The sequence below is a fragment of the Pleurodeles waltl genome, chromosome 8, assembly GCF_031143425.1.
Source record: "Pleurodeles waltl isolate 20211129_DDA chromosome 8, aPleWal1.hap1.20221129, whole genome shotgun sequence".
Taxonomy (NCBI): Eukaryota; Metazoa; Chordata; class Amphibia; order Caudata; family Salamandridae; genus Pleurodeles; species Pleurodeles waltl.
Window position 1 is genome coordinate 494,041,226 of NC_090447.1, and position 72,089 is coordinate 494,113,314.

Genomic DNA, 72,089 nt, shown 5'->3' on the forward strand with positions numbered 1-72,089 from the left:
CATAGTGTACATAGTTCTTGGCATAACACAACACCTAAGTCATATCCATGGTACCCATGACAAAAGACAAAAGTCTGGAAGTTCCACAGAGGGGGTGATTAGTAACAAATGGGCAATAAACATTTTAATAAAATTGGGGTGAATTTGTGTTAGAAAGGTGAATTGTGGGTTTCATTGACACTTCATGAAAGTACTAACATGTTTCATAAGTGTCCCTTGGCATTTTTAGAAAGTTTATGTGAAGATTTGGGTTTAAAATGCCCATTTGATCCCATTTGCTTCAAAATGTTGTCACAAGGCTCCCCAGCACGTCCTCCTAAAATAAGTGAGGCTCACTTTGCTGGCTCACTGGCATTCAGGGCAAGTATTACGTCCCATCACGTTAAGGATCACCAGCTATCTGAAGGTGTTAGTCAGGGGTGTAGCAACCAACGCAGCAGGGGAAGGAGCACCATAATCCAGTCCTGGAAAGAGCACAATGCACTCAAAAATAGGTCTATTTTACTGAGCAATCAAGAGTTTAGGGAGCTGCTTACCTTGATTGTATCAAGAGTAGCTCTTAACTCAACTGCTTTTATCAGTTGACATCTTTTCTTCATGGTGTTACATTGGCTCAACCCGCAGCCAGCCTTCTTCACCCGACTTGCTGATTCGTGCTTTAGATTCGAGGCTCGAGTTCTGAACATCAGCGTTTTATCCGGTATCCATAGTGCCTCCTGGCAGTTTCACAGCTAGCAATGAGAATGCAGCCTGATTTAGTCCTGGAATGGAACAATGTACTTTTTTTTTTATAACATGACATACCACAGGAATCAATCTTGAGTGTATCACGCAAAAGTCTACAAAGGTGATTAACTCATGATGTACACCCAAGAAATATTTTTTTAAACAAAAACTACCGCACAAAGTGTTCAAATATGATTACATTTCCCTGCTGTTGATAGCTACCTTTGCATTAAGTTTGTGAGCGTACGGGGTTTTTGATTTGTGTTTGTGATGAAAAAAAGTTTGTTTAGGAAATGTAATTTTCCCAATAATGTGCAATGCCATGGAGGCAATTGTATATGATAAAGAGATAATATGTGATTTTGGGTGGAAAAATAGTGAGTCTCCAGGTAAACCTGGGAGTAACAGGCATCCAGTAAACACCACAACATTTTACACGTCATGCTCTGGCAAAAGGCTGGGAAGCAGTGCTTAATATGTGCTTGTTGTTTCCACTGCGGAGCACCAGCATTTATTTTTCAGGACCAGCACTTATTTTTCTGCTTCAAGCAATTACTGCGAGCAAAAGACACATATAGGAAAGACGGAGGAAGAGAAAAACGAAAAAGGCGTCTCAATGGGAGAAAGCAGAAAGCTGCAGGAGTGAGCTGAAGTGGCAGGGAGCGGTTTTAAATGGATTGAAGAGGCCCGAGATGGCTTCAGGATTACGCTGCCTCTGTATTCTGTGTTCGCACATTTAATTGCAGCAGCCACATGTTTAGGAGGAGGGCTGTGGGCACCGGCACATTTTTATTTACAAATTAAGCACTGCTGAGAAGTATGCCTAAGGCCCATGGCACCTTTGCTATGCACTAGCTGCACTGATTTTACTGGGGATAATTAGTACAGTGAACACTACAAACCGAGCTGTCTCTCCTCATTAGTAAGAGGCGATATCATTGCCCAGCTGAATAGACTCACTTGATTTACATGAAATTAGACGTCTCATCATGATGCTTATAAATGATCTTCAACTACTTTCTTAGATTATGTTTGAGCTTAGGTATGCTATTGAAGGGTGAAACAAGATTTGAGATCTTTGTATCCACTGTAATATTTATCTAGCAGTTTGTCAAAGATTAGCCAGATTACATGACATCGTCTAATAGCATTCTCAACTCGCAGACTGAAATGAAGGTTATATGACAAGATTAGGTCTTTCATAACTACTTCGTACTATATCTGCATTACAGTAATCCATTGGAAACTGTGAATCCTCAATGTTGCAATTCATTAGTGACAGCCCCAGGTGGAAAGGGCTATGAACGGTAAGCATTGTTGAGGAATGCAATAGCCGTAATTCCATTATCAGTCAAAATACCATATTTCTAGACGAATGTTTGAGAACAAAACCCTCAGATACATTTTTTGAACAATACATGAACATTTAGTAAACATAAAAAGGTAGTGTAGTTGGTGAGCCCAGTGTTCGTGATAGAGAATCATGCTTTGGAAATGGCTTTAGGGACCATATGTCACCAATGGACCACAAATATGTAGAGAACTATGAAACATTTGAGAGTCATAAAACCAATAGAATTTCCCATCTGTTACATTGATACTGTTACCTAATTTAGGGTTTCCTTTAGAACCACTATAGAAGTCCATTTGTCAGATTTAGAGTATGGCTGGTTGAAGGATGAAGTCTGTCAACTGTCCGTGGTCTCTGCCGCATTTTCTTTCTTCCTCTGAGTTGTACCCTAAACATGATGGGCGGAGAAATGAAAAACCACTACTCTGTCACCCGTATAATTTCTGTTGATGGAAACATGGCTCTATCGGCATGTCCTTGCTACTCCAAGGCCTAGGGCTCTATATGTCAGTGCTGGAAGAGGCAGCTTTGAATCTGTTGATCATGACACCCTTATTCAAAGACTCCATGAAGCCGGCATAAAAGGGACTGCTCTCGACTGGATTACATCCTATCTATTCTCCCCCCTTCCTGTCCAAACTCTACCTCACTAAAGGAGGGGTCCCCCAGGGATCAATTACCTCACCCATGCTTTTCAATATCTACATGATGTCATTATTAGAATTGATCAATGATTTTGAATGCACATGCTACAACCATGCAGATTCCACACAAAGACTACTTAAATTGGAATTCCCCAAAGACATTGAAAACCCACAAACCTGCAGTTGCCTCAGAGTCATTGATCAGCAGATGACTTGGAGCCATCTCAAACTGAATGCTTCCAAAACAGAAATACTCACATTCGGCGACTTGAAAAATTATGGCCCACTGTGTTCCTGGCCTGATGATCTGGAACCACCTCCTCAAGAATCCAAGGAAGTTAAAAACCCTGGAATTACCATGGACTCCACGTTAACAATGAATGCCCAAGTGGACAAATTAGCACAATCAAGCTTCATCACCTTGAAGACTCTGTGATGCATCTTCACCCACCTCTGATCTCCACACAAGGTGCAGGCTACTATCTCTCTTGTACTATCTAAACTGGTGTTAGAAATGGGGTCTTTGGTTGACAGTCAGGTTACCCCCTGTTCAAGCAAGGACCCTCACTCTAGTTAGGATAAAAGAGAATCACCCTCAGCTAACCCCTGCTTACCCCCTTGGTAGCTTGGCAGAGCAGTAGGCTTAACCTCAGAGTGCTGGGCGTAAAGTATTTGTACCAACACACACAGTAACTTAATGAAAACACTACAAAATGACACAACACCAGTTTAGAAAAATAGGAAATATTTATCTAGACAAAACAAGACCAAAACGACAAAAATCCAACATACACAAGTCAAGTTATGATTTTTTTAAAGGTTTAAAATAAAAAGAGTCTTTAGGTAGTTGTAACACCACACTAGCGCTGCTAGCGTGAAAATGTACCTGGTTTGCGGCAAAAATAACCCCGCACGGGCGGTGTGCGTCGAAAATAACCCTGCACGGGTATAGGCGTCGGAAACAGCTCGGCACGGCGAGGCGCGTCGAAAAAGCCAGCCACGCGACGGTCCGAAAGTCCCGCGGCGCTGGTTGCGATCTCTCAGCCTTCGTCAGCGATGCTGCGCGTCGTTTCTCCTGCTCCGGGCGTCGATTCTCCGGTCGCGTTTCCTGCGGCGTCGTCTCTCAGCTGCGGAGCCGGCGTCGCGTCGTTTTCTCAGCCGCGATCGGATTCGCGTCGATCTTTTCTCCGCACGGTGCTCGGTGCGTGTATTTTTGTCCTTAGGCTGCCAGCCTCTCCTTTCAGGGTCCCAGGAACTGGAAGGGCACCACAGAGCAGAGTAGGGGTCTCTCCAGAGACTCCAGGTGCTGGCAGGAAGAAGTCTTTGCTATCCCTGAGACTTCAATAACAGGAGGCAAGCTCTACATCAAGCCCTTGGAGATTTCTTCTTCAAGATGGAAGGCACACAAAGTCCAGTCTTTGCCCTCTTACTCTGGCAGAAGCAGCACTGCAGGAAAGCTCCACAAAGCACAGTCACAGGCAGGGCAGCACTTGTTCCTCAGCGATCAGCTCTTCTCCAGGCAGAGGTTCCCCTTGATTCCAGAAGTGTTTCTAAAGTTTGTAAGTTTGGGTGCCCTTCTTATACCCATTTTAGTCTTTGAAGTCACCTTCCTTCAAAGGGGACTCACACCTTCTTGTGAAATCCTGCCTTGCCCAGGCAAGGCCTCAGACACACACCAGGGGGCTGGAGACAGCATTGTCAGAGGCAGGCACAGTCCTTTCAGATGAGAGTGACCACTCCACCCCTCCCTCCTAGCAGAGATGGCTAATCAGGAAATGCAGATCACACCCCAGCTCCCTTTGTGTCACTGTCTGGTGTGAGGTGAAAAACAACCCAACTGTCAAACTGACCCAGACAGGGAATCCACAAACAAGGCAGAGTCACAGAATGGTTTAAGCAAGAAAATGCTCACTTTCTAAAAGTGGCATTTTCAAACGCACAATCTCAAAATCAACTTTACTAAAAGATGTATTTTTACATTGTGAGTTCAGGGATCCCAAACTCCACCTGTCCATCTACTCTCTAGGGGAATCTACACTTTAATCATATTTAAAGGTAGCCCCCATATTATCCTATGAGAGAGAGACAGACCTTGCAACAGTGAAAACGAAATTGGCAGTATTTCACTGTCAGGACATATAAACCACATTACTATATGTCCTACCTTATCCATACACTGCACCCTGCCCTTGGGGCTACCTAGGGCCTACCTTAGGGGTGCCTTACATGTAAGGAAAGGGAAGGTTTAGGCCTGGCAAGTGGGTACACTTGCCAAGTCGAATTTACAGTGTAAAAATACACATACAGACACTGCAGTGGCAGGTCTGAGACATGATTACAGAGCTACTTATGTGGGTGGCACAACCAGTGCTGCAGGCCCACTAGTAGCATTTGATTTACAGGCCCTGGCACCTCTAGTGCACCTTACTAGGGACTTACTAGTAAATCAAATATGCCAATCATGGATAAACCACTTACATACAATTTAAACAGGAGAGCATATGCACTTTAGCACTGGTTAGCAGTGGTAAAGTGCTCAGAGTTGAAAAGCCAACAGCAACATGTCAGAAAAATATAGGAGGCAGGAGGCAAAAAAGTCTGGGGATGACCCTGCAAAAGCAAAAGTCCAACACGACCCCCTACCAGCCTAAAGCCAGGGGAGAACAATCAATACCTTGATGTACTTCCCTGATTGGGGCGATAGAACAAGGACCCAGGCCCACAACAGCAGGGGCATGTTCCAGTTCTACGCCTTCCTGACTCCAGTTGGATCCCTCTGTCCATACTCTCAGGGCCCACTAAGCTAACCCATGGGGAACCCTTCTCCACATCTACAGACACCATCTGTGCAACACCTAACTTTACTTTGCTCACAGATGTATTGCAATGGGCAGATAGTACCACCAGGGCCAACACAGTGGTGTTGCCCACTCCACCCCCGGGGTGTGACTCTCGTCCTCCCCCCCCCAGGGGCAACTCTGTCCACCAGGACAGCAAGCCACAGTGGCCCCAGACAACTGTCAGGGATGAGAGCCCGACCTCAGGCCTCTCTAACCACTGTGACTGTGGAGAGTGGGGGGTGGTAGCCCCAGGTGCCTGGCACCCTTTGACCACTCTCTCTTCCACCAGGTCAGGGATGACAACCTGACCCTGGTCCTCCCCTCTGGGGCTCTGTACCCTCCCTGCAGAAGCGGCACCCCCAGAGTCCAAAACTGTCAGGGTGCTTGTAGAAGCAGTCCTGCACAATTCTTCCATCAGTGCAGGGATGTTAACCTGCATCTGATCCTCCAACCTGGGGTCTGTACCTTCAGGTTGGACCAGGGCCAGGGGTGAGGCTTCCCTCCCCCTGCCCTCTCTTCTGGGGTCCTGAACCACCCAACTAGGAGCGGCCCCCCCAGAAGACAACATGGTAGGGGCACTGTTAGCAGTAGCCCCTTCCTCCAGGTCAGGGGGGACACCCTTAACCTGGCCTCCCAATCCAGGGCCTGTACCCACAGACTGGATCACTGTCTGGCAAACCAGGACTTCTTGGGGGGCATACCTACCCCCTACCAGGTCAGAGTTTACCCTCTGAACCTGGTCATCCAACCCAGGGTCACCACCCTGCGGTTGAACCACTGCCTGGCACACCAGGACTTCCTTGGGAGCACACCTACCCCCTATCAGGTCAGAGTTTACCCCCTGAACCTGATCATTCAACCCAGAGTCACCACCCTGCGGTTGAACCATTGCCTGGCACACCAGGACTTCCAGGGGGGCACACTTACCCCCCTCAAGGGACACACTGTCCCGAAGGGCCACACAAGAGTCTGGCTGGCGCAGGTCTCCTGACCTCTGCCCATCTGACAGAGTCTGGATTCCCCCCAACCCAGAAATGGTCTCACCAAGGTCATTCATGGGGGGCTCTGCTCTCAGAGCTGACCCCTGACCCTCCAGGTTCTCCACTGGGGTCCGCAACCCCCTCTCAACCCTCTGTCTGGACTTCTGCACCCCCTCACTAGGAGTGGTACTGCCAGACACCAGAACTGGTGGGACGCTGGCTACAGCGGCCCCCCCAAGTTCTCCTGACACTGTGGGGTCTCCCTCAACAGATGGCCCTATGGTACAGGCTAGGCTCCCCTCCTGGTGTTCCCGCAGGGAACCCTCCAGGACCTGGGACCGGATCTCGGGCACCTTGGGCCTCAACCCATCCCCATTCCCTCTCCTCTGAGACTGGACATGGGGTCCCTCACCCATCCCACTACACTGGGACCTACCTGGGACACTACAATCCTTCCCTACCTCACCTGGTTGGGAACTACCTAGACCACTCCTCTCAGGAGCACCCCCAAATGCCTCTTCAGACTCTCTGGTACTCACCCAGACGTCTGCCTCCATTGTAAGCTCCCTGGGGTCAGAGAACTCACACTCCACCTGGTGTTGGCATAGCTCTGGAAAATAAGGACTAGACATATGCTCTCCAGCAATTACATCACTCAGCCCCTCACATGAATTAACCAAAGTACCCTTCACCCAACCATCCAGTGACTCTGCTTTGAAAAAGCACCCCACATCACCCTCCTGAGACTGGTGAGACAGTACCTGACTGTCCCTGACACTCAACCCACACTCTTCTGGGATGTTTTCACACTCCATAACCAGGACTTCTACCTGGGGGGAACCCCTCTCCCTGTCACTCTCAACTAGAGTCAGTAGAGTGTCCCTCCCACCAGTAGGAATATGACTCCCCATGCCAGTTCCCCAATCCACCTCAGGGACCCTGTGCATCACTGGAGCTACCTCATACCCCTGAACCTCCTGGCGTGTGTTAACTCCCTCCTTCAAGTAGGGCACCACCTCTCTGGGCATGTGCACTTCTGCAGCATCACTGGATACAAGATTTTTGCTGCCACCATCTGAACTGGATTCAGCCCTCATGGCCTCCAGCTTCAGCTCTTCACAGCTCAGCTCTTGAGCTGCAATCCTTTCTTTTTCCAGGACTAAGGCTCTCTGCTCCTCAGCCCTCTCAAGCTCTGCATCTAGCTCTTCCAGACTCCGGATTCGAGCTAGGAGCCAATCATCTCTTTCTGTTCCCTCCTCAGGGCCACTGCCCTCCTCCTCGGAGTAGTCCTCCTCCTCAGAGTCATTTGGTGGTGTTGCCTGACAACGTTTCAATTCATACTGAAACAGGGCTGACTCAAGATCCTCCCTTCTGGATTTCTTGTTCACAGCCAGTCCCCTTTCCATGCAGAATGCTTTAAGCTGCCACTTTTTATACATAAATAGGTGCCAGAAATTGACTTCCATTCTGCAAAGGCTTCACAACCAAAAAACAAAGTCCAAAAATATTAGCAATACTTCCAGGAGGACATCAGAGAACAAAAAGCAGAATCACAAGACAAGTAGTATGTGGTCACGTAGTGGTCTGAACTCAAAACAGTAGTGTACACTTAATTACTGTATGTCAAGTACAAATACAAGTCCAATCCCGACCGCTGGTCACCAATGTTAGAAATGGGGTCTTTGGTTGACAGTCAGGTTACCCCCTGTTCAAGCAAGGACCCTCACTCTAGTTAGGATAAAAGAGAATCACCCTCAGCTAACCCCTGCTTACCCCCTTGGTAGCTTGGCAGAGCAGTAGGCTTAACCTCAGAGTGCTGGGCGTAAAGTATTTGTACCAACACACACAGTAACTTAATGAAAACACTACAAAATGACACAACACCAGTTTAGAAAAATAGGAAATATTTATCTAGACAAAACAAGACCAAAACGACAAAAATCCAACATACACAAGTCAAGTTATGATTTTTTTAAAGGTTTAAAATAAAAAGAGTCTTTAGGTAGTTGTAACACCACACTAGCGCTGCTAGCGTGAAAATGTACCTGGTTTGCGGCAAAAATAACCCCGCACGGGCGGTGTGCGTCGAAAATAACCCTGCACGGGTATAGGCGTCGAAAACAGCTCGGCACGGCGAGGCGCGTCGAAAAAGCCAGCCACGCGACGGTCCGAAAGTCCCGCGGCGCTGGTTGCGATCTCTCAGCCTTCGTCAGCGATGCTGCGCGTCGTTTCTCCTGCTCCGGGCGTCGATTCTCCGGTCGCGTTTCCTGCGGCGTCGTCTCTCAGCTGCGGAGCCGGCGTCGCGTCGTTTTCTCAGCCGCGATCGGATTCGCGTCGATCTTTTCTCCGCACGGTGCTCGGTGCGTGTATTTTTGTCCTTAGGCTGCCAGCCTCTCCTTTCAGGGTCCCAGGAACTGGAAGGGCACCACAGAGCAGAGTAGGGGTCTCTCCAGAGACTCCAGGTGCTGGCAGGAAGAAGTCTTTGCTATCCCTGAGACTTCAATAACAGGAGGCAAGCTCTACATCAAGCCCTTGGAGATTTCTTCTTCAAGATGGAAGGCACACAAAGTCCAGTCTTTGCCCTCTTACTCTGGCAGAAGCAGCACTGCAGGAAAGCTCCACAAAGCACAGTCACAGGCAGGGCAGCACTTGTTCCTCAGCGATCAGCTCTTCTCCAGGCAGAGGTTCCCCTTGATTCCAGAAGTGTTTCTAAAGTTTGTAAGTTTGGGTGCCCTTCTTATACCCATTTTAGTCTTTGAAGTCACCTTCCTTCAAAGGGGACTCACACCTTCTTGTGAAATCCTGCCTTGCCCAGGCAAGGCCTCAGACACACACCAGGGGGCTGGAGACAGCATTGTCAGAGGCAGGCACAGTCCTTTCAGATGAGAGTGACCACTCCACCCCTCCCTCCTAGCAGAGATGGCTAATCAGGAAATGCAGATCACACCCCAGCTCCCTTTGTGTCACTGTCTGGTGTGAGGTGAAAAACAACCCAACTGTCAAACTGACCCAGACAGGGAATCCACAAACAAGGCAGAGTCACAGAATGGTTTAAGCAAGAAAATGCTCACTTTCTAAAAGTGGCATTTTCAAACGCACAATCTCAAAATCAACTTTACTAAAAGATGTATTTTTAAATTGTGAGTTCAGGGATCCCAAACTCCACCTGTCCATCTACTCTCTAGGGGAATCTACACTTTAATCATATTTAAAGGTAGCCCCCATATTATCCTATGAGAGAGAGACAGACCTTGCAACAGTGAAAACGAAATTGGCAGTATTTCACTGTCAGGACATATAAACCACATTACTATATGTCCTACCTTATCCATACACTGCACCCTGCCCTTGGGGCTACCTAGGGCCTACCTTAGGGGTGCCTTACATGTAAGGAAAGGGAAGGTTTAGGCCTGGCAAGTGGGTACACTTGCCAAGTCGAATTTACAGTGTAAAAATACACATACAGACACTGCAGTGGCAGGTCTGAGACATGATTACAGAGCTACTTATGTGGGTGGCACAACCAGTGCTGCAGGCCCACTAGTAGCATTTGATTTACAGGCCCTGGCACCTCTAGTGCACCTTACTAGGGACTTACTAGTAAATCAAATATGCCAATCATGGATAAACCACTTACATACAATTTAAACAGGAGAGCATATGCACTTTAGCACTGGTTAGCAGTGGTAAAGTGCTCAGAGTTGAAAAGCCAACAGCAACATGTCAGAAAAATATAGGAGGCAGGAGGCAAAAAAGTCTGGGGATGACCCTGCAAAAGCAAAAGTCCAACAACTGGATTATGCCAATGGCCTCTACCATGGATCATCTCGATTGTGAAAAAACTACAACGTATTCAGAACTCAGCTGCCAGCCTACTATTACATGTAAAACTTTAAGCTCACATCTCCCCTGCCTTGAAAGCATTACACTGGTTGCCAGAAGATCCACCTTCAAGCTACTTTGTATCACCCACAAAGCTATACATGGAACAGGACCGCTTTTCATCAGAAACAAAAAAAATAACCAAAAACATTCAACAAAGAAACCTCTGCTCAAGATTGTCAACCCACCTTAAAACACCACTATACAAGAAAAATACAATAGGTGGTACATCCTTCTCTGTTCAAACAGCCAAACTAAGTAATTCATCACCCCTAAATATAAGATCCACAGATAACTATCTTGCCTTCAGAAGACTACTCAAGAGTTGGCTTTTTCCTTCATAACCACCATATTAAAATAGCAATGCACTGCACATGCCTGTGTAGATAAATATTGATACCCTACACCCTATAAGCCTGTTTAACAAATGTAGATTTACTCACGGTTTTATATATATATGTATGCATGTGTGTGAATGTGGGTATATATATGTGTGTATGTATGTACATTTATATGTGTTTTTTATTCTATGCCTTTCATGTTCATAGGTCATTGCATAGCTCCAGGATAAGTTGTTATATTAGATACTTATGAATCCCTGCCTTCTTTTTTATGTCACAATGAGCAAATGTTATCTTAACTATTTAACAGCAAGCATTTGACTATTGAAAAATTGAGAAAAGATAAACAAATGTTATAAAAGTACACTTATTAATTAACATCAATTATTACAAATCTTGAAAGCCTGTGTTTAAAAAATACAACGTTACTTCTCATATTATTTTACCCATTATTATACTCTCTGCACATATATTCACTTACTATGTATTTAGATATCCATTTCTTTATTAGTCTAGGCCTACTGTTCTAAAGAAAAAATAAAGAAAATTAAATCTATATTTAAAATTAAAAAATTAATAATTACATAAAAAAAAATATATATATTATATACATATATTATATATATATATATATATATATTTTTTTTTACTCGCTCGTGAGCTTTACTCTGTCTCTCCATCACCCTATGTCTCTATTAATCTATACTCCATCCCCACTCTGACTCATCCCGAACCCATTACTACAACTTTGATCTCCAAAATAACCCTGGCTAAGCTCTTCCCTCTTCTATCGCATCTAGTTCACACCAAACCTCATTTTACTACTATGAACTCCCAAACACCTCTACTAAATTCTCCCTCGTTTATCTCACCTTTGACTCATCCAAAACCCTTCTGCTACTATGATCTCCCTAACCCCAGTGCTTGAAATGGAAAATTTAAAGTGCAGGTACTCTGTGCTAGAGTACCTGCTTGTTTCCGAGAAGTGCCGGTACTCTCCAATTAAAAGTATTACGCTTTTCTTGAGATGTGCCGGTACTCTACCTCTCAAAATAAAAAAGTGCCGGTACTCAGTACCGGACAGTACCGGCCCATTTAAAGCACTGCCTAACCCCTTTTCACAGACTCTTTCCTCCTTCATCTCTTCTTCCCAAGCCTCATCCTATTACTATAAACTCCCAATTAACTCTTTTGGATACTTCCCTCCTCTATCCGTCCATTACTCTAGTAAATCCAACTAACAAACTCACATATCCTTTGCTCAAATTAACCCATACTAATACTAAGACTGTACTCATATATACCTATACTAATCCACCACTAATTCCTCATGGGTTCCGCAGTAGCATGCTACTCACTGAAAAGCGCTTCAACGCCCCGTCAGTGGTAGTAAGCGCTATATAAATACAGTTACAATAGAATGGCAATACAATACAACATTATGCACAACAACATAGAAGATAAATATAACGTATAAAACATTTCTAAATGCACTATATTAACCATTGATGGTGCTTAACTTAATTGCACGTGCAGTGAACTATATTTAACAGCAATTTACCCAGTTTCACTGTCTGGACATATGTCCCACACCACATACCCACACTAAATACTCACCTAGTACAACTTTACTAAACTCAGTCAGTCAGTGCACATTTGTAACATATCTACATTGTCACTCAAATGTATAGCTATAATTAAGTTGCTTTAAATATTTATTAAACTAAAATGTTTATCATAATCATACAACAGATCAGAGACTAACCTTCATCCACATTTACCCACTTACCACACACTCCAAAATTATATAATGCAACCACATACCCCAAGTACATATTTACACTACCCAGATGATAATATGTTACATCTTTAACACTGTCACATGCGAGGCATTGCACACATATCCTTAACCTAGGTATAGGCATAGATAATGCGTGTCATGGACTATACAGTATGCAAACCCCAATATCTCAAGGTCTTCGTACACGTAATTACAAAAATACTGGAGTTAAATGTAGTCACACACACTATCTCTCTGCCATTCACAATAGGCCCTCACAACAACACTACTTATTTCTCTATTCTTTAACACATGTGGAAAGGTAGAGAACTCTGTCTCCCACAACACAACAGACAGGCAATCCCAAGAGCAGAAAATGTAAGTAAATGGTTAACCTGTGAAATGTATTGGAATGCACAATCACATATAACAAATATGTCACATTTTACAAACTAAATATATCTACAAGTAGAGACCAGGCACAAAAGGTTCCTTTAGGACAACAATCTTCTTATTCTGAGTCTTTAAATGTCTCTAGAACAAAAATTAATGAAAAGAAAGATCCAGAGGTAGGAAAGGAGATTGTCAATGCCAGTCCACTCACCTAAAGTCCAGGACTCTGCGGTAGTGAACAGTAGCTACCCACTCATCTAAAAGCTACTCATTCCCCACAGACGCAAGCAAATCTGTGGAAGGGAATAGACTCTCACTGAAGGGGAGTTTGGAAAAGAAAGAGCAAAAGAACAAGATGGGAAATCCTCCTTCAGTTTCTGTCTCCAAATATGCCACCGGTCTTTTCCATGTTCAGACTAGTTAGTGCTTTTCTCCTTCTGTGGGATGGTGCAACTCAGTTCTATTGTTCTCTTCAATCCTTGTCAAAGAAAATGTAAGAATGAGACATGCACACAATGATCTCAAATTAGTTACATGTTCTAAGGAGTGGAGTTTTTGTTCTCTAAAACCAATCTAGTTACCTGAGTGTATTCTTTTCTCTGTTTTGAGTTGAACACACCCAAGGTTATCTCTATGCATGAATTTGGTTTTGTATGGGCTTTAGTAGAGGGCTCTGTTGAGACATCATCTTAACTAAAAAACACAACAAATACACACTTCGTAATTCACCATTTGAACCAGTTGTGTGATTAAATTCTTGGGAAAGAGTCCTTTCTCTTTGACGCACAAATAGTGTTTGTACTCCAAAAGCCAAAGCCAATGAGAATTTTTGCCAATTACTTAATGTGCCTCAAAAGTGACTGGCTAAATCTAGAGTCAGTTGTGAAGGTTGCTTCATACACCAACCTTTTCCCTTTATTTTTCAGGTTTTATGGCACTGAAGTAAGATCTCCTGCTTTAGTTAAATAATAATCTTCTTCTTTTCTATTCAGGTGATTAGAAGCAGGCTGTTGTAGAGCCAAGATCGCAAGGAGAGTAACTGCTGAGTGCAAAAACAACAAGTGATGGACGGAATGCTGAACATTGTCAAACATTCAGCCCCAGTCACAGATCTGGGTTTAATCCATCGTTTTTTTGCTGCCCATGCCATTCCAGTTTGGTCCCAGCCATATACAAATCAGTCTTGACCCTGTTCCCCATGGGAACAGTCCAGCCCGAACTGCTAGGCCAGGTCTTCCCTGGACTGGAAACAAGCATCCTGGGACCGGTTTCGGGGTTTCACCCCTCATCAGCCAAGCTAGCTTGAATCCAGTGGCATGGGAAGCACGGGACCCACGTCTGGGCATACCCTTCCCACTTAGGGCGACAAATGCAAAAACAACAAGTGATGGACGGAATGCTGAACATTGTCAAACATTCACCCCCAGTCACAGATCTGGGTTTAATCCATCGTTTTTTTGCTGCCCATGCCATTCCAGTTTGGTCCCAGCCATATGCAAATCAGTCTTGACCCTGTTCCCCATGGGAACAGTCCAGCCCGAACTGCTAGGCCAGGTCTTCCCTGGACTGGAAACAAGCATCCTGGGACCGGTTTCGGGGTTTCACCCCTCATCAGCCAAGCTAGCTTGAATCCAGTGGCATGGGAAGCACGGGACCCACGTCTGGGCATACCCTTCCCACTTAGGGCAACAAATGCAAAAACAACAAGTGATGGACGGAATGCTGAACATTGTCAAACATTCACCCCCAGTCACAGATCTGGGTTTAATCCATCGTTTTTTTGCTGCCCATGCCATTCCAGTTTGGTCCCAGCCATATGCAAATCAGCCTTGACCCTGTTCCCCATGGGAACAGTCCAGCCCGAACTGCTAGGCCAGGTCTTCCCTGGACTGGAAACAAGCATCCTGGGACCGGTTTCAGGGTTTCACCCCTCATCAGCCAAGCTAGCTTGAATCCAGTGGCATGGGAAGCACGGGACCCACGTCTGGGCATACCCTTCCCACTTAGGGCGACAAATGCAAAAACAACAAGTGATGGACGGAATGCTGAACATTGTCAAACATTCACCCCCAGTCACAGATCTGGGTTTAATCCATCGTTTTTTTGCTGCCCATGCCATTCCAATTTGGTCCCAGCCATATGCAAATCAGTCTTGACCCTGTTCCCCATGGGAACAGTCCAGCCCGAACTGCTAGGCCAGGTCTTCCCTGGACTGGAAACAAGCATCCTGGGACCGGTTTCGGGGTTTCACCCCTCATCAGCCAAGCTAGCTTGAATCCAGTGGCATGGAAACCGGTCCCAGTATGCTTGTTTCCGGTCCAGTGAGGACCTGGCTTGGCAGTTCGGGCTGGACTGTTCCCATGAGGAACAGGGTCAAGACTGATTTGCATATGGCTGGGTCCAAACTGGGGTGGCATGGTGATCAAAAAAACGATGGATTAAACCCGGATCTGTGACTGGGGGTGAGTGTCTGACAATGTTCAGCATTCCGTCCATCACTTGTTGTTTTTGCTTTGTCGCCCTAAGTGGGAAGGGTATACCCAGACGTGGGTCCCGTGCTTCCCATGCCACTGGATTCAAGCTAGCCTGGCTGATGAGGGGTGATACCCCGAAACCGGTCCCAGTATGCTTGTTTCCGGTCCAGTGAGGACCTGGCTTGGCAGTTCGGGCTGGACTGTTCCCATGAGGAACAGGGTCAAGACTGATTTGCATATGGCTGGGTCCAAACTGGGGTGGCATGGTGAGCAAAAAAACGATGGATTAAACCTGGATCTGTGACTGGGGGTGAGTGTCTGACAATGTTCAGCATTCTGTCCATCACTTGTTGTTTTTGCTTTGTCGCCCTAAGTGGGAAGGGTATACCCAGACGTGGGTCCCGTGCTTCCCATGCCACTGGATTCAAGCTAGCCTGGCTGATGAGGGGTGAAACCCCGAAACCGGTCCCAGTATGCTTGTTTCCGGTCCAGTGAGGACCTGGCTTGGCAGTTCGGGCTGGACTGTTCCCATGAGGAACAGGGTCAAGACTGATTTGCATATGGCTGGGTCAAAACTGGGGTGGCATGGTGAGCAAAAAAACGATGGATTAAACCCGGATCTGTGACTGGGGGTGAGTGTCTGACAATGTTCAGCATTCCGTCCATCACTTGTTGTTTTTGCTTTGTCGCCCTAAGTGGGAAGGGTATACCCAGACGTGGGTCCCGTGCTTCCCATGCCACTGGATTCAAGCTAGCCTGGCTGATGAGGGGTGAAACCCCGAAACCGGTCCCAGTATGCTTGTTTCCGGTCCAGTGAGGACCTGGCTTGGCAGTTCGGGCTGGACTGTTCCCATGAGGAACAGGGTCAAGACTGATTTGCATATGGCTGGGTCCAAACTGGGGTGGCACGGTGAGCAAAAAAACGATGGATTAAACCCGGATCTGTGACTGGGGGTGAGTGTCTGACAATGTTCAGCATTCCGTCCATCACTTGTTGTTTTTTGCTTTGTCGCCCTAAGTGGGAAGGGTATACCCAGACGTGGGTCCCGTGCTTCCCATGCCACTGGATTCAAGCTAGCCTGGCTGATGAGGGGTGAAACCCCAAAACCGGTCCCAGTATGCTTGTTTCCGGTCCAGTGAGGACCTGGCTTGGCAGTTCGGGCTGGACTGTTCCCATGAGGAACAGGGTCAAGACTGATTTGCATATGGCTGGGTCCAAACTGGGGTGGCATGGTGAGCAAAAAAACAATGGATTAAACCCGGATCTGTGACTGGGGGTGAGTGTCTGACAATGTTCAGCATTCCGTCCATCACTTGTTGTTTTTGCTTTGTCGCCCTAAGTGGGAAGGGTATACCCAGACGTGGGTCCCGTGCTTCCCATGCCACTGGATTCAAGCTAGCCTGGCTGATGAGGGGTGAAACCCTGAAACCGGTCCCAGTATGCTTGATTCCGGTCCAGTGAGGACCTGGCTTGGCAGTTCGGGCTGGACTGTTCCCATGAGGAACAGGGTCAAGACTGATTTGAATATGGCTGGGTCCAAACTGGGGTGGCATGGTGAGCAAAAAAACGATGGATTAAACCCGGATCTGTGACTGGGGGTGAGTGTCTGACAATGTTCAGCATTCCATCCATCACTTGTTGTTTTTGCTTTGTCGCCCTAAGTGGGAAGGGTATACCCAGACGTGGGTCCCGTGCTTCCCATGCCACTGGATTCAAGCTAGCCTGGCTGATGAGGGGTGAAACCCCGAAACCGGTCCCAGTATGCTTGTTTCCGGTCCAGTGAGGACCTGGCTTGGCAGTTCGGGCTGGACTGTTCCCATGAGGAACAGGGTCAAGACTGATTTGCATATGGCTGGGTCCAAACTGGGGTGGCATGGTGAGCAAAAAAACGATGGATTAAACCCGGATCTGTGACTGGGGGTGAGTGTCTGACAATGTTCAGCATTCCGTCCATCACTTGTTGTTTTTGAGTAACTGCTGAGACCTATCTGGAACCTGAAATCTATTGGATCAGGGAAGGGCACTGAGCTGGTTCTTCTATCGCTGAAGACTCAAAGCCAAGTGAGTTTGCAGGCTTGGGTGCAGTACTTGTAGAACCACTCCCAAGATGGCTGCGGTTCCCAAACACTCACAAGATTTTGGAAAAGGTGCTGAAATTCTAGAGGCGGTGGAGAAGAAAAGGCTATTTGGCCATCAGTAGGAACAATGCAAATGGTACAAAGGAGATGTCAGATAGAAGAGGAATACCTGCTAGTTAAAGAGTAGGATTAAACAGTGAACTATCCAGTCCATCCACACAACATGCTGTGCAGTCCACTTGCTTCGTAAAAGTAATAATAGTGTCCTGTCACAGTGTACATACAATTGCCTTCAGGCATTGTGCTTTCCTCCCACCATTTTCAATATCCTCATCAGGGGGCTTGCCATCCTCATGGAGCAGATGGATGACTTGGCACCTATTTTTGGGAATCAGATGGAGTTTTTAGGATGTTTTTCAGAAGGTGCAGTGCCTGGTGGTTCTTAGAGGGATTGCAATGGGAATTGTGGGGTGCTAGAGGTATTGGGCTATGGGTGTATTTTTGGGTACATGTATGTTTAGGGGTTTGGGGTGTTGTTGGGACAGGTGACAATGTGGAGGGTTTGGGTTAGATGGGGTAATTTTAGTGCCCTGTGGAACAGAGTAAGGGCTTTGAAGGGGGCAGTTGGTAGAATGATGTCAGGGCTTTGAATGGGGTGGGGGTGGAATGGTGTCATGGGAATTGGGCAGAAGGAAGAATGGGGCAGGTGTGCTAGAAGCACATGTGTTAGCTAAACCACTAGGAGAGAGACATCCTCTCTGTAAGGCAGGCAATGTAGAATTCATGCCATCCAAGATGTCAATCTCTCATGTGAGTGGTTGGCTGGCATTCTGAAAAGCATGCAACAATGTTATCTGTCCCAAAGAGAGGTTCTATAGAACCCCAGTGCCTCTTCTAACACCAGTAAAAGTGGCATGAGGGCTGGGAGAGAGGTGCCCTGACTAATGGAGGACCAAGCCCATCAACGGACTGAGTGCTGGTCTACTGCTGAGGGGACCGGAATGAGGGTGTTCCTGAACATAGTGGTGTTGGTGTACCCATGAACAAATGGTATATCCTGTGTTTGTTCATCTGCTACCATGAGAAGCTGGTCTGAGCTGGAGGCCCCAGATTCAGATGTGGTAGTGGTATCCTGGCCATTCCAGACACCCTCATTGCCACAAGGGCCCTCAGAATTGGTAGCTCCAATTTATGACTACCAGTAGCTCTCCTATGTGTCACCTGAAGTTTGCCTAGTGTCTCCCATGCTTGCTCTGGAGGAAACTGAAAACACCTATATACATACATCAGTTGCATAGTACTGAGGCCAGTAACAAATGGTAAATGCATCGAAGTGGGCCAAACGTAACACATTTTACCATACTAATACCAATAAAGGGCACACAATGGAACATTATAAAGTGTCTGCCCTATTTTGATTTTAGAAAGCCAGCTGCTCATTACAAATGGCATGGATATTCTGTCTGCCTTATTACAAGTGTTATTTTTCCTAGTACATTTGGTAAGAGTGCTGGGATATCCATCATGTTTGTGACAAACTACCCATCTGTAAAACTGCAGAACAGTCAGTATATCTGTTAATTAATTAAATTCAAGTCAAACAACATTTAATTAAGGGCCTTAGAATTTGGCAGACAGGTTACTCCATCACACGCATATTGATTATCCTGTATACTTTACTAAAACTGCAATAGGATCCAATGCACTTGTAATAAGCTCATTGGCTATCAGTCACATTTGTAATAAATAACTAATTTGTCAAACACTAGATCAGGAATTACATCACACCTGACATACTTGTTGGCCAACCTATTACAAGATTGAGATGCACTTGGAACATAGTGTATCCCTGTTCTGTGATCATTTTAATGGATTATTCTATCTGACAAATTGAAACTCAAGCACATGTTGGTATTTATTTTCTTTGAAAGTTTGTTGAGTGCAATGTTCCATGTATGGTGTACACTGGTAAGCCATGCCCAGCATTTGTGCCTATCTGCTCTCATGACTATATTTACTAATGGAAACATGGTGAATTTCAATGCCTAAGCCACTAGTTTAACAAAAGTGTGTTTCCATACTTGCCCAGGGCCTGGGTGTCAAGGGTGCCAATAATCATGTCAGAAAGCAGAGTGGAACCACACATCTGACCTGAAGATAGAACAAGATAGGGTTAAGCTTCAATTATGTCTCCCATGTTTCACATCCAATACACATACAGGACACAATGCAATCCTCAGGATTCATGTTGCAGTGGGGAGGTCACCACATATCTGCAAAGTAGGCCTGTAGGTCACACACATGCAGAGTAAAAGAACCATTCCTCTTGGCTAACATCACCATCAGAAAACCTATCTTGCAGTGTCTAAAACAAGTAGTTACCAGACATTAGCCTTGGGAACAGTGTTGATGGGTAGCTTGACTGCCATGTGATAGGTTTCCTCCTCATCTGTCTCCTCGTCTGCTCCAGAGTCATCAGCCTGATCCACTGGTCCAGCTGCCACCTCCTCCAAAAGTGGAATGTGTCTTCTCAGGGAAAGATTTTCTAGCATGCAACATGCTACATTGGTTTGGCAGGCTTTCTGTGGTCTGCACTGTAGGGCACCACCGGACACATGTAGGCATCTGAATCTTGCTTTCAGTAGCCCAAATGTCCTCTTGATTACACACCTCGTTCGGCCGTGAGCCTCATTGTAACTGTCCTTCCCGTCTGTTGTAGGGTGCCTCACTGATGTCATGAGCCAGGGCAGGTTGGGGTAGCGGGAGTCACCTGTGTGCACCAAGGTACGAATCATTAGGGAACCATGAGAGGCACAGAGCTGACTGTGAAGTGAAGTAGCACAGGTGTTAGACATAGACAGTGGTACACTTTCCAATGAGCCAGGCCCTCTCTCTCTGTAGTTGCAACATCATTTGTGGGACACTGCTGTTCCTCAAGAGATAAGAATCATGTTCAGATCCAGGAAACTATGCTGTCACATGGGATATGTATTGGTCGGAAAGACCCACCACCTGCACAGTGATCGAATAGGGATTCTTCCTGTTCCAGTAGACTTGCTCATTGGTCCTGAGGGGAACTAAAGTGATGTGGGTGTTATCAATGGCCCCTATGATATGTTGAACGTGTGCAATGTCATAAAAGGCTGACTTCACAGTGTACAGTTCAGCACGTTGTGGGAACCTGATGTAGCTGTTTAATGCTTGAGTAAGGCATCCAGTACATCCTGTAACACAAAACTGAACATCAGTTGTGACATTCCTGCAGCCAGTCCCACTGTCACCTGAAAAGATCCTGAGGCGGGGCAATGCAGGACAGATAGCACCTGTATTGTTGGTGGGATGGCATGTAAATTACGTATTGCTGTCAGGAGATCTGGCTCCAACTGGGTTTACAGTTCCCTGATGGTCTGATGGTTAAAACAATATGTCTATATTATGTGTCTTTCTTCCATGGCAGCAATGTTGACTAGGGGCAGGATGGATGTCAGACATAGTAAACTTGTTCCTAAGTTGGATACAGTCATCAAATGTCAACACATTGAAAAGATTATACATCAGACAAATTGGCAGGTGACACTCACTTCACTAGTGACTTCACATGAGTTGACATCATACATTAAGCAACTAGTGATTAACTTCATACTATGATGCAAGAGGATGACATAGAAATCTTCGAAATATGTGAAATGGCAGCTGCCTGTCCTGCATGCAGAGGACAGATGAAAGTGACCTAATTCTGCCGGCATTGGTCGTCATGGTGGTAGGGGGTCGGAACCATCGTGCAACACTTCATTAGTTAACATTGATGTCTATAGGAAACTGGGGCCAATGATGATCACCGCTGGTTGTGGGAGTCATGACCGCTGCGGCCATGACCACCATTTTCTGTAGCCCAGCTCACTTGACTCCTGACACTCGATCAAACAAGACCTCCTCTGCATGAGCTGCTTTGTTCAGTATCTGGAAGCCACAATGGCATGTCCTACAGGAGATAGGGTCCCAGCCTTCACCCCGGAGGACCTTGAGAAACTGGTGGAAGGGGTCCTACCCCTGTATGGACAGTTGTATGGCGCTCCAGATAAACAGGTCAGTACAATGTGATATACTTATCAGCTACGGCACTGTCTGAAGGCGAAAGTGCATGAATATAGATATGGCATGATTGACTGCTGGTGTTGTGTTGTTTGAATAATAATGGTGTATTGTGGACTCTGTATGAGCATGTGGTGTGTTGTAGGTGTACTGTAATTCTACATGAATATATCCTTTTGTCTGTGTCTGCCATGCAGGTCAGCTCTCATCAGAAAAAGGGGTTATGGAGAGCCATTGCCAACCAAGTGCGGAACCTCAGGTTCCATAGCCAGCGGAGCACCCATTGCAGAATGCGGTGGGAGGACCTGAGACGCTGGGCCCAGAAGATCGTGGAGGCCCAGCTGGGGACGTCCTCCCAACAAGAGAGGGGTGCCTGTCGGACCCTGACCCCCCACTAATGGCCCGCATATTTTCAGTGGCCTACCCAGAGTTAGATGAGTGCTTAAGGGCAGTACAGAAGCCACAAGGGGGTGAGTACTGACTGTTTCATATCAGTTGTATGGGCTTCTATTGTGTTAGTTAGATTATGTAGGTCCTAATGTGGTGTGTGTAAATTGAATAAGATCATAGTCCTGGCAATTACTTCCACTGTTTAGAATTAGATTTTAAACACAAAGCAAGCAGTAATATGTTTGTGCTATATCTCCTTGTCCAGTTACGTTTAGACACACGCCTATGTTGAGTGGTTTCCAAACCGTATTTCCCTATCCCTGAATAAGTCCTGTGAGCAGGGAACTTCAACTGTGAAACCATTGCATTCTCAATGGACGTCTGTACAGCATTAGTCATTTACCAACCTGTCCAATATTTTGTGTGCAATGAACCTATCCAGGACATATGAAAAACAATGTGCCAAAAGTGTCAGATTGGTAAGTATATGTGGGTAGTTGGCACGTTTTACTATTGTAGTATGACTGATGAAAGACTGCAGCATGTTCAAACTAGTCATTTTGTTGGAATTAGGAGGTAACAGCTTGCATAGTGGGTTATGTCTTCATGACCAGTGGTTGAGGACAATGTTTGCCATTCCTTGCCACACCAGAGGAGGAGTAGATTACTTGTTGGTATGTGTACTAGATGGGTAGGTATTGACCATTTCCACCCTTTCCTTCTCTCCCACCCTCTCTTCCTGTCCTCTTCTATCCTTGTGTGCATCAGCATCATCAGGAGAAGGAGAAGGGGCACCAGCGAGTGGGGAAGCTGCAGCCCAAAGGACCCAGGAGGCAGAGTCCACCGATGCCGAAGGGACCAGTGGGATAGAGGGCAAGATTAGCACCACAGGGGGGACCAGTACAGCAACATCATCTTCGGATTCCTCCTCCGATGGATTCTCCCTGGCGGTGGCAGACCCATCTCGGACCATCCCAGTACCATCTTTGTACTCCACCACCCTTACCAGCACTGCCCTTCCTGTAGCTCCCCACCCAGTTGCCTGTGCCCACTCATCCAGGATGGTAGGCGTCTCCTTCGCCGCAGGCATCTCTGGCCCTCTCAACATCAACCCTGCTGCTCTCAATGAGGAGGCTATTAACCTCCTGAGGTCCATCTCTGTGGGGCAACCATTGTGAATGCCTTTAAGGAAGTGGCCTCCCAGATGCAAAAAGGTAATGCCTACCTGGAAGGCATTCAGGGTGCCTTGGCTGGCCTTCTGAGGTCATTTCAGGCTCTGGCCTCTTCTTTGATGGCAGCCAGTGCCCCTTCAACTTCGGTTTCCCTCCAGCTATCTTTGCCCAATCCAACACCCCTCTCCCCTCACCCATCCAGAGAACACATACAGACCAGCATTCACCCATTACAATAGACAAGGTGCACAAAGACACAGGCACCCCAGGACACACCACAAACATGCACACAGTCAACACGCACCTACAGACATGACAACTGCCACTCCATGCACTGTCTCCCCTTCCATCTCCTCCATCACAGTCATATCACCACTCACACTTGCCATCACTATACGAACACTCCCTGATCCTGCCACCAGTCCTGTCATACCCACAGACACCACAAGAGCAGACCTGCAGGCATCCATCCCACACACCACATCTGCACTAACTACGACAACCATCACAACCACACGCAGCACATCCACCTCACTTGCAGCCACCACCCCACAATACACTCACACATTGTGCATAACATCTCCCTGCATCTCTTACCCCTCCCCCCAAAAATTAAATGCCCTCATTCACCCACCCAACATACACCCCCCACACACAAGCACACATTGCACACACCGGCATCCACGTTCAGCACACCTACAGCCACTCCCTCTACCTCCACTCCTAAACCTTTTCCTTGCCAGTCTTGACCTGTTCCTTTTCCTGTCCCACCTCGTGATGCCCCTAAGCGCCATGTCTCCCTTCCTCAACCCAGACCGTCCACCTCCCAGTCCTCCCATGCCCCTCCCCCTGCAAAGAAACCACCCCCTTCTAAGCCTAATGTCCCAACTCCTACCCCAAAATCCAAACCCCCTCCCCCACAATCAAAATCGAAGCCTAACTCCCCTTCCAAACCTAAACCCAAGGACCCCCCATCCAAGCCCAATATCCCACCACCGCCCCCTCACCCTCACTCCTGAGGTACCTGCCTGCCCCATTGATGCCCCTGCCATGTGGAGGGCAATTTGCAGTCAGGAGGCAAGTTAGGGCATGTGACTGTGCCCAATGTGCCTTGGGAACATCAGACATTTGGACTGCCACGTAGGCCTCATTTGTATATACTGTAGTTTTAAATATTTATATGGAGTTTTAACACATCTGCCCACTTAGCTGTGGATGTCAAGTTTGAGAAATTGTCCTGGATTTCCTTGAACATGGTTGTGTTTAACTGTATACTTTGATGTTAGTGTTGTATGTGTATGGGATGTGCTTATGTTGCTGCATGCACCGGGTTGATGACTAGTCCCATGTGTTGTTAGGGTTGTGTGTGGCATTGTTTGGTAGTGGTGTGTGTGTGCATCCGTGTGTATAGTGATGCGTCTGTGATGTCCTTTGTGTGTTGTTAGGACGTGGCGTGTCACCTTGGGCCTTGTTTGGATGTCTGTACTATTTATATGATTGTAGCTACATATAGCTGCCAGTATGTGTTGTCAGATGGAGTTGTTCTATGTGCCCTTGTGACAATACGCTTGTGTGTTTGTGATGTTGTTTGATTGTGGGGCGTTGTGTATGGATGTGCTTGATAGCACGGTGGTGTGCGTGTGTGTCAGTAGATGTGTGTGTTGATATGGGCGTTTGTTTGCATGTGTGTGTGTGGCCGTCGCTGTCTGTGCCGGGTATGTGTGTTGTGTGTGGGTGTGTAATACTGCTGTTCCTTCTAGTGTGCCTGAGGTGGGGGTACTTACGGTTGTCGTCTTCATCATCGTCGCTGGTCCTGGTGGTGTATGGTGAGATAAAGCAGTGGGAAGACTTATAATTTCTGTTCCATGGTTGCCACAGCCACGTCTGTGTACCTGTAGGTGAGTGTCTCCTTTTAACTGCCACTTTCCAAAAGGATTTTCGTGGCGGTCGCACCATCCTGAAAATCCTGGTGGTCTGCTGACTCGTAATATGGTGGGCGGTGAATTGGTCCCCGCCGGCCTGGAGATGGCTACCACCGTCGCCAGCGGTTTGACTGCACTGGTGGTAGTGACAATGACTTGGCTGTATTGCGGTTAGATCACCACCGTGGTTGTAATACGGCAGACTGCATCGCCGGCCTGCGGTGGTGTGACTGCCCCTGCCAGCGTGATGATCCAGTGACCACCTAACTCGTAATGAGGGCCTCAATGCTATGTGATGCCATTAAAGTCCCTATTTAAGGACTTTTTGTTTATTTTTAGAACACGTTTCTCTATGATAATATTGACAGACTTTATATAGTCTAGGGCTGCAAATCATAGTCATGGCCTATATGACACAATGTGACGGAGTTGCACTTCAACTAATAAGATTGTTGTATGTAGGGGTTACAGTTAAAATGCCAAGAAGTAGCCAGTCAACATAACACAACATTTCTTGTCATTGTTAAAGTCAAGTGCACTGTGAATTTTTTCAAGGCTGAATTCACAGTTGGAAAGTGAACTTTTACAGTCAGGGCCTCCCTTGGCTCTGATAGTACCTGGTCTTAAAACGTATATGACATTAAATCAAACTTCACATAAAATACACTTAGTGATTGCATGTATGTTAATCATTTTGATTGTTGTTGCTGTGGTTCACAACACATCTTCCCCATAACAAAGGGACATTCTGCTTGCCTTCAGCAATGTCTGACTGATTTTTTTTTAAATCACATCATACCTTGCTGGTATGATATTTTGGCTTATCATTTAAATGTGGTGTGTTTTACCAAAAATAATGTTAGTGAAATACATTATGCAACAAGATTTTACCAGATTAAGAAAATATTGGTGGTCATTACAACCCTGGAGGTTGGAGTTAAAGCGGCAGTAAAACCACCAACAGGCTGGCGGTAAAAAAAATTGAATTACGACTGTGGCGGAAACCACCAACATAGACAGCCACCTTAACACTCCGACCGCTACAGCGGTACAAACAAATACCGCAGCGGTAACCGCCAACAGACTGGCGCAAGACAAGGTTCTGCCCACTGTCTTACAACAGTCCAATCCACCACCATTTCCGGGGCAGATTCACTGCGAACAAAAACACGGCGGAAACAGGACTTTGAAGGGAAAACGCTCACCTCTACACACCCCACGAGGAACCAGGACGTCATGGAACCCGAGCTCCAGATACTCCCTGCCTTTGTCTTCCTGCTCCTCTACCAGGAACATCAAAGGCTGCGGTGAAGACCACGGTGAGTACTGCACCTACGACACAGGGGAGGGAAAAAAGAGTGACACACGCAACACTCCCACCCCCAACCCCACCCTCACCCACTACAACACACACACAAGTACATGTTGATACATTACATATACAACCCCCCCAGGAAGAATGCAAGGACAAAAGGAAATTAGTTGAACGTTTGTAATCTATTAAAATACAGTAATCAAAAATATATATATTTACACTATAAAAAAATATATACACCAAGAATACAAGTCCAAGGTATTCCACCATTAAAGTCCATGGACCACTGGGCCCAAAATGCATGGGCGAGGCCCACACTCAATACCCGATCAAAACAGAGAGAACACTGCAGGGGCATCAGATAGAAATACAACAGGAACCTCAGGGGGAAGGGATGGGAGGGCACCTCAGCCAGATGAGTGCACAACGCCAGATCCACGAGGGGGCTCCATGCCCATTGATGTATCCTGGGGAGTGGAAAGCCACAGTCTCACAAGTCTTTACAGTGGGTGGTTTGCCCACTGCTGTATCCTGGGGAGTGCAAAGCCACAGTCTCACAAGTCTTTACAGTGGGTGGGTTGCCCACTGCTGCATCCTGGGGAGTGCAAAGCCACAGTCTCACAAGTCTTTACAGTGGGTGTTTTGCCCTCTGCTGCATCCTGGGGAGTGCAAAGCCACAGTCTCACAAGTCTTTACAGTGGGTGGGTTGCCCACTGCTGCATCCTGGGGAGTGCAAAGCCATAGTCTCACACGTCTTTACAGTGGTGTGGTTTGCCCACTGCTGCATCATGGGGAGTGCAAAGCCACAGTCTCACAAGTCTTTACAGGGGGTGTTTTGCCCACTGCTGCATCCTGGAGAGTGCAAAGCCACAGTCTCACAAGTCTTTACAGTGGGTGGGTTGCCCACTGCTGCATCCTGGGGAGTGCAAAGCCACAGTCTCACAAGTCTTTACAGTGGGTGGTTTGCCCACTGCTGCATCCTGGGGAGTGCAAAGCCACAGTCTCACAAGTGGATAACAGTCTCCACTGGTTCTGGAGGGGGCTTGGTGCCCAGAGTGCTTCATCCTGCCAAGGACTGAGGTAGGTGGTGCCTTTCTCCACTGGTTCTGGAGGGGGCTTGGTGCCCAGAGTGCTTCATCCTGCCAAGGACTGAGGTAGTGGATGTGAATCTCCACTGGTTCTGGAGGGGGCTTGGTGCCCAGAGTGCTTCATCCTGCCAAGGACTGAGGTAGTGGATGTGTTTCTCCACTGGTTCTGGAGGGGGCTTGGTGCCCAGAGTGTTTCATCCTGCCAAGGACTGAGGTAGTGGATGCCTTTCTCCATTGGTTCTGGAGGGGGCTTGGTGCCCAGAGTTGTTCATCCTGCTCGTGTCAGCCTCAGTAGCGTCTGAGCTTTTGGCGCTCATTGGCCTGCGGTGCTGGTGGCGGCGGTGTCCTGTTCAGCGGTGCTGGTGGTGGCGGTGTCCTGTTCAGCGGTGCTGGTGGCGGCGGTGTCCTTGGCAGCGGTGCTTGTGGCGGCGGTGTCCTTGGCAGCGGTGCTTGTGGCGGGGGTGTCCTTGGCAGTGGTGCTGGTGGCGGCGGTGCTGGTGGCGGCAGTGTCGTTGGCAGCGGTGCTGGTGGCGGTGGTGTCCTTGGCAGCGGTGATGGTGGCGGCGGTGTCCTTGGCAGCGGTGCTTGTTGCGGCGGTGTCCTTGACAGTGGTGCTGGTGGCGGTGGTGTCCTGTTCGGCAGTGCTGGTGGCGGCAGTGTCGTTGGCAGCGGTGCTGGTGGCGGCGGTGTCCTTGGCAGCGGTGCTGGTGGTGGCGGTGTCCTGTTCAGCGGTGCTGGTGGTGGCGGTGTCCTGTTCAGCGGTGCTGGTGGCCGCGGTGTCCTTGGCAGCTGTGCTGGTGGCGGTGGTGTCCTTGGCAGAGGTGCTGGTGGTGGCGGTGTCCTTGGCAGAAGTGCTTGTGGCGGCGGTGTCCTGTTCAGCGGTGCTGGTGGCAGTCTTGTCCGCCGTGCAGGTTTTCGGCGACTTGCCTGTTTTTCTGTGCCCCTTCCCCACCTTGGATGGTGGCACAGCTGTCTTCCCACTCCCAACTGTACTCCTGGGAAAGGCTTTGGTGATGGAAGCAGGCTACTACTGGCACCACTGTTCCCGCAGATGTTGTAGCTGAGGTGCTGGGTTGGGACCTGGAAAGGCGGGCCCTAGGGGACTGAAGGGGTGGGGGAGGTGAGGGGAAGAGGTCAAGGTTGGACAGGAAAAGTTTTTTGGACCCACTGAGACGGGTAGTTGGAGGGGGTTTGGGAGTGGAGGAAGAGGTAGTGGTTGTAGGAGGTGTACGTTTGCTTACTTTGGGTGAAGGTGCATGGGCTGGAGGCTGTCGTGAGGTGGATGGCAGTTGGGTGGGTGTGTGGCTGCGTTTGTGTACCTTGGGAGGTGGGCTCTCAGACACACTGGGAGAGGACACAGGGGATGTGTGAATGGTAGTGGGGGTGGTGAGTGCAAGTGAGCGGGGTGTGGTGGTGGGTGTGCTGGTGATGGAGGTAGTGGCTGAAGATGTAGTGCATGCAGGTGTGAGTGAAGACGAGACTGGGAGGGAGGAGGGAGACGAGGAGGAGGGGGACATAGTGGAGGCAGTGAATGTTGGTATGTCTGCATGTGTATGATGCTTGCGTGAGTGCCTGTGGGATGTGTGGTGCTTATGTTGGCCTGAGCTTCCCTTGTGTGTTGAGGTGTGTGCATGCTGGTCTGATGGTGTGCTTGGGATAGGCTGAGGTACAGGTGTTTGGGTCTGGGTGGAGGAAGTTGGAGGGGGGAGGATGGACACTGGGACAATGGCTGCGATCAGTGCTGAGGCCAGAGTCTGAAAAGCTTGCTGTTGGGCTGCCTGACCAGAATGAATGCCCTCCAGGCATGCATTCGTCTGTTGCAACTGCCTCTCTACACCCTGGATGGCATTCAAAATGGTAGACTGGCCAACAGTGAGGGATCTGAGGAGGTCAATGGCCTCCTCACTCAGGGCAGCAGGGCTGACAGGGGCAGGGGCTGAGGTGCCAAGGGCGAAGGAGATGCCCACCCTCCTGGGTGAGTGGCCACGGGACACACGCTGAGGGGCTGCTGGGAGGGTGGTGCTGGTAGGGGGTGTGGTGGCTGTACCTGTAGATGCGGGGGGCACGGAGGGGCCTGCCACCACAAGGGAGCTCCCATCTGAGGAGGAATCCGTGTTGCTGGTTTCAGCTCCCGTCCCCGCTGTGGAGCTCCCCTCACCCTCCGTCCCACTGGTGGATGCTGACTCCGTTGTGTCGCCATCCACGGCCATGTGGGATGCAGCTCCCTCCTGCTCCAATGCCACTACTCCTCCGCCTGATTATGCTAATGCCCACAAGAACAGGGAGACCACAAAAAGGGGGGGGGAGACAGAAGAAAGACATGTTCAGTGCATGCAATACCGCTACTGTTGGCGGACACTACAGACACAGAAGCCCCCTGCACTACGCCGTGCACTTTGAGTTCCCTCATTAATCACAGGGACATGGGGTACAAGGCCTATGCCCGATTGCTGCACACATGGAAGTCACAGGAGCCTGACTAGGTGTATTTGCCTCTGAACACTGGTGGGGTGGGGTGCCACATGGCCTGCCTTAAGAAGGGACCTTGCCTACTAAACTTGCCCTGGCCTAGGGGAACCCACAGCCCACCTCCCCCACCCAGACACCTGCAATGCGTGCTGAATCAGTAGAATGAGAGTGTACTCACCCCATTGTGGCTGCTGTGATGCCCTCAAGTGCCCATCCAACTCTGGATACGCGACCGCCAGGATCCGGAAAATCAGGGGGGTCATGGTGCGACGGGCACCCCTCCCACTTTGGGATGCCATCCCCAGCTCGGCCTCCGCCATCTTCTTGCTCCAGCGGCGAATGTCCTCCCATCTTTTACGGCAGTGGGTGCTCCGTCTGTGGTGGACCCCCAAGGTCCGGACTTCCTTGGCGATGGCACGCCAAATATCCTTCTTCTGGTGGGTGCTGACCTAAAGGAATAGTACACGAGAAAAGGAGAAGATATAACCGTCCGCACCGTCACAGTCATTGGCCTGCATCCCTACCCTTGCCATGACGCAAAAGCAATCACCGTTGTTTCATGCACGCCTCATTCTCACCCCCCCCTATCTTTCATCCACACAACTCCACACAGGCATTGCCCATACAGCATGCTCACAGTGTACTTACCTGTTTGTCTGGAGGACCGTAGAGTAGCGTGTACTGGGGGAGGACCCCATCTACGAGTTTCTCCAACTCCTCCGTGCTGAAGGCAGGGGCCCTTTCCCCAGACACACGAGTCATTGTCTCTTCCAGACTGAGGTCACAGCAGCACTTGCAGTGTAGGTCCTCTCCTGTCGAAGATCAGGTATCAAGTGATTCAACAGAGAGAAAATGGCGGTCACGTCCGCAGCGGTCACGTCCGCGGCGGTGCGTACCATCACCACCGGCGTACATCGTCATTGGCTCCTGGGACCCATAGGGTCCAATGTTAACCAATGTAGGATTGCGCCGGGATCTTCAACCGCCTACCGCGACGGTGTACAACGCCAGCGCAGTTACCTCATATCCCATTGTCCCACTTTACAGGTCAGGCAGCCGCCATTTCATGGGCCCACATGCCATTATTTTGGACTGCGTCACACGTATCTAGGCCTTGCCTAAACACTCATACAGGCATATGTCGATTTGCCAATATTTCAGAGTAAGCTGTGTTTACGTACCTCAGAGTTGGTTGACTCTCTGCTCGCTGTTCTCCTCCCTAGGCACCGTCTGCTGGGGCATGTGAGGAGATGGCGGCATCCTCTGGTGTACAGACCGCTGGTGAACCTGTCGACAATGGAGGAGCGACATGTGATCATCACCTACAGACTTGATCGTGCCACAATCTAGGAACTGTGTGCCCAGTTGGAGCCAGACCTGATGTCAGCTATCCACCATCCCACAGGAATCCCCCCTCAAGTGCAGGTGCTGTCAGTACTCCATTTCCTTGCACGTGGGTCATTTCAAACTACAGTGGCCATTGCATCAGGGATGTCCCAGCCTATATTTTCCAACGTGTTGTCCAGAGTGTTGTCTGCCCTGCTGAAACACATGCAGATCTACATCGTTTTCCCTCAGGTGGAGGATTTGCCTGCAGAGAAAGGTGATTTCTATGCCTTGGGACAGATCCCCAACATCATAGGTGCCATTGATGGGACACATGTGGCCTTGGTCCCCCCCGCAGGAGTGAACAGGTGTACAGAAACCGGAAGAGTTACCATTTGATGAATGTGCAGATGGTGTGTTTGGCAGACCAGTACATCTCCCATGTGAATGCCAAATTCCCTGCCTCAGTGCATGACGCTTACATTTTGAGAAATAGCAGCATCCCTAATGTGATGAGGCAACTCCAGAGGCACCGTGTGTGGCTTTTAGGTGAGGACATGGACCCAATACAGTGTGAATAGTTGTCTGAGTCTGGGGATGTCCCTATGAGTTAGTTTGTGTCTAACAGTTGTCCCTCGCCATTTGCAGGTGACTCTGGTTACCCCAACCTGTCATGGCTACTGACCCCAGCGAGGAATCCCAGGACAAGGGCAGAGGAACGCTACAATGAGGCCCATGGGCGAACAAGGAGGGTTATAGAGAGGACCTTCGGCCTCCTGAAGGCCAGGTTCCGGTGCCTCCATATGACAGGTGGTTACCTATTCTACTTACCAAAGAAGGTGTGCCACATCATCGTGGCCTGCTGTATTCTTCACAACTTGGCTTTGCGATGACAGGTGCCTTTTCTGCAGGAGGATGGTCCAGATGGAGGTGTTGTGGCAGCTGTGGAGCCTGTGGACAGTGAAGACGAGGAAGCAGAAGAAGAGGACATAGACAACAGGAACACGGTGATCCTGCAATACTTCCAGTGAGACACAGGTAAGAAGACAACACTGGCTGCTACATCTGATTTAATTCTACTACCTCTCAACTGTCTGTCATTTTCACCCAGTGTATGGTCACTGAATTGTCACTTTCCCTTACGATTTCACAGATGTGGGTCCCACTGTGTGACATCTGCTAAGTTTCCGCATGGACTAGAGCTGTGTGACATAGGTATGTTGACATTACATTTGATATAGCATTTTGCCACTGTTATTGCAAATACACATTTTCAAAAGCACAGACTGACTCCAGATTATTTTTTTATTTAAGGGTGTTTATTTAAGTGCTCAATAGTGGAGGGGGTTGTGAAATGGTCAGGGGTGATGGTGGAGGAATGTTCATAGCAGAGTCCAGTCTATTAGTCTCACAGGTGCATTGTCCAAAGGGGCATAGGAAGTGGAGCTGGGGCAGTTTAAGTATGGACAGGGTGACAAAGTGGGACAGAAGGATGACAATCAGGGTGGTCTCTTTTCTTGGCGGGGGTCTTGGCATTGTTCTCTGTCTTTGTCCTGGATCTCAGGGGCCGTTTGCGGTGTGGTTCTCCCTCTGCAGGGGGTGGGGTGCTGGTGTGGTGGTCCTGTGGCGGTGCCTCCTGTCCACTAGTGCCGGCGGAGGTTGTGGGCAGTTGATCGTCCAGGCTAGTGTCAGGGGACCCTTTTTGTGCCACAGTGCCCCTCCTGGTGTTGACGAGTTCCTTCAGCTCCCCTACAATGGTGCCCAGGGTGGAATTGATGGATTTCAGTTCCTCCCTGAAGCCCAAATACTGTTCCTCCTGCAGCCGCTGGGTCTCCTGAAACTTAGCCAGTACCGTTGCCATCATCTCCTGGGAATGGTGGTAGGCTCCCATGATGTTGGAGAGGGCCTCGTGGAGAGTGGGTTCCCTGGGCCTGTCCTCCCCCTGTCACACAGCAGCCCTCCAAGTTCCCTTGTGTTCCTGGGCCTCTGTCCCCTGAACCGTGTGCCCACTACCACTGCCCCCAGGTCCCTGGTGTTGTTGGGGTGGTTGGTTAGCCTGGGTTCCCTGTAGTGGTGGACACACTGCTGATTGACGTGTCTTGGGGACCGAGATATGGGCCCGCTGGGTGGGTGTTGCGCTGGTGTTTCCAGAGGGAGCAAGCTCTGCAGTGGCCTGTGCCAGTGTGAGGGGAACCGACTGTCCCGAGGTCCCAGATGGACCGGGCTGGTCATCTAGATCCAGTTGGACAGAGCTGCTGTCATCACTGTGGGTCTCTTCTGTGGGTGGAGTGGACATATCTGGACCCTCCTGTCCGGTGACGTCGGATAGGGGTCTTGCAGGGGTGTAAAGGCATGATTATTGCATCTGTGTGTGCCAGGGTGTGCAATGAGTGGGTGACCGTGTACCCCAGTACTTTCATTCCTATGTAGGACCTTGTGTGATAATGGTTTAGGGGGGGTGTATGGGTATGTGTAGTGGCCATGCATTGGTGATGGGTGTTCATGCTTTGGTGTTACATGCAGGGCTTGAGTTTGAGATATGTGGTTTGTGATATTGGGACATAAGTGAGGAGTTGGAGTGATGGGGGTGAGGGCGAGGGTGGGGGTATGTGATAGCATGCAGGTGGGTGGGAGATGTAATAGTTAAGATTTGACTTACCAGAGTCCATTCCTCCAGCTACTTCTGCGAGGCCCTCAGGATGCAGTATAGCCAAGACCTGCTCCTCCCATGTTGTTAGTTGTGAGGGAGGCGGTGGGGGTCCGCCGCCAGTCCTCTGAACCGCGATGTGGTGTCTTGGGACCACGGAACGCACCTTTCCCCGTAGGTCGTTCCACCTCTTCCTGATGTCATCTCTAGTTCTTGGGTGCTGTCCCACTGCGTTGACCCTGTCCACGATTCTTCGCCATAGCTCCATCTTCCTAGCTATGGTCGTGTGCTGCACCTGTGATCCGAATAGCTGTGGTTCTACCCGGATGATTTCCTCCACCATGACCCTGAGCTCCTCCTCAGACAACCTGGGGTGTCTTTGCAGTGCCATGGGGTGGTGTGGGTGATGTGTGGGGTGGTGTGTGTTGTGATGTGTGGGGTGATATTTAGAGGTGTGTTGTGTGAGGTGCATGGATGTTGTGTGAGTGATGGTGTGGAGTGCCTGTGGATGCTAGTTTGTAGATGGTTGTGCCTCTCTCTGGCCCTCAGTCGCAATTGTTGACGTAAGGGTTTGTGGGTGATGTGGGTGTGTGTTTTATATTGTATTGGGTGTGTGGGAGTGGTGTTTGTATGTGTATCAGGTGTGTGTATTTCGATTTGTCCAATGTGGTAGTGTTTTGTAAATGTTTGTGTATTTTGAGCGCAGCGGTGTGTACCGCCAATGGAATAGCGCGGTTGAAAGACCACCGCCTGGATTCGTGGGTCGTGATTGTGTGGGCGTATTCCTGTTGGCGTGACGGTGGAGGTTTTGTTATCGCCAGTTTATCACTGACCTTTGGTGTGACGGACTTGTGTGGGTGTCTGAATTTTGGCTGATTCCGAGCTGTGGGTCATGATGATCGTGGCGGAATTCCGCGGACGCAGCGGTGTGTTGGCGGTCTTCTGCATGGCGGTAAGCGGCTTTTACCGCCAATGTTGTAATGACCACCTATGTCTTAATAGGCTGTGCCCCCCACTCATAGAAAGGGCTTGTTTACCCCATACTGATGTCTGAGGTCAGGGTGGAGGAGAAGGGAAATTGTTTAATCTGGTCAGATCCTGGCCTCCTTCTAGAAGCTGGGCATTCTGAGTGTAAGTAGAGTGACTGTAGCCCCTGCCTGCCATGCTCAAAACCGCACCTGGTGAGCATTCCCTTACCCCGGAGTAGGTGCGAAATGCCTTATTTTTTGGGAGTGCTTTCCTTTTAAGGTGTACAGAGAATTTGCCGGTGCCAGCAAGGAGAATTCAGCACCTGCACTGGTTGTTTTCTGGGGCCACAGCAGTAGCTTCCGAGGCTAAGCCCTCTCCCTAGGAGACGCATGACCCCCATAACCAAGGGCGGGCCGGAGACACAGGAATTTATTGCCACCTCTGCCCACCCACCATGAAGAACAACCATGCGCTGACAGCCCTTACTCCTTGTTAGAAGGAGGCATTGGTCCCCGGACCTGGTTAGCGGCACACGGAGGGATGCTACAATGACCCCGCCGTCAAAGTCATTCTTAGATGAACCACATCTCTGTCATTTGAGTCTCCCGCTCCAGTCCCACAAGACGCCCTTCCTGCCCAATGCTCTAGTGCCTGACAAGGGGCTTGCCCTGACCCAGAACTGCTGCGTTGTGCAGAAGCTGCTCATAAGGCCCGAGAAAGACCACACCGCTACTCTCCCTCATGCACAAGTCCCCTCTATTGCTGGTAGAATCTTAACAAATGGAGGTGGGGAAGAGGGGGTGTTTGCCCTACTTATGTGACAGGGGAGGAAACCTCAACAGAAGTCCCGGTCACTTTGCCAGTCCCTCACCACTCCCGAAGGTGCTGCAGGAAACCACTGAAAGCTGAACTGAAAGTTCTGTAATAGGCATGCCAGTGTTCCGCGGGCCACAGTTTCAACAGAGTTACCATATTATGCATTACAGAATCACACAAGTGCTGGGGCCTTTGACTTCACTGGGAATTATATATGGGATGTGCTTTGTTTATTAATACTTGTAGGCATGCCTTGCTGGATGTATGGCATATTATTCATACCGTTGATGATGACTGGGGTTCCATATAAGTGAAACTATAACCTAACTGTTGTACTTTGTACTGTAACTTTGTAATGTACTTTGTGCATGGCATGTTGCTCCTTTTATAACCAAGTACTAATTCAGGATATACATTGTGTGCACAATATTTGCACAGATTATCATATGGGCCTATGATTTACACACAGGATATGAGATTTACAATGTTCTTGGTACATGATCTGCATTTATAATATAAAACTTATATTTTTATAATTACGTGTGGAGTCTCTTCTGTGGTGTATTTATTGAGTCACTACTGTGAGTGTGTTGCGCAAATGCTTTACACATGACCTCTGGTGATAATCCTGACAGCTCTGTGCCAAGCAACACACAGGTTATCTTTTTCTTGTATAACTTATTCGCCCTGACTAGAGTAGTGATTTCTGTCTGGCTGATGTGCCTACCCTAGCCAATCAGAAACCCCATTTCTATCAATTTCATTCATAGAGTTAGAAGAAGATTATTTGTTCTTGAAGCCTGAGGACCAATGATGCAATAGTCAATATTTAGAATAAATTTGTATCCATGAAAAATACATCTGGTCTGGGCTAAATCCCATTACGCGTGGCTTCAGGGTTGTCCGGTATGAATCCTCTTGATCATTGATTCTCAGGCTTCAAGAACAAATTATCTTTTTCTGAATCCATTACTTTTGGGTGCATCCACTTATCTTTTTGTTCAGGAGCTTCACCTGAAAGTCTGTTGATCATTCTGCCACCATGGAGGTCTGGTATGTGGCTACTCTTGATTGCAGTTTACCCACTTACATTAAGCTCAAAAATCATATGATTTAACTATGTACCCCAAGCAGATATTACTACAGGCCACCTAGAACTATGTTTCATCTTTAAATCTTACAAAGAACAGCAAGGCACGAACTCAATTGCTGAAACTGTACTCATATATTCAACTTAGGTGTAAGCACTCTTAGGGCCTGATTACGAGTGTGGTGCTCTTAGGACCTCCACACTCTCAGTGACGATCTGGACGTCCACAGATGCGGCTGTCCAACCGCAACATAGCAATCCTGGTGGTCCAACCACCACATAACGACCCTGGTGGTCAGACTGCCAGGGAATTGCCAGCTCCATCAGGATCTTGGATCCCGGCGGTCTGGCAGTGGCAGATATCCTAATCTGCCAGGGCAGTGCTGTAAGTAGTGCTGCCCTGGGGATTACGACCTCGTTCTCCGCCAGCCTTTTCATGTCAGTAGCACTGCCATAAAAAGGCTGGTGAAGAATAGGTGCAGGGGTCCAGAGCAGGGCCCCTGCACTGCCCATGCACTTGGCATGGGCTGTGCAGGGGCCCTCCTGCTCAGCGCCATCACAACGTTCACTGTCTGCTTTGCAGACAGTGAACATTGCAACCTCACTGGTGCACCCTGCTTTCCACTGTATTGCCGCTGTCTCGATTACGAGTCAGTCACAATGCTGTAGCCTATTTCCCGCTAGACCAGCAGGCAGAAATGTAGGTTTCCGCCCACCGACCTAGCAGAAAACCCTTAATACTCTGGCAGGGAGTTCACCGCGTATGCAGCAGCCACCCTGTTGGGAGTTTGGTGAATGGAGTTTTCCATCTGCCAAACTCTAAATGACACTGTTAATGTGTTGCATGTACTCTATGTCGATCACAACATGTGAAGGTGTTCCTATATTTTAACACCAAAATGATAAGTATAGTTTAGTCACACACACTGCCACTCTAAATGCCACATGCACTAGCTGCTCTCACCACCAATCCTAATTCCTTCCACACACATGGGGAAGGGAATGAACTACATCTCTCACAAAGTAACTCTAAGGAAATCAGAAGACTTGAAAATTAAAGTACATGAATAATATAACATATTGAGTTATGCAGTCCCATATGGCAATCCTAATAACATTTTAAATAACACCCAGTATCTACAGGAAAATAACAAAGACAAAGGCCCAGATTCACAAATGTAAGTTACACTTTTGAGCAATTTACTCATTTGAATAAGTTTACTACTTTTTTCATATTGACAAAATGTAAGTATAACTTACTACTAAACAACACAGTAGTAATCCAGGACCACACATGGCCAACCACTGGTACTGCAACTCCTTTGCATAGCAAACAAGCATTTGCAATGCACTAGGGTCTCGCATTTCTCCGAGTTACAGCTATTAGCAGTTGTAAACTCCCAACCGGATTTTTCTTTTCACATTGAAAGAAAAACACAGCGCGATAGCGCTGCTACAGTTCACTCGCAATGAAACTTATCGGCAAAAGTACAATTAACTATGTAACAGGGTCGTTGTTATGGAAAGCGTTCGACTTCTACCAAGCGAGATCGAGCTGCGAACAAAAGATAAAAAGTAGTCCACAAACCTGACGGGAAACAGCGAGCATTGCATGTTTTCAGTACTTGGTCGCTGCACTCGAGGAGGGCTAACCACCGGAAAAGGTATGACGTATGCGTGCCTTCCACTAATGAAAGCAAGCAGATTTCAACAGGCAAGCCCACAAACCAATGAAAGACACTGACGTGACGTCAACGGGGCTCCGAGCACTTTTCTGACTCCTAAAGCGTCTCGCAAGGGAAACGCATACGCAAGCGCATGCAACACAACTCGACCCTAATAATTGTGGAAGAAAATTTTAAAAAAACAATATGAAATAATGCTAAATTAAATTAATTTATTAAAAAATGTTAGAGATATAAATAAATACCATTTAATGTTAAACACATATTTTTAAATAACACATAATTATTATTTTGATCTGACATATTTAAATACCATATTTTGATTTTTAGAATTCATATAACAATAATTTATGCTAAATATAACTAAATCAATTTTAATTGATTTTATACATCACTTGATATATTTTTAACAAATAACTTTTTTCTGTAGGTTGGAATTTATTAAGTAATTCAGATTTCAAAAATAACAATTTAAATGTAATTTATTATATTGGTGGACCGCTGCATGTGTGCAGATATGTGTGTATCACTCACTGGAGTGACCGGGTCTGTACATGTTTGCAGTGTATGTCTGTTGCAGTATCATCATGCCTGAGATGCTATTACACAGACATGTAAATCTGTGAATCACTTGTCCAAACCTGGGGTACCCACTTATGATTAGCAATTGCATCCCATCCTGGCAATTCCATTTAAAAATCATAGATCTAGTGGTTCTTGATTGCCATCCAGAAGATAGTCATTAGTTGGCCTGTCACATGTGGAGGACTTGCAGCATTGTTTACGTGACAAATGGCTGAACAATAATGCATAGGTCATTTAAGTTGTTACACATATTTTAGAGCATTGCTGTGCTGTTAGATAGGACATGTGTAGGCTGCTTTGGCATGTACTTCCTCAGGGAGAATCTGTGATCTGTATGGTGATATGGCCTGTTTCAGCTACATTAGATGTATTGTCTGATTTTCATCAGTAGCTATATCACACAATGAAGTACATAATGTTTGGCTTTATCTTTTTTAACAGAAGCCAATATGAATGCCATCCAGATTCGTGAGTTTCAGCGCCGGGCAATGCGTTACCGCCACATTCTGGATGTGGAGTCTGGGTTCCGCCAGATGGAACGGCGTTATTGCCATGAAAGAGCCTCAGGAGTGTGGAGGGCATTTGCCCAAGGGGGCCCTTCGGTGTCCATAACAGCCGCCACCACCACCACTACCACCCAAGTGGCACCAAGCATTTCAGGCACCACTGCAGGACCATCGACCTCCACGTCTCCTGGACCACTGACAACAGCAGCTGCACCTCTGCACAAGCATGACACCACCAACCGGACACAGATCTACAACTGGCACTCAGACCACCCTGCTGCAGTCATTGACCCTGCAGATTTCAGACGGATGCAACGGGACATGAAACGTATGTTGCGGAGAATGAACAGGCTGCAGCAGGAGGTGTCACAAATTAATAAGAGGGTGCGTGCCATCAAGAAGACCCTGCGGAGGGTGAACTTGTAACAATTATACCCTCTGCCATGAATCCCTCCCCTCCTTCCTCTTTCCTGGTTCTTTTAATTAGTGGGTTTAGGGGGCTTAGTGTTAGGTTAGAATAGGCTGTTAGTTTAGTTAGTAGAAGCGGGTTGGGGGATGGGGTATGATATTTTGAAATGTTTTTTTATTATGTGTGTTGGAAGATGGTGGGGTTTTGGTGTTTAAAAAAAAATAGATATAAAAATATAAAAATACAAAAAAATATATATTTGTTTAGTATACGATATTATGGGGGTCATTCCTACATTGGCGGGAACCGCCAGTTGGCCGCTCCGCGGTCAAAAGACCGCGGAGGCCATTCTGGCTTTCCCGCTGGGCCGGCGGGCGCCTGCCAAGGGAGCACCCGCCGTCCCAGCGGGAAAGGCCCTGCGACCCAGAAGCCGGCTCCGAATGGAGCCGGCGGGGTTTCAGGGGTGCGACGGGTGCAGTTGCACCCGTCGCGATTTTCACTGTCTGCTAAGCAGACAGTGAAAATCATGCTGGGGCCCTGTTAGGGGGCCCCTGCACTGCCCATGCCAGTGGCATGGGCAGTGCAGGGGCCCCCAGGGGCCCCACGACACCCGTTCCCGCCATCCTGTTCCTGGCGGTAAAAACCGCCAGAAACAGGGTGGCGGGAAGGGGGTCGGAATCTCCATGGTGGCGCTGCTTGCAGCGCCGCCATGGAGATTCAGCCCAGACAGGGGAAATCCGGCGGGAAACCGCCGGATCCCCTTTTCTGACTGCAGCTTTACCGCCGTGGTCAGAATGGGCAGGGAAGCACCGCCAGCCTGTTGGCAGTGCTTCCGTCATTTTAGCCCTGGCGGTCGCCGACCGCCAGGGTTAGAATGACCCCCTATGTGTTTAGGTTAGTATATGTTGTCCTCCATGTGCCCGTCTTATAAGAGGGGTAGGGGGTTGATGTTTAGAGTGTTTAGTTAAATGCGATAAGTAAGTTTAGCTTAGGTTAGTTAGGACCAGTCCGGGTAATGTGTTGTTAGGATAGGTTAGGTCAGTTAAGGTGTTTCCCCAGGTTTTATCTTCCTTTTTTACTGTTAAATAAATATGTAGGTACTCCTTTACAGTATGGGCCTGATTCTAACTTTGGAGGACGGTGTTAAACCGTCCCAAAAGTGGCGGATATACCACCTACCGTATTACGAGTCCATTATATCCTATGGAACTCGTAATACGGTAGGTGGTATATCCGCCACTTTTGGGACGGTTTAACACCGTCCTCCAAAGTTAGAATCAGGCCCAGTATGTGTCATATGCCTGTTGATCAGGGCCTTGGCATGGGTGAACAGTGTCTTTTTAGTATTTGCATTTGTGTCCATCCTGCAACCAAATCCCAATTGAGCTGTTACATAGGCAGCTACACCAGAGCTACTTTGATAAGATTCTGCCATCTATTGCACCCAGCACTCAAGGTTACTATGGATTCCAATGTGTTGATAATTTTTGATGTATTTTTTCAATCTCACATACTTTGGGACCAGATTTGGGATTGAGGACACTGTGTTATGTCTGCCTGCAGCCTGATGTTCAAGTGAAGCCTTATAAGGTGAGTGGTGGTATAATCTCATGTAGTATAGTATACATAACTCACACCTATCATTTGTTACATTGTTCAACCAGGTTACTTATTTGTACGTACACTCATACACATCCATTCCTGCTGTATGGTGTGTGTGCGAAAAAATTTGGGTCAAATGTTACCTACGTAAAGATTGTCTGGAAGAAAAATTTGAAGACAATAATTTTTGGCTTAGACATCCCTTGAAGAAGACTTATTCTGTCCAACAAAGCATTACACTGTGTAGTTTCTATTTACCTCAGAATTAACCCTCAGGAAGGGCAGATGATGGTACAATCCAGACCACAGTGCATAGTTATCAGCCCACATTCTTTGAGGGCAGTTGTATTGACATTCTATAATCATTGACATGAGGCAAACATCACTGATCTCCCTCACGGTTGATGTGTCACATTACACAGAGATAAAGTGGTTGTGTAAGTACTATTTATTTTAAAGTGCAGTAGTGCTATATTTCCATTGTCCATGATTGTGAGTCCATTAGTGTGACACCTTCCATTTGTGATCCTACACAAGTGCAAAAGGACATGTCATTGGACATGCTGGGGTGAAGTGTCAGACAGTGCAGAGGGACATGATTTGCCAATGAGTTAGTGAGAGACAATCACAGGGCAGAGTGACAAGATAAGCAGTGGGTTGGAGAACAGTGCTTGAGAGCAGCTGTTGCAAGACTGGCATGTTACGAAGCACAGGACCTTGGTTATAAGTGGCCAGGTGGCAGGGACTAGTGCTACCGGGTACTCTTACGGGTGAAGGTGATCTGTTCCACGTCTTCATCTTCTGATGTGTGTGTTGTCTCCTCTGCCCTTGGTGGTGGTGGGTGTGAAGGGGCAACACACACCTCTGTGTTTGAAGACATGGAGTCAGACATCCCGGTAGCTGCCAACTGTGGGGCTATTAAGGGCAGTACTGCAGCAAGGAAGAGCTGCTGGTTCTTAAGAATAGCAGCCACATCACTGTGGTAGGCAGCCATGTCGGCCCTGAGGGGGTCAATATTGCATTTGTGCACACGTTGAAAGGTTTGTTGTTGAAGGTGTTGGGTCAACTCTCTTACAGCTGTGCTGATTTCCTTCACACTTTTTTCAAGTTCTTGCAAGATTGATGTTCGCCCTTGCATGGCTGCTGCCTGTTCTGCAGTTTACATCATGCACGAACGCACCCCCTCTAGGCTGGCTGCCATATTTTCCATCCCCACCCGCACCTCCTTGGCCAGCTCCTGCTGTACTCCAACTACAGTTCTCTCAAAGTTGGTGCCAGTGTCGTCAGAGTCTTCAGCTGGGTTGGAGCTGGCAGATCGTACAACTGGGGTGGTGGGTGGTTCCGCTGTAATGGCTGCTGTATCTGTGTTCCTCCTTGCAAATGAAGGTGGGATCTGGAGGGTTCCAAGGACATCTTGGAGGGTCTACTGACTGATGTTTGTCAACTCGTTATCCATGTCATCAGGAAGGTTCAGGACAGGCTTATCCCCAGGAAAGCCATCGTCCTCTGCAATGAGATATTGTAAAATTAGCATGTCGGTGTTGTTGGATTTGTAATGTGACGTGCCTGCCTTCCTATTTGTTGCACATTGTGATATAGGTTCCTGTTCATTGTTCCTGACTATATTATTAGCATTCTCCCAGGCCTATGCCCCACCTGCATGTCACATGTAGTGTGGTCAGTTTGGAGACTTGTCTGCATCACATCCTCTGGGTGTTGGTTTCTTGCCAAATTGTATATTGCCACCTTCTTGTCCTACTCAACCCTACGTCTACTTCCATTCTCATGGTGAGGCCTTGCAGTGGTTGTGGGTGTTCTGATGGCACTTGCACCACACTTAACAATCTGGAAGACAGCCAGTCTCTGATATTTCACATCCAGCTATTTGTTGCTGAGACCTATCATAACTATGTATAGCATTAGCATGCAACACTACATATGTCAGCATTGGTAGTGGGTAATGTTTATGTTGGGGAATGTGTGCTACATTGGATTGCACTGATGGTCCTAGCAGTGTTCCATTTCCTCTTCTGACTGTGAGGGTGACTTTTACTAGCTGGTGACATATGTCCTCCCCCTCAATGTTGTTGTCTGAGCAGTATGACATTTTAGATGTTGCATGGTGTCAGTGGAGCTATTGTGACCCAGGCACAGGGTCAACCCTGACATATGCAGCATGGGTATGACATTAGTGCTGTGTACCTCATATTGTTTATGACAATGGCTGATGTTTGTAGAAACTATGGCCATTCACATTTGACAGGATTAGAACACTTGTATTGATTTCAGGGGATTGATAACGTTGTCATCCTGACCCCTCCTAATTTGGGTGTGTTTGATCCATGGGGACGATACTGCCATTAGCTACTTGACCTGCACACACAGCAGAGGTAACTGTTGTCAGTATTACATTCCACTTGCGGGTATGGCCTGGGACTGTTAATTGAGCCCTACTTCATGTAGGGAGAATACCAGCTGTTGTGTGACAGCAGGCCAGTTTTACGTTGCCTCCTAGCCTCCTGGACTGGCTTTACCTTTCTAACATCCTTGGCATGGCAGCATACCCCCATGCAAAGGTTGATGGTGTAGTGTAGTACTGTGCCCCAGGTTTCCTCTCAACAGCCCATGGTCCCGTGCCGTGCCCCATTACCCATGCCACTCCCTGAATATCATTACTTACATGCAATGTGTCGTAGGTATGTCCACCCCCCTGCTTACAGTAAACATTTGTGCATTTTAATTCCCCATGAGACTTACCCTGCATCTGTGTTGTCTCCTGGTAGTCTGCGCTGTCCTGTCCTTGAATCCCTGTGAAGATCTCCTCAGAGATGACGGCTGCCACAATCTCCTCCATGTGGTCCAGGGCCTCCTGCAGTGCAGGACTCCCACCTCCAGTCTGCAGTGCTGCCTTCCAGTTCCTGGCCATCTTTTCCTTTGTCCTGCGCTTGCAGTCATGCCAGCGTTTCTTGCACTCGATGACTGTTCTCCGTACTTCTGCCACACTGTTTAGCTTGTCAACAATTTGTTGCCATATTGCCTCTCTTCTACTAATTGGCAATTTTGAAATGACAAAAATTTGGTGCTGGTGTTCCGTCACCTCTTTCACCAGAATTTCCTGCTCCTCTGCACTGAAGCAACACTTTCTTTTCTTCTTCTCCCTCTCCTGGGTCTTGTGTGGGTCATCCTGGCTGGTTGCTGGTCGGTTGTCATCTTCCTGGGGTCTGTTCAAGCATCTGGGATCCATTTTGGCTCTCCTTAGCACATTTTGCAGTGTTTGCGCCACTTTTTGATGCTATTGCGTAAAAAAAGGCACGTATCCGGTTTGCGACATCATAAACCGTCTCACAATCATTTTTGCCGCATTAACGTCATTTTTCTTTACGACGTGACGCATTGGCTTGAATAAAAAAATAATGCCTCACACCTGTGGTTTGCGCTGCAGTGCATCAATGTATAAATTTGATGCCTGAGTGGCACAAATAAATGGCGTTAGCCGGCGGTAAATGTTTTGACGCAAAACTGCGTCGGCGCATTTTTGCAACAAAAAGTATAAATATGGCGCCTATATTCTATGGCTTATGGAACTGTTTAATAGCCCGAGTAGGAGTTAGACAATTTTATCACTTTTTAGAGGTTAGAGCACATCCACTGGGGCCAGATCAGCAGTATCCCAGAGCAGAGAGTAAAAAAAAAACACAAGAACATTACTCCAGAAAAATGGGAGGGTTCCTTCCAAAAAGAGAATGTTCTCAAACTACAAATAAAAGCTGATTGTAAAAATATATTAGAACATTTATTAAATATTATAGAAAATTACATTTTAAAAAGTAGAAATTTGTGTCTACACTTGATAGAGCAAATACACACATAGATGAACATTATGGCCCTCATCATGACATTGGCAGTCAGCTGACCGCCACGCCGGCAATGGGTGTAGTACAGTTGCCAGGCTGATGGTGAAGACTGCAAAATTATGACCATGGTGGTGATCCCTCCCATAGACAGCCAAAGTACCACTTCAACCGCCAGTGCGGTCTGGCCACGGACAACAATGTTTGCCATCTACAGGCTGGTGGAGCACCATTCCCCACCCACCATATTATGACATAGTAGACAACCAGGATTTAGGGGGCGGGACCACCGCCACAGAAATCCTGGTGGGAACAGATCATATAAAGGAGACACTCACCTCCAGGGACACAGAGGAGTACACAGCCCCCATGGAACCCGAACTTAAAGCACTGTTGATGCTGTACCACGCAATGGCAGTCAAGGAACAGCAATGCTGACAACGACGGTGAGTACAAGGGCGGGAGGGGAGAGTGACACACCCACCCGCACAACACACACAATACACACATCCCACACACTGAGAACAATCTGCAGAGAATTCCAACAACAATATAAGCCAGTAGTAAAGAAAGCCAGTATACATACCTTTGGTCCAACCACTGTATTACGGTGGGAATAGCGAGCACATTAAAATAACTACATACACAAAGGGCCATAGGCCAGTCCAATGTTCTGTTCAACTCACAGGGCAACGTGCAAGGCCCAACTTGACTCCTGACAGCCCAAGTCACTCAACTGGGAAGGGACATCATGATGAAGGCAGGCACCTCAGGGAGCGGGAGGGGTTCTTGGACTTGAGTTTGGGATGGGACAGGTCCTTGCTCTTCTGTTTAGGGGCAGAGGAGTGGGCATGGAGCGGGGTGTTGTGGTGGCAGTCCTGCGCCCCTCAGTTGTAGGTTTTGCTGTATGGGGAGGGACATGAGATGACTGGGAGCTGGAGGTACTGGGCTAGGGGCGCGTGATCTTCCTTTTCTGGGTAGGATGGGGAGGAAGGGAAGAGGCCAAGGCGGGCAAGGAAAAAGTTCTTTGGTCCAATGGGGCAGGTTGTGGGAGCAGGTTTTGGAGTGGAGGTAGAGGGAGTGGTTGTAGGAGGAGTAGATGTGCTGGACTGGGTTGCAGGTGCATGTATAGTGTGCATGTGTGAGGTGGATGGCTGTTGAGTGTCTGAGTGGGAGCGTTTATGTGTTTTTGGAGGGGGTTGGGCAGACAGGGTGGGAGAGGACAAACAGGTCATGTGCATGTGTTTTGTGGTGATGTCTGCAAGTCAGGTGGGTGTGCTGCATGTGTTTGTGATGGTGCTAGCTGTGACTGCACATGTGGTGAATGGGGTGCTAGTCTGCATGTCTGCTGCTGGGGTGACTGTGTGTAAGGCGGTACAGGTGGCAGGATTTGGGACTGACAATGCAGTACTTGCAGGTGTGAGTACTGATGTGACTTGGAGGGAGTCGGAGGTGGCGGGGAGACCATGGGGGCAGCGGCTGTTATTGTGTGTGCTTCTGTGTGTTGGCTATGTGTATGTCTGTGGTGTGATCTGTGGTGCCTGTGCTTGTCTGTGTGAGTCCTGTCTGTTGACTTGGGTCCATACTGGTCTGACTGTGTGCTTGGGATGGGTGGGGGAAGAGGGCTTTGGGACTGGGAACAAGTAGCAGGAGGGGGACAGAAGAACCAAGGACACTGGCTGCAATCAAAGAAGAGGCCAGAGCCTGAAAGCCACTGCGAATGCCCTCCAGTTAGGCATTGCATTGCTGCATCTGGAATGCCAGCCCCTGGAAGGCATTCACTATGGTTGACTGCCCTACAGCGATGGATTTCAGGAGGTCAATAGTCTCCTTAGTTAGGGCAGCAGGGCTGACTGGAGCAGGGCCTGAGGTGCCTGGGGTGAAGGAGAAGCCCACCCTCCTGGGTGAGCTGGCACGGGCAACTGAGTGGGGGCTACTGCGAGGGCGGTGCTGGTACGGGAGTGGTGGAAGATGATGTAGCTGGTGTGGTCCCAGAGGGGTCCACCACCACCAAGGAGCATCCATGGGAGGAGGAATTAGAGTCTGTTGTTGTAGCTCTTGTCTCCCCTGTGGTGCTCTACTTACCCTCCAACCCACTTGTCCCCTAGGTGTTGGTGGACTCTGCCTCCTGGGTCCCGTGGGCTGCAGCTCCCACACTCGCCAGTGCCAATGCTCCTTCACCAGATGATGCTGAGGAACACAAGGACAGGATGAGAAAAGGAGAGAGGGTGGGGGAGAAAGAAAGGGAGCACAGGGTCAATCACAGCAACAACAGCACAAATGGCATAAACAACACAATGACTCACTGGGACTCACACTGTGCAGTATGAACCACAATACAAAACCATTGCCAGGGAACAACAGCAGAAATTAACTTAAACACTACCAACACCTACTGGGACTCCCAAACCATGTCTGCCATAGTATGCCAGCTACTTGTCAATACCAAATGTACATACCACTTTTCATTGCTAAGCAGGACTCTATAATATTAGCTAAACTGGCATATTGGCCCATCCACTGACTAGAACCTTATACTCATACACCATGGCAGGCATTAAGAAAGAATTCCACACAGTGTGTACTCACCCCCTTGTGGCTGCTGTGCTGCCCCCAGGCGCCCATCCAACTCCGGATTGGCCATAGCCAGTGTGTGGGCCATTAGGGGGGTCAGGGTCTGACGGGCACCCCTCCCTAGTTGGGAGGGCGTCCTCAGCTGGGCCTCCGCGGTCTTCTGGGCCCTGCGTTGCAGGTCCTCCCAACTCTTTTTGCAGTGGGTGCTCGGCCAGATATGTACCCCCAGGTCCTTCGTGATGGCACACCACAAACCTTTCTTCTGATGGGCGCTGACCTGCACAGGGAGCACAGACAAAAGGACACCTTGAACTCAACACTCCATTGTGTTGCAGCAATGGCTTCAATACTGCATAGATTCCACATTAACCTTACACATGAGTCGTACCTCTGCGTACACATTGCAAGGAGCAAAAATACACTCCCCAAATGACACACTACCAGCACACACATACATCTCCATACAGCCATGTCACATCCAAAGTACCCAAAAGGGGCTCACCTGTTGATCTGGAGGGCCATACAACTGTCCATACAAGGGTAGGACCCCATCAACAATCTTCTACAATTCCTCTGATGTGAAGGCTGGGGCCCTATCCCATGTAGCATAGGCCATCGTGGGTTCCAGACACAGGACACAGCAGCACACGCAGTGGAGGTGTTGATGTGGTGGGAATCAAGTGAATTGGGATAGAGAAAATGGCGGTCATGTCTGCGGCGGTGTACACTGTCACCTCCGGCGGTGATCATCATCGGTTCCTGTGCTCCACAGACTTCCATGTTAACCAATGAGGAGTTGCACTGTGGTGTAGACCGCCTTCTGTCTTGATGCCAAATGCCGGCGGAGTGAAGTCACTTCCACCTGTCCCTGCATACAGGGCAGGTGGTTGCCAATTCCTAATGCTGGTACTCATGGCGGTCAATCTAATGTGCATCATAGGTACCGATGGTAGACACCAAGGCAATTCCAGTCCGCTACATACTTTGGTTTGCTTGTAAACTCTGGCACTCAAGTTAGATCTAATACCAGTGCCCTGCTTGTGGATGAGTAGTTGACAGGACGTTTAAAATGGGATTCTACTAATCACAACACACAACTCCAACTAAATCTGTGAGATATAATGGATAATGAAAAGTATTCATATTTTTCAGGAATTCAGTTTGCATACAGAGGACACCAGTGCAATTTACAGTAATTGTTGGAGTATATCAGATGTGACTGCTCTGTGTACTATGATATTGTGTGTCCATCCTTCCTGTAGTCACACACTTCTCATGTTTGGTTTATTTAGATACCAACCACTGCGGAGTAGGAGGAGGCAAGCACCCGTGTACAGACCCCTAATGGACTTGGCTACACTGGAGGAACAGCACATCATAATGACCTATCGTCTGGACAGGGCCAAAATTACTGAACTGTGTCAACAATTTGAGCCAGATCTGGTTCATGGTATCTGTGGCACTACAGCAATACCCCCTGCAGGACAGGTATTGTCAGTGCTCCACTTCCTGGCAAGTGGTTCTTTCCAGGTGACTGTGGGCTTGGCTGCAGGAGTGTCACAGCCAATGTTTTCAAATGTGTTTAAAAGAGTTTTGGCTGCCATTCTGAAGCAAATGAGCAGCTATAACTCATTCCCCCAGAGTAAAGATTTTCCCACTGTGAAGGCTGCATTCTACACCATGGGACACATACCACTTGTGACTGGGGCCACTGATGAGACCCATATTGCCTTGGTCTCCCCCAGGACAAATGAGCAGGTCTACAGGGATAGGAAGATTTACAACTCAATAAATGTCCAGATGGTGTGCCTTGCAGATCAATACATCTTCCACATTACTGCCAAGTTTCCTGGATCTGTGCATGATGCATATGTGTTGAGGAATAGCAGCATCCCACAGGTGATGGCACGTCTTCAGAGGGAGAGAGTGTGGCTCATAGGTGAGCTTGAGTTTTCACCCCTTGTATGTCACTGTATGCCAACCCGAAGTTGTACTCTGTCCCATTGTACATGAGTAATGTATGTCTCTCATTACTTCCAGGTGACTCCAGCTACCCAAACTAGTCCTGGCTGTTGACACCAGTGAGGAATCCAAGGAAAGGGCCAGCAAATTGGTACAATGAAGCACATGGGCGTTCCAGGAGGATAATTGAACATACTTTTGGGCTACTGAAAGCCAGGTTCCGGTACCTCCATGTAACTGGTGGCTCCGTACTCTAAACCCCTGGAAAGGTCTGCCACATAGTGGTGGCTTGCTGCACAATTTGGCCCTCAGACGCAATGTGCCATTCCTGCAGAAGGACGGGGGAGACTGCACCTGTGGCAGCAGAGGGCACTGAAGACAGTGATGAGGATTAGGAGGATGTGGACAACAGGACACATCTGATACAGCAGTACTTCCAGTGACACTCAGGTAAGACTGTACTTCTGTTCATGCCTCCATTACAGTTCAGTGATGTGTGGGTGCTGTGTTATGCCAAACACAAATGTGTGCATTATGTGAGCTGACACTGTTCCATCTGTGGTCAGTCATGCCAGAATTATGGTGATAGTGAACAAGCTTATTCTGCCGATGCAATGTGTTAGTAGTCTAGCTTTCTCAGATACATGACCACTGTAAACTGTGTCCTCATCCCAACCAGTATTTAGCATGTGTTACTAGGAATGTTATGTGTTGGACTTTTGCTTATGCAGGGTCATCCCCAGTCTTTTTTGCCTCCTGCCTCCTAATTTTTTCTGACATGTTGCTGTTGGCTTTTCAACTCTGAGCACTTTACCACTGCTAACCAGTGCTAAAGTGCATATGCTCTCCTGTTTAAATTGTATGTAAGTGGTTTATCCATGATTGGCATATTTGATTTACTAGTAAGTCCCTAGTAAGGTGCACTAGAGGTGCCAGGGCCTGTAAATCAAATGCTACTAGTGGGCCTGCAGTACTGGTTGTGCCACCCACATAAGTAGATCTGTAATCATGTCTCAGACCTGCCACTGCAGTGTTTGTATGTGTATTTTTACACTGTAAATTCGACTTGGCAAGTGTACCCACTTGCCAGGCCTAAACCTTCCCTTTCCTTACATGTAAGGCACCCCTAAGGTAGGCCCTAGGTAGCCCCAAGGGCAGGGTGCAGTGTATGGATAAGGTAGGACATATAGTAATGTGGTTTATATGTCCTGACAGTGAAATACTGCCAATTTCGTTTTCACTGTTGCAAGGTCTGTCTCTCTCTCATAGGATAATATGGGGGCTACCTTTAAATATGATTAAAGTGTAGATTCCCCTAGAGAGTAGATGGACAGGTGGAGTTTGGGATCCCTGAACTCACAATTTAAAAATACATCTTTTAGTAAAGTTGATTTTGAGATTGTGCGTTTGAAAATGCCACTTTTAGAAAGTGAGCATTTTCTTGCTTAAACCATTCTGTGACTCTGCCTTGTTTGTGGATTCCCTGTCTGGGTCAGTTTGACAGTTGGGTTGTTTTTCACCTCACACCAGACAGTGACACAAAGGGAGCTGGGGTGTGATCTGCATTTCCTGATTAGCCATCTCTGCTAGGAGGGAGGGGTGGAGTGGTCACTCTCATCTGAAAGGACTGTGCCTGCCTCTGACAATGCTGTCTCCAGCCCCCTGGTGTGTGTCTGAGGCCTTGCCTGGGCAAGGCAGGATTTCACAAGAAGGTGTGAGTCCCCTTTGAAGAAAGGTGACTTCAAAGACTAAAATGGGTATAAGAAGGGCACCCAAACTTACAAACTTTAGAAACACTTCTGGAATCAAGAGGAACCTCTGCCTGGAGAAGAGCTGATCGCTGAGGAACAAGTGCTGCCCTGCCTGTGACTGTGCTTTGTGGAGCTTTCCTGCAGTGCTGCTTCTGCCAGAGTAAGAGGGCAAAGACTGGACTTTGTGTGCCTTCCATCTTGAAGAAGAAATCTCCAAGGGCTTGATGTAGAGCTTGCCTCCTGTTGTTGAAGTCTCAGGGATAGCAAAGACTTCTTCCTGCCAGCACCTGGAGTCTCTGGAGAGACCCCTACTCTGCTCTGTGGTGCCCTTCCAGTTCCTGGGACCCTGAAAGGAGAGGCTGGCAGCCTAAGGACAAAAATACACGCACCGCGCACCGTGCGGAGAAAAGATCGACGCGAATCCGATCGCGGCTGAGAAAACGACGCGACGCAGGCTCCGCAGCTGAGAAACGACGCCGCTGGAGACGCGACCGGAGAATCGACGCCCGGAGCAGGAGAAACGACGCGCAGCATCGCTGACGAAGGCTGAGAGATCGCAACCAGCGCCGCGGGACTTCGGACCGTCGCGTGGCTGGCTTTTTCGACGCGCCTCGCCGAGCCGAGCTGTTTTCGACGCATATACCCGTGCCGGGTTATTTTCGACGCACACCGCCCGTGCGGGGTTATTTTTGCCGCAAACCAGGTACATTTTCACGCTAGCAGCGCTAGTGTGGTGTTACAACTACCTAAAGACTCTTTTTATTTTAAACCTTTAAAAAATCATAACTTGACTTGTGTATGTTGGATTTTTGTCGTTTTGGTCTTGTTTTGTCTAGATAAATATTTCCTATTTTTCTAAACTGGTGTTGTGTCATTTTGTAGTGTTTTCATTAAGTTACTGTGTGTGTTGGTACAAATACTTTACGCCCAGCACTCTGAGGTTAAGCCTACTGCTCTGCCAAGCTACCAAGGGGGTAAGCAGGGGTTAGCTGAGGGTGATTCTCTTTTATCCTAACTAGAGTGAGGGTCCTTGCTTGAACAGGGGGTAACCTGACTGTCAACCAAAGACCCCATTTCTAACATTGGTGACCAGCGGTCGGGATTTGGACTTGTATTTGTACTTGACATACAGTAATTAAGTGTACACTACTGTTTTGATCTCAGACCACTACGTGACCACATACTACTAGTCTTGTGATTTTTGTTTTTTACTTGGACTGTTTTTCTCTGCATTCAGTTTCTTTTTTTTCACTGATCCCGGGATTGACTTTGCTGAAACTTCATTTGAGAACTTGCTTTTCTGTTTTTGGAACTGTGCATATTTTCTTTTTAACCTCTCATCATGTCTCAGTCTGGAGATGCCCTAGCTGAAACTGCTTTTGATTTGGAGAAATTGGAGAGCTACAAGGTGGCTCAGTTGAAGCAGTTTTGTAGGAATGTTGGCTGTCCCATTGAGAGCTCATCCAAGAAGGTTGAGCTGCAAAAGGCGCTGAGGGCCTGGGTGGCAGCCAAAGCAGCTGAGGGACACACAGATGAGGAGCCAGAGGGGGAAGAGGTGTTGCAAGTCACTCACACTGATGTAGTGGGTGGGCCTGCTATGTCTCAGGGGAGAATCTCCAGGGCAGGTAGCAGTGTGTCCTCCAAGAGTCTGACACCTGGAGAGTTACAGGACAGACAGGCAGAGAGGGAGTACCAGTTGGAGTTGAAAAGGCTCAGTCTAGAGGTGGAACAGAGAAAGCTGACCCTTGAGGTGGAACAGAAAAAGCTCGATTGGGAGCTGGAAGAAAGGAGGAGGAACTTAGAGATTAAAAAAATGATTTATGCTTACGAGCTTAAATTGAAAGAGCTGGAAGTCATGAGGGCTGAGTCCAGCTGGAATGGTGGCAGCAACAATTGTATATCCAGTGATGCTGCAGAAGTGCACATGCCCAGAGAGGTGGTGCCCTACTTGAAGGAGGGAGTTAACACACGCCAGGAGGTTCAGGGGTATGAGGTAGCTCCAGTGATGCACAGGGTCCCTGAGGTGGATTGGGGAACTGGCATGGGGAGTCATATTCCTACTGGTGGGAGGGACACTCTACTGACTCTAGTTGAGAGTGACAGGGAGAGGGGTTCCCCCCAGGTAGAAGTCCTGGTTATGGAGTGTGAAAACATCCCAGAAGAGTGTGGGTTGAGTGTCAGGGACAGTCAGGTACTGTCTCACCAGTCTCAGGAGGGTGATGTGGGGTGCTTTGTCAAAGCAGAGTCACTGGATGGTTGGGTGAAGGGTACTTTGGTTAATTCATGTGAGGGGCTGAGTGATGTAATTGCTGGAGAGCATATGTCTAGTCCTTATTTTCCAGAGCTATGCCAACACCAGGTGGAGTGTGAGTTCTCTGACCCCAGGGAGCTTACAATGGAGGCAGACTTCTGGGTGAGTACCAGAGAGTCTGAAGAGGCATTTGGGGGTGCTCCTGAGAGGAGTGGTCTAGGTAGTTCCCAACCAGGTGAGGTAGGGAAGGATTGTAGTGTCCCAGGTAGGTCCCAGTGTAGTGGGATGGGTGAGGGACCCCATGTCCAGTCTCAGAGGAGAGGGAATGGGGATGGGTTGAGGCCCAAGGTGCCCGAGATCCGGTCCCAGGTCCTGGAGGGTTCCCTGCGGGAACCCCAGGAGGGGAGCCTAGCCTGTACCATAGGGCCATCTGTTGAGGGAGACCCCACAGTGTCAGGAGAACTTGGGGGGGCGGCTGTAGCCAGCGTCCCACCAGTTCTGGTGTCTGGCAGTACCACTCCTAGTGAGGGGTTGCAGAAGTCCAGACAGAGGGTTGAGAGGGGGTTGCGGACCCCAGTGGAGAACCTGGAGGGTCAGGGGTCAGCTCTGAGTGCAGAGCCCCCCAGGAATGACCTTGGTGAGACCATTTCTGGGCTGGGGGGAATCCAGACTCTGTCAGATGGGCAGAGGTCAGGAGACCTGCGCCAGCCAGACTCTTGTATGGCCCTTGGGGAAAGTGTTTCCCTTGTGGGGGGTAGGTGTGCCCCCCAGGAAGTCCTGGTGCGCCAGGCAATGATTCAACCGCAGGATGGTGACTCTGGGTTGGATGATCAGGTTCAGGGGGTAAACTCTGACCTGATGGGGAGTACGTGTGCTCCCAAGGAAGTCCTGGTGCGCCAGGCAGTGGTTCAACCGCAGGGTAGTGACTCTGGGTTGGATTGCCAGATTCAGGGGGTAAGCTCTGATCTGGTAGGGGGTAGGTGTGCTCCCCTGGAAGTCCTGGTGTGCCAGGCAATGGTTCAACCGCAGGGTGGTGACTCTGGGTTGAATGATCAGGTTCAGGGGGTAAACTCTGACCTGATGGGGGGTAAATGTGCTCCCAAGGAAGTCCTGGTGTGCCAGGCAGTGGTTCAACCGCAGGGTGGTGACCCTGGGTTGGATGACCAGGTTCAGAGGGTAAACTCTGACCTGGTAGGGGGTAGGTATGCCCCCCAGGAAGTCCTGGGTTGCCAGGCAGTGATCCAGTCTGTGGGTAAAGACCCTGGATTGGGAGGCCAGGTTAAGGGTGTCCCCCCTGACCTGGAGGAAGGGGCTACTGCTAACAGTACCCCTACCATGTTGTCTTCTGGGGGGGCCGCTCCTAGTTGGGTGGTTCAGGACCCCAGAAGAGAGGGCAGGGGGAGGGAAGCCTCACCCCTGGCCCTGGTCCAACCTGAAGGTACAGACCCCAGGTTGGAGGATCAGTTGCAGGTTAACATCCCTGCACTGATGGAAGAATTGTGCAGGACTGCTTCTACAAGCACCCTGACAGTTTTGGACTCTGGGGGTGCCGCTTCTGCAGGGAGGGTACAGAGCCCCAGAGGGGAGGACCAGGGTCAGGTTGTCATCCCTGACCTGGTGGAAGAGAGAGTGGTCAAAGGGTGCCAGGCACCTGGGGCTACCGCCCCCCACTCTCCACAGTCACAGTGGTTAGAGAGGCCTGAGGTCGGGCTCTCATCCCTGACAGTTGTCTGGGGCCACTGTGGCTTGCTGTCCTGGTGGACAGAGTTGCCCCTGGGGGGGGGAGGACGAGAGTCACACCCCGGGGGTGGAGTGGGCAACACCACTGTGTTGGCCCTGGAAGTACTATCTGCCCATTGCAATACATCTGTGAGCAAAGTAAAGTTAGGTGTTGCACAGATGGTGTCTGTAGATGTGGAGAAGGGTTCCCCATGGGTTAGCTTAGTGGGCCCTGAGAGTATGGACAGAGGGATCCAACTGGAGTCAGGAAGGCGTAGAACTGGAACATGCCCCTGCTGTTGTGGGCCTGGGTCCCTGTTCTATCGCCCCAATCAGGGAAGTACATCAAGGTATTGATTGTTCTCCCCTGGCTTTAGGCTGGTAGGGGGTCGTGTTGGACTTTTGCTTATGCAGGGTCATCCCCAGTCTTTTTTGCCTCCTGCCTCCTAATTTTTTCTGACATGTTGCTGTTGGCTTTTCAACTCTGAGCACTTTACCACTGCTAACCAGTGCTAAAGTGCATATGCTCTCCTGTTTAAATTGTATGTAAGTGGTTTATCCATGATTGGCATATTTGATTTACTAGTAAGTCCCTAGTAAGGTGCACTAGAGGTGCCAGGGCCTGTAAATCAAATGCTACTAGTGGGCCTGCAGTACTGGTTGTGCCACCCACATAAGTAGATCTGTAATCATGTCTCAGACCTGCCACTGCAGTGTCTGTATGTGTATTTTTACACTGTAAATTCGACTTGGCAAGTGTACCCACTTGCCAGGCCTAAACCTTCCCTTTCCTTACATGTAAGGCACCCCTAAGGTAGGCCCTAGGTAGCCCCAAGGGCAGGGTGCAGTGTATGGATAAGGTAGGACATATAGTAATGTGGTTTATATGTCCTGACAGTGAAATACTGCCAATTTCGTTTTCACTGTTGCAAGGTCTGTCTCTCTCAGTTGGATTATTTTGGCTCCTTCTCCCGGTCAACATTTCCATGTTCTGACTTGGTCTCTTTTTTGGAGCTCAGAATCCTCCATTGGGGCAAGGTTGAAAGGCTGTATCTGGGAATGTTGCATCGAAGTTGGATAGACTTGCTGCAAGGGTCTGCTGAACAGGTCTTGGAGTGGAAAAAAGCTAAGAGTTTCTCTCACCATCAGAAGAATGAATGTTCAAAGGGTCAATCTAATGAAAAAAAATCAAATGTTACTATGTTTGAAAGCTACAGTGGTCCATAGACAATGGATTGCAAGTTAAAAAAACAATTAGCTCGAAGGGGAAGAGACTTCTCCTAACCATGACATTAAGGGGCATATTTATACTCCGTTTGCGCCGGAATTGCGTCGTTTTTTTTAATGCAATTCCGACACAAAACTAACTCCATATTTATACTTTGGCGTTAGACGCGTCTAGCGCCAAAGTCCATGGAGTTAGCGTCATTTTTTAGCGTGGACACCTACTTTGCGTTAATTATATGCAAGGTAGGCGTTCCCGTCTAAAAAATCGAATCCGAGGCATGTGCGTCGGATTTATACTCCCGGGCAAAATTCACGCCCAGGAGTGGGCGGGTCAAAAAAAATGACGTACGGCCGCTTTTGCGCCGTTTTTTAGCGCCTGCAAAAGGCAGGCGTTAAGGGACCTGTGGGCTCTGAAGGAGCCCAGAGGTGCCCTCCCAGGCCCCCAGGGACCCCCCTGTCAACCTTGCCCACCCCAGGAGGACACCCAAGGCTGGAGGGACCCATCCCAGGGACATTAAGGTAAGTTCAGGTAAGTTAAAAAAAAAAAAAAATGGTGGCATAGGGGGGCCTGATTTGTGCCCCCCTACATGCCACTATGCCGAATGACCATGCCCAGGGGACAGAAGTCCCCTGGGCATGGCCATTGGGCAAGGGGGCATGACTCCTGTCTTTGCTAAGACAGGAGTCATTTCTATGGGGGTTGGGAGTGAAAAAAAAATGGCGCTAATCAGGTTGAGGCGAAAAAATTGCCTCAACCTGACTTGCCCCATTTCTTGACGCCCAAGCCCCATATCCCCCTATGCCGGCGCTGCCTGGTGTACGTCGTTTTTTTTAATGCACACCAGACGGCGCCGGCGGCTAACGCCGGCTAACGTCATTCAATAAATACGGCGCCCGCATGGCGCTTCAGAATGGCGTTAGCCGGCGCTAATTTTTTTGACGCAAAACTGCGTTAGCGCAGTTTTGCGTCAAAAAGTATAAATATGGCCCTAACTGTGTTAGTTAAACACAGTCAGGTTGCTCACATTGAAAGAGAAAATGAACCACGTCTATACAGAAAAATACATATTGTGCTACAGCAATTGTTTCTAAAGATTAAGGTTGCATTAAATCACAACTAGACATCAGTGGTCATTACAACCCTGGCGGACGGTGTTAAAGCGGGGGTATGACCGCCAACAGGCCTTTGGTAAAAAAATTGCAATTACGACCGTGGCGGAAACCGCCAACAAAGACAGCCACTTTAACACTCCGACCGCCACGGCGGTACAAACAAACAGCGCGGCGGTCACCGCCAACAGACAGGCGGGAGACAATGTACTGCCACACTATTATGACAGGCCAATCCGCCACCTTTTCCAGGGCGGATTCACTGCGGATAAAAACACGGCGGAAACAGGAATCCCGAAGGAAAAACGCTCACCTCTACATACCCCACGAGAAACGAGGACACCATGGAACCGGAACTCCAAATTCTACCTGCGATAGTCTTCCTGCTCCTCTACCAGGAGCACGAACGCCGGTGGCGAAGACCACGGTGAGTACTGCATCTATGACACAGGGGAGGGGGGAGGCAAAAAACAGGGACACACACACACGCAACACCCCCACCCACACCCACTACAACACACACACTAATACATGTTGATACATTACAGTTACACCCTCCAAGCCCCCCGGAAGAATGCAAAGACAAAAGGAAATGATTGTAACGATTGTAATCTATTAAAATCCAGTACTCCAAAATATATATACACCATAAACAAATATATACACCAATAATACAAGTCCAGGTATTTCACCATTTATAGTCCGTGGACCACTGGGCCCAAAATGCATGGGCGAGGCCCACACTCGACACCCGATCAAAACAGAGAGAACACTGAGGGGCATCAGAAAGAAATACAACAGCCCCCCCCTGGGGAAGGGAAGGGGGGCCACCTCAGCCGGATGAGTGTACAACGCCAGATCCATGAGGGGGCTCAATGCCCACTGTTGAATCCTGGGGAATGCAAAGCCACAGTCTCTCAAGTCTCTACAGTGGGTGGTTTGCCCACTGTTCAATCCGGGGGAGTGCAAAGCCACAGTCTCTCAAGTCTCGGCAGTGGGTGGGTTGCCACTGTTCAATCCTGGGGAGTGCAAAGCCACAGTCTCTCAAGTCTCTACAGTGGGTGGGTTGCCCACTGTCCAATCCTGGGGAGTGCAAAGCCACAGTCTCTCAAGTGGATAACAGTCTCCACTGGTTCTGGAGGGGGACTGGTGCCCAGAGTGCTTCATCCTGCCAAGGACTGAGGTAGTGGATGGATGTCTCCACTGGTTCTGGAGGGGGACTGGTGTCCAGAGTGCTTCATCCTGGCAAGGACTAAGGTAGTGGATGGATCTCTCCACTGGTTCTGGAGGGGGACTGGTGCCCAGAGTGCTTCATCCTGTGAAGGACAGAGGTAGTGGATGGATCTTTCCACTGGTTCTGGAGGGGGACTGGTGCCCAGAGTGCTTCATCCTGTGAAGGACAGAGGTAGTGGATGGATCTCTCCACTGATTCTGGAGGGGGACTGGTGCCCAGAGTGCATCACTCACCCGGTGACGGACCCAGTTGCGTCAGTGCCCCTGCCGGTCATGGGCTAGCGGTGCTTATGCTGGCGGTCCTTCATGGCCCAGCGGTGCTTGTGCTGGCGGTGCCCAGTTCAGCGGTGCTTGTGCTGGCGGTGCCCTGTTCAGCGGTGCTTGAGTTGGCGGTCCTTCATGGCTCAGCGGTTCTTGTGCTGGCAGTCCTTCATGGCCCAGCGGTGCTTGTGCTGGCGGTCCTTCATGGCCCAGCGGGGCTTGTGCTGGCGGTCCTTCACGGATCAGCTGGGCTGGCGGTGGTCTCCTGGGCAGCTGGGCTGGGGCTGGCGGTGCCCTCCTGGGCAGCTGGGCTGGGGCTGGCAGTGGCCTCCGGCTGGCGGTGGCCTCCTGGGCAGCTGGGCTGGGGCTGGCGGTGCCCTCCTGGGCAGCTGGGCTGGGGCTGGCGGTGGCCTCCTGGGCAGCTGGGCTGGGGCTGGCGGTGCCCTCCTGGGCAGCTGGGCTGGGGCTGGCGGTGGCCTCCTGGGCAGCTGGGCTGGGGCTGGCGGTGCCCTCCTGGGCAGCTAGGCTGGGGCTGGCGGTGACCTCCTGGGCAGCTGGGCTGGGGCTGGCGGTGGCCTCCTGGACAGCGGGGATGATGGCGGTCTTCTCCGCCGTGCAGCTCTTCCCAGACTTGCCGGGTTTCTTGTGGTCCTTCCCCACCTTGGGAGGTGTCACAGCTGACTCCACACTCCCACCGGGACCCCTGGGAGCGGCTTTGGTGGCTGGAGTCTTCCCCATCTCCCGCCGGGCACTGGCCAACTTCTGATGCTTCACAGGTGGGGGACTGGCTGTGCTGTGGCTCCGTGCCACACTGGCTGTCCTGGTGGCCGGTGCACTCCACATACCCGTGACTACAGTCACCACTGGTCCCGGAGATGTTGTGGCTGAGGTGCTACTTCGGGACCTATGAGATGGATGGGGTGGGGGAGGTGTGGGAAAGAGGTCAAGGGTGGACAGGAAAAGTTTCTTGGACACACTGGGACGGGTAGCTGAAGGGGGTTTGGGAGTGGACAAAGAGGTGGTGGTAGTAGGAGGTGTACGTTTGGTGACTTTGGGTGCAGGTGCATGCGCTGGAGGCTGTCGTTAGGTGGATGGCTGCTGGGTGGGTGTGTGGCTGCGTTTGTGTACCTTGGGAGGGGGTGTCACAGACACACTGGGAGAGGACACAGGGGACGTGTGAATGGTAGTGGGGGTGGTGACTGCACGTGAGCGGGGTGTGCTGGTGGGTGTGCTGGTTAGGGACGTAGTGGCTGTAGAGGTAGTTCATGCAGGTGTGAGTGTAGACGAGACTGGGAGGGGGAGGGAGACGACGAGGAGGGGGACACAGTGGAGGCAGTGGATGTTGGTGTGTCTGCATGTGTGTGTTGCTTGCGTGAGTGCCTGTGGGATGTGTGGTGCTTATGTTTGCCTGAGCTTCCCTTGTGTGGTGAGGTGTGTGCAGGCTGGTCTGATGGTGTGCTTGGGATAGGCAGAGGTACAGGGGACTGGGTCTGGGTGGAGGAAGTTGGAGGGGGGAGGCTAGAGACGGGGAAAATGGCTGCCATCAGTGCTGAGGCCAGAGTTTGAAAAGCTCGGTGAAGGGCCGCCTGACCAGAATGAATGCCCTCCAGGAATGCATTAGTTTGTTGCAACTGCCTTCCTACACCCTGGATGGCATTCAAAATGGTGACAGGGGCAGGGGCTGAGGTGCCTAGTTCGAAGGTGATGCCCACCCTCCTGGCTGAGCGGGCACGGGGCGAAGGCAGAGGGGCTGCTGGGAGGGCGGTGCTGGTAGGGGGGGTGGCAGCTGTACCTGTAGATGCGGGGGCACAGATGTTGCCACCACCACAAGGGAGCTCCCATCAGAGGACGTGTCCGTGTCGCTGGTGTCAGCTCCTGTCGCCGCCGTGAAGCTCCCCTCGCCCTCTGTCCCACTGGTGAATTCCGAGTCCGTAGTCTCGCCCTCCAGGGCCATGTGGGATGCAGCTCCCTCGTGCTCCGGTGCCACTGCTCCTCCGCCTGATGATGCTAATGCACACAAGAACAGGGAGAACACAAAAAGGGGGGAGGGGGCGACAGAAGAAAGACATGTCGAGTGCATGGATTACCGCTACCGTTGGCGTACAAGACAGACACAGAAGACCCCTGCACTACGCCGCGCTCTTGGGCTCCACTGTTCAATTACTGGGAAATGGCCTACAAGCCTATGGACGACATCTGCACACATAGATGACACAGGGGCATGAATAGCTGTACTTGGCACTCTACAGAGGTGGGCTGGGGTGCCACATGGCCTGCCTTACGGAGGGGCCTTGCCTGCGGAACTCGCCCTGGCCTAGGGAAACCAACAGCCCTCCTCCCCCACCCAGACAACTCCACTGCGCGCAAAGTAAGCAGAATGAGAGTGTACTCACCCCCTTGTGTCTGCTGTGATGCCCTCGAGCGCCCATCCAACTCCGAGTAGGGCACCGCCAGGATCCTGAACATCAGGGTAGGTCATGGTGTGACGGGCACCCCTCCCACGTTGGGAGGCCATCCCCAGCTGAGCCTCCGCCGTCTTCTTGCTCCAGCGGCAAATGTCCGCCCATCTTTTCTGGCAGTGGGTGCTCTGTCTGTGGTAGACCCCCAGGGTCCGGACGTCCTTGGCGATGGCACGCCATATATCTTTCTTCTGGTGGGCGCTGACCTACATGAAATGTATAGGGGAAGAAGAGAAGTCATTACGAACTGCACCGTCAAAGTGATTGGTCCTCATCCCTACCCTTGCCATGTGGCACATGCATTCACCGTCTTTCATGCACACAGCACTCTGCCCCCTTCCTTCTTACATCCAGCCCTCTCCACACAGGCATAGCCCATACAACATGCTCCCTGTGTACTTACCTGTTTGTTTGGAGGACCATAGAGTAGCGTGTACTGGGGGAGGACCCCATCCACGAGCTTCTCCAACTCCTCCGATGTGAAGGCAGGGGCCCTTTCCACAGACGCATGAGCCATTGTCTCTTCCAGACCGAGGTCACAGCAGCACTTGCAGTGTAGGTCCTCTCCTGTCGAAGATCAGGTATCGAGTGATTGAACAGATAGAAAATGGCGGTCACGTCCGTGGCGGTCACGTCTGCGGCGGTGCGTACCATCACCACCGGCGTACATCGTCATTGGCTCCTGGGACCCATAGGGTCCAATGTTAACCAATGCAGCATTGCGCCGCGGTCTCCGACCGCCTACCGCGACGGTGTACAACGCCAGCGCAGTTACCTCACATCCCATTGTCCCACTTTAGATGTCAGGCAGCCGGCATTTCAGGGGCCCACATGGCCTAATTTTCAACTGCGTCACACATACCTAGGCATAGTCTCAACACACATACAGGCCACCTTTTGTGTATGATTGGTGTTCTGTGTAAACTGTGGGTACGTACCTCTGAGTTGTTTGACTCTGTACTCGCTGTTGTCCTTCATAGGCACCGTCCGCTGGGACATGTGAGGAGATGGCAGCATCCTCTGGTGTACCGACCATTGGTGGACCTGTCCACAATGGAGGAGCGACATTTGATAATCACCTACAGGTTTGACCGTGCCACAATCCAGGAACTGTGGCCCATATTTATACTTTTTGACGCTAAACTGCGCTAACGCAGTTTAGCGTCAAAAAGTTTTGCGCCGTCTAACGCCATTCTGAAGCGCCAAGCGGGCGCCGTATTTATGGAATGGCGTTAGACGGCGCAATCAGACCGGCGCTGCCTGGTTTGCGTGGGAAAAAACCACGTAGACCAGACAGCGCCGGCGTAGGGGGAAAATGGCGCATGGGCGTCTTAAAATGGGGCAAGTCAGGTTACGTCGAAAAAATCGTCTTAACCCGACTTGCGCCATTTTTTAACGACGCCCATCCCCCATCAACATGACTCCTATCATTGTAAAGATAGGAGTCATGCCCCCTTGCCCAATGGCCATGCCCAGGGGACTTCTGTCCCCTGGGCATGGTCATTGGGCATAGTGGCATGTAGGGGGGCACAAATAAGGCCCCCCTATGCCACCAAAAAAAAATATAAAAAATAAAAAATTATACTTACCTGAACTTACCTGAATGTCCCTGGGGTGGGTCCCTCCATCCTTGGGGGTCCTCCTGGGGTGGGCAAGGGTGGCAGGGGGGGTCCCTGGGGGCATGGGAGGGCACCTGTGGGCTCATTTTGAGCCCACAGGCCCCTTAACGCCTGCCCTGAGCAGGCGTTAAAAAGTGGCGCAAATGCACCGTTTTTAGCCACGCCAACTCCCGGGCGTCTCTTTTGCCCGGGAGTATAAATACCACGTAAAGGCCTGGGAGTCATTTTTTAGACGGGAACGCCTCCCTTGCATATCATTAACGCAAGGAAGGGGTTCACGCTAAAAAATGACGCACATTCCGGGAACTTTGGCGCTATTCGCCTCTAACGCCATAGTATAAATATGGCGTTAGTTGGCGTTAGTTTTGCGTCGAAATTGCGTCAAAAAAAACGACGCAATTTCGGCGCAAACGGAGTATAAATATGGCCCTGTGTACCCAGTTGGAGCCAGACCTGATGTCAGCAATCCGCCATCCCACAGGAATCCCCCCTCAAGTGCAGGTGCTGTCAGTGCTCTATTTCCTTGCAAGTGGGTCTTTTCAAACAACTGTGGCCATGGCATCAGGGATGTCCCAGCCTATGTTTTCCAACGTATTGTCCAGAGTGTTGTCTGCCCTTCTGAAACACATGCGGAGCTACATCGTTTTCCCTCAGGTGGAGGATTTGCCTACAGTGAAAGGTGATTTCTATGCCCTGGGACATATCCCCAACATCATAGGTGCCATTGATGGGACCCATGTGGCTTTGGTCCCCCCCACAGGAGTGAACAGGTGTACAGAAACCGGAAGAGTTATCATTCTATGAATGTACAGATGGTATGTTTGGCAGACCAGTACATCTCCCATGTGAATGCCATGTTCCCTGGCTCAGTGCATGACGCCTACATCCTGCAGAATAGCAGCATCCCTTATGTGATGGGTCAACTGCAGAGGCACCGTTTGTGGCTATTAGGTGAGCACCTGGAAGCAAGACAGTGGGAATGGTTGTCTGGGTATATCCCTACAGGTTAGTGTGTGTCTAACAGTTGTCCCTCGCCATTTGCAGGTGACTCTGGTTACCCCAACCTGTCATGGCTACTGACCCCAGTGAGGAATCCCAGGACCAGGGCAGAGGAAAGCTACAATGAGGCCCATGGGAGAACTAGGAGGGTGATCGAGCGGACCTTTGGCCTCCTGAAGGCCAGGATAAGGTGCCTCCACATTTTCTGCAGGAGGATGGTCCAGATGGCGGTGTTGTGGCAGTTGTGGAGCCTGTGGACAGTGATGAGGATGAAGCAGAGGAAGAAGACATGCAGAACAGGGACTCAGTGATCCAGCAATATTTCCAGTGAAACACAGGTAGGAATACAATTCTGCCTACTACATGTACTTTTACACTACTACCTCTCTCCTGTCTGTTGTTTTCACCCAGTGTATGGTCACTGAGTTGTCACTTTCCTTTACGGTTTCACAGATGTGGGTCCCACTGTGTGACATCTGCTTAAATTCCTCATGGACTAGAGCTGGTGTGACATAGGTATGTTGACATTACTATTTCAAAAACATTTTGTCACTGCAATTGCAAGTACACTATTTCGAAATCACAGACATACTCCAGATCATTTTGTGCTTTAGGTGTGTTTATTTAAATGCAAAATATTGGAGGGGGAAGTTAAATGGTGAGTGGTGATGGCGGAGGAGTGTCCATGGCAGAGTCCAGTCTATTAGTCTCACAGGTGCATTGCACATATGGGCATAGGAAGTGGAGCTGGGGCAGTTTAATTATGGACAGGGTGACAAAGTGGGACAGTAGGATGACAATCAGGGTGGTCTCATTTCTTGGCGGGGGTTTTGGCATCGTTCTCTGTCTTGTTCCTGGATCTCAGGGACCGTTTGCGGGGTGGTTCTCCGTCTGCAGGGGGTGGGGTGCTGGTGTGGTGGTCCTGTGGCGGGGCGTCCTGTCCACTAGCGCCGGCAGAGGTGGTGGGCAGTTCATCGTCCATGCTAGTGTCAGGGGCCCCTTGTAGTGCCACAGTGTCCCTCCTGGTGTTGAGTACTTCCTTCAGCACCCCTACGAAGGTGCCCAGGGTGGAGCTGATGGTTCTGAGTTCCTCCCTGAAGCCCATATACTGTTCCTCCTGCATGCGCTGGGTCTCCTGAAACTTGGCCAGTACCATTGCCATCGTCTCCTGGGAGAGGTGGTATGCTCCCATGATGGAGGAGAGGGCCTCGTGGAGAGTGGGTTCCCTTGGCCTGTCCGCCCCCTGTCGCAAGGCAGCCCTCCCAGTTCCCCTGTGTTCCTGGGCCTCCGTCCCCTCGACCGTGTGCCCACTGCCACTGCCCCCAGGTCCTTGTTGTTGTTGGGGTGGTGGGTTATCCTGGGTTCCCTGTAGTGGTGGACACACAGTTGATTGACGTGTCCTGGGGACGGAGGTATGGGCCTGCTGGGTGGGTGCTGTGCTTGTGTTTCCAGAGGGGGGAAGGTCTGTGGTGGCTTGTGCCTGTGTGAGGGGAACCAACTGTCCAGAGGTCCCCGATGGTCCGGGCTGGTCATCTAGATCCAGTTGGACAGAGCTGCTGTCATCACTGTGGGCCTCATCTGTGGGTGGAGTGGACATGTCTGGACCCTCCTGTCTGGTGATGTTGGGTAAGGGTCCTGCAGGGGTGGAAAGGCATTATTGTTGCATCTGTGTGTGCCATGGTGTGCAATGGGTGGGTCACCCTGTACCCCAGTGCTTCGATTCTTGTGTGGGACCTTCTGTGATAATGGTTTAGGGGGGTGTATGGGTTTGTGCAGTGGGCATGCTTTGGTGATGGGTGTTGCATGCAGGGCTTGGTGTTGGGATGGGTCGTTTGTGATATTGGGACATTTGTGAGGAGTTGGAGTGATGGGGGTGAGGGCGAGGGTGGGGGTATGTGATAGCATGCAGGTAGGGTGGGGGATGTGATAGTAAAGGTTTGACTTACCAGAGTCCATTCTTCCACCTACTCCTGCGAGGCCCTCAGGATGCAGAATCGCCAAGACCTGCTCCTCCCATGTTGTTAGTTGTGGGGGAGGAGGTAGGGGTCCTCCGCAGGTCCACTGAACCGCCAGGTGGTGTCTTGAGACCACGGAACGCACCTTCCCCCGTAGGTCGTTCCACCTTTTCCTGATGTCCTCCTGATTTCTTGGGTGTTGTCCCACTGCGTTGACCCTGTCCACTATTCTTCGCCATAGCTCCATCTTCCTTGCAATTGAGGTGTGCTGCACCTGTGCTCCGAATAGCTGTGGCTCTACCCGTACGATTTCCTCCACCATGACCCTGAGCTCCTCCTCCGAGAACCTGGGGTGTCTTTGACGTGCCATGGGGTGGTGTAGGTGATATGTGGGGTGGAGTGTGTGGTGATAAGTGTGGTGATATGTAGTGGTGTGTTGTGTGAGGTGCGTGGAAGTTGTGTGGGTGATGGTGTTATGTGCCTGTGGATTCTGTTGTACTTGCTGGTGGTGTCTCTCTCTGGCCTTCTTTCTGAATTTTTTGTTGTGGGGGTTTGTGGGTGATATGGGTGTGTGTTTTATATTGTAATGGGTATGTGGGAGTCGTGTGTGTATGTGTCTCAGGTGTGTGTATTTTGAATCGTCCAATGTGGGGATATTTGCAGAAGTGTGTGTATTTTGAGCGCAGCGGTATGTACCGCCAATGGAATACCGCGGTTGAAAGACCGCCGCGTGGATTCATGTGTCGTGATAGTGTGGGCGTATTTCTGTTGGCGTGACGGTGGAGGTTTCGCTATCTCCAGTTTATCACTGACCTTTGGTGTAGCGGACTTGTGTGGGTGTCTGAATTTTGGCGGGTTCCGAGATGTGGGTCATAATAGCTGTGGCGGAATTCCGCGGCTGCGGCGGTGTGTTGGCAGTCTTCTACACGGCGGTAAGCGGCTTTTACGGCCAATCTTGTAATGACCGCCATAGTGCTAACAATATTCAATGGTTATTACAAAATTGCATCATCTTGTAACTAGAAAGCATAAAGAATCATTATTAGTGAATCACAAAGATTTGAGAACAGCCAGTGATCAGTCATTTCTTTGTAATGTACAGCCCAGCTTTTTCTGGACTTTACAGATCTATACATAAGGTCATAGGCCAGAATGAGCCCATCTCCACAATTAACAAGGCAAAATAAACATTGCAATAAACAGGGAAAAATAAGCACTGCATTAAAAAGTTAATATAGAAACATCAGTATGCTTCACCGCAGTGTCACCTTGGAGGAATACCACCTGAAAGGTATTACCTCATGTACCGCCCAAGGACAGCTATAACCGATAAGTGTATTTGCTGAGGCAGTCTGAAAGGGAAAACTGTTCACTAAAAAGGTGCAGCAGAAATCTATGCTGCATTCTTCTAGAAGACAAATAACAACAACAATTATAAGTACGTCAGCACAAATGATTCATATACATGTTCTTCATGCTATAACGGGAAAGTAATATAGACTTTTCCTCAGAGCTTTAGATGGTTTATTAAAATGAGATGTACTGTTCAAAGAGTCCGGGGGTTCCCTTACTAGGGTACAGGTCTTGCTCGAGCAAACTCAAGGTGCTCTCTTATGGGGTAGTGTGGTCGAGCAGCCTTATGCTTATCAAAGAGGAGTGTTAGACATCTGCAAATACGCACACAGTCAATAAATGAGACACATGACTCAATAAGGAGATCCACACCAATTAACAAAATTTACAAAATGAACAAGTATCTTTATATATCTTTAGGCACCAGAATCAATACAATCAGGTAAGTATGTTTTGCACGAGAAATACTTTCAGGTTTCAAAAGTTGACACACTGCATTTTTTTCAGATGTGACAATGTCATCGTATGGAGGATAAACAAGTAAGGCATGCAGGTGTAGCACAGCGAGTTACAGGATCAGTCTCCTGGACATAAGATAGGTATGGGGCAAGGTCCAAGGCCACACCAACAAGTCACACCACCTGGTACTGGGGTGGCCAGGTGCAGAGGTGCAGTACAGTGTTGGGTGCCCAATGTTAGTCAATGGGGATTGGTCTTGTTGAAAAGAGGCTGGAGGTTAGAAGCTTCTACTTCAGAGCAGTGGGATCTGATTTTCTTGTGCCTGGGGCTCGCCTAAATACTGAATTTAGGAGCTTTAGGGGAGTGGAGTGTAGTAGCCAATGGAATACTTGCCCCTGAGATCACTACACCTTCCTATGTGACCACTTCCTGTGGGAAGCCTGCATAACCTTGTTCCAGAGCTCCAAGTTCTGCTTTCACCTGACCTGAGATGTGGGCACGTCTGCCTGTCCAGGTGCTAAATGGGCGCCAGGACAGGAGATCGACATCCTCTCTTTTGAGGGAAGCCAGATCTACATATCAAGGGTGGTGGTCTTGTTTAATGCCCCCTGCCTTGGAATGCAGATTTGCAACTCATTCTGCTGGGAGGGGTGTGCTAAGACCCCTGCCAAAGCACGTTTTGTTTCTGTCCGTCCAAGAGCAAAGGTTCTCACCCCTGGGGGTCAGACATGTGTCTGGTGGTGACAATTGTAACTCCGTCATTTCTCTCTTATGGATGTTCATTTCAAAAGAATCTATTATCCTCATTTGATCTCCAATATTCAACATCACCAGAAGTCCAATCCAACAATTCTGTCTTTTATTATATTTCCATTGATTTTCTCCGACAGCAGCAATTCAATTCCAACAGCCAACATGTGTTTCATCTCTGGGATGTATCCCCATGACTTCCTCATGGCTGTAAACATCATATAGCAACCGTAATATATATTACAAGTCTAGTATAGCCATAGCACAGTCTCCCACCATTATTAGTATCCATTCATGTGGAAACCAAACACAATAATCTGAAAACATATTTTACATGCGTCGTGAACTCCATCAGTGTACCAGTAAGATCTATTTGACCCCCTTTGATCATTAAAATAAAGCTAATTTCCTATATACAATGATAAAGAAACATAAAGACCAAACCCATCTATGCCCAATTGACCATTGTTGTTAGTTACGGGGTCTGATATGTAGAGTGCCCCCCTCCTATTGCGTGCCTCATGTTTGAAATTTCACTGATAAAGTTAATATTGTGACCCAATCTCGATTTTAATAGTGTGATAATCTAGTTGTTCTATCAAAACCGAAAACTCACCATCAGCTCAATGCTTGCTTCATTCATTATTAACTTCTCACTCCCTATATCTGTCTCACAAGAAAGACACGATTTTAATGAAATAAACATTAGGTTTAAATTATACATAATAATCAAATATAAGAAAATTAATAGTGCACACCACCACAGATCTACTCTCTACATAATCCGATATGCTGAATATACTCCTCAGTTGTACACAAGACAACAGTATTAGCCATAGCGACATAGTATTACAGGTGCACTCGTATAAGTTTTCTTTGGAGTCCTTAGCCGATATTCTTACCCAAAAAACCTGTATCACCGTGAAAAGCTCATTAACGCCAGCACTCTACAGTCATCTGAATATAATCATATATAAACATAAAAATTGAATTCTATCATTCCTAAGGGGAACTCCCCTCTCAAACGTGTGCTTCCCCAGTGTCATCTGCAACCAGTGTACTCACCTAGAGCCTGTTGCTCTGTGAAAAGCCCATTACCGATAGACGCGCTACTGCCATCTTCATGCCAGAAGTAACTCTAGTCCATCTTCAGTCTTGTGTATAAAAAGACCTTAGACATAGAGATAGGGTGTTTTCACTGATCTAATCCACGAGTATCGTCATATTTCCAAATCTACCAATTGTCCATCTTCAGTCTTGCATATAAAAAATATTTAGACATAAACATAGGACTATCCACAATAAATATTTCCTCTGGTGTAGTGCACAAATATCATCATATTTGATTCTGTAATTATTACCCATCACAAACTAAAATAAGCCTGAACATAACTAGAACCTTTCTTTCATTTACATACTATCTTAACCAATCACATATTCAAAATTGTATTAAACTTGAACAAAGAACAAACCAAGCATTATATCCCCAAGTGTCGGCCATTATCATCTTATTGGTTAGATAGTTATCGGAAATCATTATTACTATCACATCCTTAAGCTCATCAATTGGTGTAATCAGTATATTTCTTCTCCCAGATCTTCAATGTCCTTTTTCCATGGTCCATTGGACACACGATGTGAATGTTCTCGTGCAGAATTGTGACACACATTAGATACTTAATTTTAAACAAACCAATTGCATCCCATATTGAAGGAACTAATACATATCCCATATTCAAAGTGCTGAACATATCTCTATAGATAGCACATAGTTTAAATAGAATACACAGCCTAGTCCCAACTATTTTATGTACAAAAAACTTATGTGCCCAAAAAGTATTCTAGTTCCTAGTCTGTATTTAGACCTTCTTCCACAGCCCTAATGCGCATAATCCACATTGCCTCCCTTCTTCTAAGATGCAATTCCCTGTTGCCACTTCGAGGATCCATAAGAATATTATCAAATCCCAATGTAAAGGACTTGCTCACCTCTTGTTTATCACATGACCTCATATGTTGTACAATTGGGTAACGTGCATCACCCTGTTTCAGTGCTCTCATGTGTTCACCAATCCTCACCTTACACTCCCCATATAAATGCGTCCTCAATTACATGAAATATTGTAAATCACATAATTCGTATTACAGTTAATGTTGAATCTAATACTGATTACCAGTTTGCCTAGCGCTCCAAACTCTTTCATTTTCTATAAGAATATCCATCAATATCATAAAGCTGGAGGCAAGTTCAATATCCCATGCTGTCAATAGATCTGTGTCCAAATCATCATACGTAGGAAAAATTTGTGACCTTAGGCCTCTCGCGGTATCCTATTGAGTTGCTTATGCGGCCTCAAAGTGGCTCCATCCCACCATTTTGACATCTCACTCCTCTTAATTCTTTCCAATCTAATGAATTTGTCTCTAAGACCCTCCTTGTGTGTTGGGTTTCCACTTCCAATACTTTCCTTCACCTGAATTCCGTTGTCTAGATTCCCAAATAATTCCTCAGCTATTTTATCTCAATCCATTGTGTCACCGTGTAAATTACGTTACTGAATATCAGAGTCTAGGCTGCCTCCCCAATTAACATGTCATTCCCTCAATGGGTGGTTTGAGGAGAATATTGGCACTCATGCAACACTAATATTCTTACATTCGTACCTATCCAATAAAATTTCTCACATATTACACACTGGGCAGTGCTCTCTAGGGGGAAAACTCACCCAAACCCCCTGACATTCACAGTCCTAGACTGAGACCACAAACAGATACGATAAAGGCACACGCCATTTGAAATTAGCTCAAAGACACAAGAAACAATAGTAATAAATCACAACCGAAGTAATAGGTTGAAGGCCATTTTGAAGGCTGGTATTTATGTTCAACAGATAAGGTACTAAAGAACATGTATGCTTTGGTAAAAAGACTTTTGCAGAAATAATCTCGTCTTGTTTTGGAACTCATTCAGTTAATGAACTAT